At 43.1% G+C, this 63435-nt stretch overlaps 1 protein-coding gene across 1 annotated transcript; it reads right to left on the reverse strand.

The window, feature by feature from the left end:
- Window positions 1–20060: 20060 nt before the first annotated feature.
- On the reverse strand, window positions 20061–55824 carry LOC123769190 (facilitated trehalose transporter Tret1). Its single transcript, XM_045760203.2, has 5 exons — window positions 55197–55824; window positions 29659–29791; window positions 28763–28881; window positions 24716–24856; window positions 20061–23339 (listed from the first exon to the last, which is right to left on the reverse strand). The coding sequence occupies exons 1-5, from the start codon at window positions 55674–55676 to the stop codon at window positions 22392–22394; spliced, it is 1821 nt and encodes a 606-aa protein (XP_045616159.1). The 5' UTR covers window positions 55677–55824; the 3' UTR covers window positions 20061–22391.
- Between the last annotated feature and the right edge of the window lie 7611 nt (window positions 55825–63435).

The following is a 63435-nucleotide window of genomic DNA, read 5'->3' on the forward strand; positions in this document are numbered from 1 at the left end:
GGTTAGGATAAGGGCACCTTTGAACGACAGTTTCTTAGTGTTGGGAAACCTTAGGAGGACGGGCTGAACTAGTAGCTCCCAGCTCTCCTATCAACCCGTCCTCATAAAAATAACGTCACTTTTGGCTCGTATGCGCGATATGGCCAAATTTGGACGTAATTTGAAATGAAATCGACTCACAAAAGTGACGTTCTGTTCCGTTTTCTATTTGAGTCGGCCGGCTTAGGCGCAGAGGTTATAAGAGGACACTTTAAATTAACGTTTTTCATAACGTTTTGAAACTTTATGAGAATTTCCTGCCCACCTAACCTATCAGAGGACCCTTAACTTACTGTTGTTGAAAAAAAAATCCCAAATTTATTTTCATTTTCAAATTACGTCCAAATTCGGCTATACTAGCAAACAGCCAAAAGCGACGTTCTTTTTAAGTGGACAGGTTGCTCCTATCTCTTCATGACCAAGGCTAGACCAGGGCTCCCTACTGCTGGTTTAGCCACCACAAAACTCTGCAGCCTAAGGTCGCCAATCTGGCTATTATGTCACTTTTAGCTAGATAACTTTCTAGCAATTCATTTGGAAAATAGTCTCAGCATAAAGTTCCTTAATCGGACTCAATGTTCATACTCAGCCTCAGGCAAACAATATGAAGAGTGAAGATGTGAATAATTCCAAACACAATATGTAAAATGTATATAAATATTTGCTGAAATAATGGTACACGTGTTTAGGAGTCAAATAATAAATTAACTCAAAATATGGCAACACGTCATAAGAATACGAATGCAATATTGTGGATTTGTTCATTTGATGCATCACGCAATTGTGATTTCTGTGTGTAATATGGCAATACCGCTCAGGTACCTCTCGCCCGCGGATTTGGCTTTAGTAACGAATGCTGAAACTTGGTCATATATCACCAAAAAAAATAAATGACAACTCTTGATATTGAATGGTAAACTATAGTCACACGCACCAAGTTCCCACACCTTACTTCCAGCCATGACTCCACCCACCCTCTCCCACACAACCACCCACACCCCAGCCGCCACTACTGAGTAGCTCCTCCACCGTCATGAAAGGTGGTGGGCGCTGCGTGCAAGAGTACCCCCTCACCCCCCCCCCCCCATGCCAGTAGAATCTAAAATCCGCACGGAATGAACATTATGACGTCATATTGACTTCACGCCTCTTCAACATTAGTTAAGTTTAGTTCATTTATTATGCACCCCGTACCCTTGGGCGGTAGTGGAGAGGGTTACAGAGGCACATAATGGGCTCGGGAACTGAACCCCACAATTTATTTAGCTAAGCGTTACAATCTTGATGAGCTAGTTACAAAATTCAATGCAGACCGTCACATTAACATTGGGCTCGAGACCGACCACAAGTACACTTTCTGAATTAAGTAACTGACATATGTGGAGAGTTAGTGTCACAATTGATAAGTTTGTCCTGCACACCGCCCCCCATCCAGTGGGCAGCGGTGGATAGGTTACAATCACTTAATTATTACCTACGGTTAGCAAACTGGGATATTTGGCCAAGACTTCTGGCAGCAGATCATTTTGAATGAAATATTTACACATCTCTTGAACATTTGTTACAGAATTGTCTCTGAATTCACTTATCTTTCGGCACATCTTAACATACTGACAGAGGGTGTGCGAATAATTTTGTTGACACAGTTTACATTTGGTCAGGTCTACATCAGCAGATAATGAGAATTCCCAGAGAAACTTGTAACCAAGTCTAAGCCGAGCAATAGTAACATCTAGAAGTCTGCCCAATTTATTCGGTGATCGATATATGTGTGGCTCTTCTTGCATGATAGTATAATGATAGATGGAATTACTGGTGTCGATTTTACTTTGCATCAGATCTACAAGATTTTGTTGAAGTTCTTGGTGTACTATTGCTCTCAGATTGTTTATTGACAATCCAAGGTCATACTCAATTTCTCCTTTAAAGGAAGATTCTTTGGCTAGCTTATCAGCTCTATCATGCATTCGGAAACCAACATGAGATGGAGACCACATGAAATAGATTCTGTTACTATCATTAATAATTTTGTTGTATTTGTGTCTAGCTTCAGACACGAACATGTTAAAGTTATGTCTTAAAGAGTTGAGAGCAATTAAGTCACTTACATTGATGTATCAAGTTTGGAGACCTGTACACATTTCAGTGCTATATACATATTATGTTAATTTCCGTTCGGTTAGGGTCAAGTCGGATAGGCTCGGTTAAGATTGGATAGGTTATGTTAAGTTAAATTAGATTAGATTTGCTTAGAGAGTAACGATCAAGTAAGAGGCGTGCATACTTTTCCCAGGTTTTAGACCCTATTCCTCTCAGAAGCGTGTATTTTACCTGGTTCTCCCTAACCATGGACAAGTTCAAGTACGTTTATTGAGACAATAAAATGCATCTCAAAGGAATAGAGTAGCTTAGGCTATTTCTACCCTCCTAACCATAGACGTACAAACCTTGACGAAGCCCACTAACCTACTGAGACTGTTGCACATCACTCGGGACAGGCTCAGAAACTGAAATACTTGAATTCCAAGGAACCTCCTAAATTTCTACGCTATAGTCGATAGCGTTCAAAATTGACATCTAATGCCGATGTGTAGAGTGACCTCCTTGCCCAGGTCGTTCTTTCGATTTCCCTCCGTAAAAAAATGCAGCAAAACCAAACGCATCAAAAACTAGCCAACACGCCTAACCAAGCACGTCCTCATGGACCCACCTTTGTTTTGACCTGTTCTCGCTTCTCAAAGTAACTAAGGCTTGGCTATTGGTATATATAGACGGCCAATAAACAATATACTGGAGACGAATCGAGATAACGACATGAGGAAAACAAAAGAATAAGATAATAAAGCGAAAAATGCAATGAGGATGGATAGAGGAGACGCTACTCTAATCCGTTACAAGCGAAATCTTACTCTAATCCACGTTACAAGCAGAATCCCTCTCTACTCCACATTCCAACCAGAGTCCTACTCTAATCTGCGGGATTCTGTCCAACGTAACAACAGTACTTCATCCTCTTTCACCAGAAATCCTCTAGCCCTCGCTAGTTACCGGTCCACACTCTTCGCCTCACATACCATCACAAATGTTCTACACATAATGTGATCCCATCCCTAGTAATAAATAGATACCTGGGACTTATTTTCCAGGTACCTATTTACTAATCGTACCTGGGACTTGGCAACTGTTGTGGGGTTGCATCCTGTACAAGGTCACTCCTGGCCAAGGAGGATAAGCTTATCCGGCTTCCTGACCCCGACAATAGGATTCAATATTATTATAAGAGAAAATAATTACATTTATCATACATGATAAATATAAATCGTGGTATTGCAAATCAATATGATTAGATCGCTAAATATTCTTGCTAGTTTTGCCGACCTATTTCATCCCTAAGGAATAGATGTTGTCAACAACTTTAGGCGCGGAGACATGCGTACACTGAAAAGTATACCTGGATTACGCGGTATATATAAACTTTACTTAAGTCCTGGGACAATGTTTAGGATCAAAATGTACATGTTAAATGGTCAGTGAGGTATTCCGGTGACCTTACTAACCCTCCCGTGATTCATGGGCCTTAACCAGCACCAAACCAACCACTAACAATCTATGAAATTTTCAATACTTTGAGACAAGTGAGACTGGAAGGTGTATTTAAGTTTCATATATTAGTTGTTTGAATTAATAAGAGAAAACGAGGAAATAAGTGGAAATACATCCATTCCACAAGACTTACATTTTGTTTTTGTTACCCGTTAAATCGTTTTCTTTACATAATACAATATATATATCAGAAAACGTAAACAAATAGATAGAGAACTAATGTATAATAGTTTTCTCCTTTTTAGGGACATAAAACCCTCTGTTATTATGCTAACTGAGATCTTCCTATAGCAAGATTGTCTACTCGGTCACTCAACCTGTTCCAGCCAGAATTAACTCAATGACGCACCCCCCCCATTAAAAAACTTTCACTACTTCGATTAATTTAAAAAGTTTAAGTTTCATCAGAATAAATTAAATACACACAGACAGACAGACAGACACCCACACACACTTACTTTCACAAGGTTGCATCCCTACCCCCTATTGACCTTCCCCTGGATGCAACCCCGCTTCAGTTGCGTAACTTCCGGGAACCTAATTGCTGCAAGGTAAACATGGGGGATTTAGGTGAAGGGAAACGTACCCAAACGTTTCCATCTCGTCCGGATAAGAGTAAAACACCTACAGTCGGGGCGCATCCGATCCCACGATCGTCGTCGCCCCTAAACACAACAACACCTACAGTCCAAGACAGTGGTATACCAGTAAACCGATAGTTATCACATATAATTTATAGTTTCACATATGAATGTACATAAGCACAAAGACATGTTTCATGAGAAATATAGTTATAAAGTTGCCTGCCAACAATCATTCTTCAAGAGTAGCACAAGTGTGGGGACCTGACGGCTGAGTGGATAGTGCTCGGTGTTCGTAGTCCTAAGGGTCCAGGTTCGATCTCCGGCGGGGGCGGAAACATATTGGCAGAGTTTCTTACACTCTGATGCTCGATTCACCTAGCAGTAAATAGGTATCTGGGAGTTAGACGGGCCGCTTCTTGGGGATGTGTGTGTGTGTGTGGAAATTACAGCTCATCCTCCTGTTTTGGTAGTACTTATAGTAACGATGAAGACCATAGTATATATACCGACGTGCAACGAAATTAGAAAGTAGAAATCTGAACTATTGAGTTGGACAAACTAGAAAACTATTTTTTACTTGTGTTGCTTTGACAAACTTAACTAATCTAACCTAACTTTTCCAGGCCTAATACACAATACCTGAGGCCTAATATACTACATGTGTGCTATACTATGCCTAGGTATATTAAAGTTTGTTTTTAAGTTACATTTATTTTAAAAGAATTCCTTACTAGTCAGTATACTATCTAAAGGCGTAGTAAGTACATTTATTGGGCGCAAATCTTTAACTGTAGCCTCTGTTTAACCCAACAGTAAAATGGGTACCTGGTTGTTAAAAGATTTGGCGGGTCGTATTCCGGGGAATATAAGATTAAGGACTTGCCCGAAACGCTATACGTGCTAATGGCTGTACAAGAATGTAAGAATTCTTACATTTATAAATAAATAAATAAATAATTACAAAAAAGCGTCGCTAATCAACGAAGTCCTTAATAGGCAAGTTTCGGTTCAAATCTTTTTTCGTTTTCTGTAAATTATTGGCCATCTTCCCATCAGAGACTAAACTATTTGTTGAGAGCTGGTAGTAACTGGGATGACATTGGCGATTCGTTGGATCATAAGAAAACTAAGAGGGATATCTGGATGCGTCAACTAGAGGGATATCTGGATGCGTCCGGGGTTAATCTCCCAAACTCCTTCTCTCTCCTTCACTATCCTCCCCTCCTCTTCAACTTTCTTCCCATCTTATCCTTTCCTCTCCATCCTTCTCCACCTTCCTCCCTCATCATTCCCTCACTCCTCTTCCATTCTCCCCTCTCTCACCTAACCTTTTCCCCTTTCTCCATCTGTCTCCCACCCTCTCCTTCCCCCTATTCAAGAATCTCTGTCTCTGTCTGCCTCTGTCCCTGTGTATAGTTGTCGGCTGTTATTCTGTTTGTGTTTCTTTAATTTTGCCCTGGTCTATACGGTCTCTTTGCAGGCCTTTATCTGCCTGTCTGTCTCTGTCTGTATGTCTCTCTTTCTCATAAGTGTCTCTGACAATCTTTCTTTGTCTGTCTGTTATTGGGAGGAGTGAGGTTCTGGGGAGATGTGAGCTTATGAGGAGTGAGCTAAAGAGGAGTGAGCTTATGTGGGAGCAGTGAGTTTATGGGGAGAAGTGAGGTTATGGTGACGAGTGAAGTTGTGGAGAGGAGTAAAGTTTAGGGGTGGAGTAAGGTTATAGAGATGAATATAGCTCCATACCCATTTTGATTTTGAATGAGCTTATGTTGAAGAGTGAGCTTATGGTGAACAGGGAGATTATAACAACAAGTGAGGTTATGGGTAAAAGTGAGGTTATGGAGACGAGGGGGCTTATATGGATGAATGCAATGAAAGAGTTAGACATAATAGCACTCACTGAAACGTGCAGAACATCGACTACTGGTGTAGTTCCAGATCATGGGATATAAGCTGTTTCATGTTGACAAAACAGACAAAAGAGGAGGTAGAGTTGCTCTCTATGAAAGTAAATGTGAAGTGCATGGTAAGAGAGGAGATCAAATCAGAGACTTACACAGAGATAATATGGGTAAAAGTGAAGGAGAGAAACGAATAACTCGTAATAGGGGTAATATGTCGGAAGGGAAGGGAACTATCAGGAGAAAGCGCCACGCTATTACGACTATATAGCACCGGGAAGGTATCAGGATAATGATTTTGGGATGGGACGGGGTAAAGGAATGTGTCAGAGAGTACACAAATTTGTGAAGCAGCAATATGAATCAATGGAGAATTGACCTCATGGGAACACATCGTTAGATGTGGAATGTGAGGACGCTGCAGTGTGTGGTGTGCACGAGGTGGAGTGTGAAGGTCTATCTAATAGTATAGAATCAATATTATGAACAAAAATAGCGGTAACACTTCTAAATTTCCCATCACATCTACAGTGTAGCAATAAGACAGAAACCAAAACATAAGTAAATACGAGCACATAATTCATATATACGAAGGGCAATTACCTAAAACCCATTCTGTGACAAAGACAAAAATGCAATTAGTGAATATCCAGCTCACGCAGCACACCCAGCGAGCCAATAATGCCCTCACTCGTACACCAGCGGATAATTGGCAATTTAGAGGGATCCAACGCTGCGACAAGCACCTCTTAGCACGGGGGAAAAACACTGGGAGGAGCAGACTTCATGCACCTTGCCTCTCCAACACTTTTATAGTTAGGGTGGGTGCTTTGTGCCCTGGTAAGTCGCCTCATATTGCAGCAAGACTGGTGGACATGCCTCTCTTGACCACACTCTCTTGACGGCATATTGTTACGCCATGGGGCCAACCATAGTAAATAATAACGAAATGTAATAGAAAATAGAAGCCGCGTGTAAAAAAAAATGAGTGTGTGAGAGAGAGAGAGAGAGAGAGAGAGAGAGAGAGAGAGAGAGAGAGAGAGAGAGAGAGAGAGAGAGAGAGAGAGAGAGAGAGAGAGAGAGAGAGAGAGAGAGAGAGAGAGAGGGGGAAGAGGGAGGGAGAGAGGGAGGGAAGAGGGAGGGAAAGAGGGGGGAAAGAGGGAGGGAGAGAGGGAGGAGAGAGAGGGAGGGAGAGAGAGAGGGAGGGAGAGAGCGAGGGAGGGCGGGAGGTAGGGGGTTAAGGGATAAACCTTAATTTTAATATATTAATAAAATCTTGATAATATTAATATAAACATGAATATAATGAGGAGATATTATAAACAGGGGTGTGCATGAGGGGGTCGTACCTCTGACAGGGAACAGTCGCACCTTTGGGTAATTTCCCCTGCTTTGATCCCCACCTGCACTCAACTCTCACCTGTGACTCCTAGTACCTGTTTGCATGCAACAGCGGCCACAATCCGGTATACCGCTTCGACTGGCAGGCAAAACTAGGTGAGGGTAGCCGAGGGTTTGAGGCCCTCGGTGAGTTAAGGCTTCTCCTGCGCTTGTGAAGACTGCGCCCGGCGGACTGCGTAGAGGAAACCATCAGAATGGTTCAATGGGAAGGAGGACGGAGCCAGCAAAGCCTTGTGGGGCGCAACTAGGGCACAGTGGGGCACGTGGGACATGGAGTGGGTGCCATGAGAGGCTGGTACAGGACTGTGGGCTGCAGTACTGTGCTGCATCATGATGGTAGAGTGCGGGTGTTGTCCAACTACTATTTCCTGGTCTGTGACTCCGTTATTTTGGGTTCTCTCTTACTTTCTTATTAGTTATTCCTCCTTCGTTACTTGTTATTTTTTTCGTTATAGTTATTCTTTCGATATTTACCCTTAGTTATTAGTTACTCCTTCTTTAATTGTTATTTATCCTTAGTTATTAGTTACTCCTTCGTTATTAGTTATTAGGTATTAGTTACTCCTTCGTTAATAGTTATTAGTTACTACTCGTTCGTTATTAATTACTCCTCATTCGTTATTAGTTACTCCTCGCCCGTTATTAGTTATTCCTCCTTCGTTATTTAGTTACTCATTTGTTATTAGTTATTCCTATGTGCTTGGCAAACTGCATGTACACCTCACTTCTTCCTACAAGTACTAAAAATACCCCATCACTCAATCAGCTCATTACGGGCTCACTATAGCCCGTGCTACATGGACACTTCATTCTGAGTGGCTAAATCTGAAACAACAACAACTCAGTCAGCGGAGTCTACACAGCACCGCTCCTGTGCCAGGTAAGTCCACTACGGGCTCACCATAGCCCGTTCTGATTGTCCTGCTCCTGTGCCAGGTAAGTCCACTACGGGCTCACCATAGCCCGTTCTGATTGTCCTGCTCCTGTGCCAGGTAAGTCCACTACGGGCTCACCATAGCCCGTTCTGCTTGTCCTGCTCCTGTGCCAGGTAAGTTACGGGCTCACCATAGCCCGTGCTACTTGGAACTTGTTCTGACTAGCTGAATCTATAACAACAACAACAACAAAACTCAGCCTGCTAGGAGGTAATAAACCCAATAGTTAAAGAATGTCATATCTGAGGAAGAGATGCAGAGGCGCCACTACTGCACTACATACTGCAATGTAAAGCAATTGAAGTCCTGCGCATCCAACTCAAGATTCATCCAACAAGAGCAGCTCCATTAGATTCGAAATCTACAGCTACTACAATGATTAGAAAAGGAGTTGAAGAATGGGTTACACTAGTGCACACTGTGATCCATAACCGCCACTAATATAATGTTATTAAAACAAGACACTAAAACAGAAGCGGAAAAGACACGGGAGAAAAGGAGGACCCCCCCCCCCCATTTAAAACTGACTCAAATATCACAGTAACAAGGTTATCGCGAATAACCGAACCCAATTACGGCCTCACCATAGCCCGTGCTACACGGACATCTCATTCTGAGTAGCTAAATCTAAAACGACAACAACCTCAGTCAGCATCGAGCAGCAGTACATATCCTGTGTCAGGTGAGTACGACGGGCTCACCTTAGTCCGTGCTGCTTGGAACTTTGTGTTTTGAGGAGCTGAATCTAAAACAACAACAACAAAAACCTCAATCAGCCCGTCTCGAGCGTTCTTAACTCTCCCCCCGCACTCACTCTCACTCTCCCCCAACACTCACTCTCACTCTTCCCAGCCCTTTCACTATCACTGCACTCACTCTCCCCTGCACTCACTTTCCCCTGCACTTTCTCCCTCTCCCCCATTCTCACTTTCACCGCACTCTCACCCCTCACTCTCCTTCTCCCTTGCACTCTTACTCTTCCCCGTACTTTCACTCTCCCCCCGCACTTTCTCACTCTCCCCCCACAGTCTCTCACTCTCCCCTGCACTCTCACTGTCCTCCACAGATAAGCCTCATAGTAGTGGGTAGCGGAATAGTCCCTTCCCGTTTCTGATCCCTTTTCCATTGTCGTTCGTCCTTCTGTAACTTTTCTCTGTAACATTCTAGCGCTTTTATCCCCCACCCTGTTTTTCCCTCTTTTTACATTCCTATAACTTTCTTCTGCATCCCTGCACCTTCTCCCGCAGCCCTAAGCACTTCTACTTTCCTTTTCTCTCCCTGGTATTTTTTAACTCCTAGTTATATCTGCTACCCCAGTCTCTATATGTTCCGTTGTTTCTACCTCTCCACCCATTCTCTCTTTTCCCTCTCTATTCTTTCTTTACTAGGACCCCTTTTACCTTTCTGTCACACTTTCTCCCTGGGTACCATTATTCTTTCTCTCTATCCCCCTTTATCCCTCCCTTCCCCATTCTGCCTGCACCTTTATGATGGGTAGTAGAGAAAATCGACAGTGTATTAAAAGTAGAGTACTGAGCTGAGGAAGAGGACGGCTCGCTGCGTGTCCTATGTACATACATATTTAAGTTAATCTCTTGCAAGTGCTTCTTGATGTGAGGGCAAGAGGCGTGTATACTTGTGCCAGGGGTCTCACAGATGATTCAATATGCTATTGGAACATATCAAACAAGAATCATATATATTCAAACAATTTAATATACTATTGCAACAGATCACACAAGAACCATACATATCGAGGAGATACACTGGGCTATCGGAATAGATAACACAAAATTCATACATATTGAGATGATTTAATGAACTATTAAAACTGACCGAATGGCAGAACCGTGTCAAACAGACACTACTAAGTCATTAACAAAAACCATGTGCTCATGTTTGTTCTCATTTTCCCCGCGCATTCCTAGTCAATCACAGTTTAAACACGGATCAAATGACGGTTCGTTAGTTAGAGCGTGATGTGCGCAATTACATGACGTAGGGGGGGGGAAGGGGAGAGAGAGAGAGAGGAAACGAGAACATTTCACCCAAAATTTCTTGCACCAGTTTGTTTGGTATTATTATGTTTCCTCTCTGCCTTTTCACGATATGATAAATGTTCAGTGTATACACTAGTGCAGCATACAAGGGCACCAACCCACCTAATCCGGCGAGGACGATGCATATCTGAAAAGCCTACATTTTGAACGCTTCTGTTTTATCGAAATAGCATTTGTTACCAGAGCAACAAAACACAACATTCAAGCTTTGTCAAATTCTAAACATTAACGTGGCACTGTGAGGCGCCTCCCAACATTACCACTCGTGCGGTCACTGTGAGGCGTCCTCCCAACATTACCACTCGTGCGGTCACTGTGAGGCGTCCTCCCAACATTACCACTCGTGCGGTCACTGTGAGGCGCCTCCCAACATTACCACTCGTGCGGTCACTGTGAGGCGTCTCCCAACATTACCACTCGTGCGGTCACTGTGAGGCGTCTCCCAACATTACCACTCGTGCGGTCACTGTGAGGCGTCTCCCAACATTACCACTCGTGCGGTCACTGTGAGGCGTCACCCAACATTACCACTCGTGCGGTCACTGTGAGGCGTCTCCCAACATTACCACTCGTGTGGTCACTGTGAGGCGCCTCCCAACATTACCACTCGTGCGGTCACTGTGAGGACTCGTGCGGTCACTGTGAGGCGCCTCCCAACATTACCACTCGTGCGGTCACTGTGAGGCGCCTCCCAACATTACCACTCGTGCGGTCACTGTGAGGCGTCTCCCAACATTACCACTCGTGCGGGCACTGTGAGGCGTCTCCCAACATTACCACTCGTGCGGGCACTGTGAGGCGTCTCCCAACATTACCACTCGTGCGGTCACTGTGAGGCGTCTCCCAACATTACCACTCGTGTGGTCCTCGCGAGGAGAAAACCTTCACGCAAACTATGAGCTCCATAAACAAGAAGAAAAAGTACATACTAATTAAATTTTAAATGTGTGCACGTTATTACATTTGGTAACCTGTCCCATGTGATGACGCTGCTAGCAAACACATAATGTAGTTTCTTTCGTCTGACGGAAAACGATTGTCTTTAATCAAGTGCAATACAAAATAATACTTCTGCTAGAGAGGTACAAGAGCAATTGATCTTTTTAACAATTAACTGGAGTTTTAGTATTGATCAAACTGAGTATTTGATTAGCGTCACGTTTTTGTTGTGTACCAGTTTGTTTCCAAGTGTAATGAACTGGTAAGGTCCAGTGTGTGGCGAGGCGGTGCTGGCGTCATCTCCAAGACTCGTGTCGACAAAACACTATTGTGTCCAGGTTATCCCGTGGCATGTCAACCCATTCTCCTACAAAGAATACATATAACAACTATTTGCTCAAATGCACAAATAGGCAACCTGTACTCAGGCTAGGCTCGTCCCAGCGGCGGCCGTCCCCGCCCGAGAAGCATTCGTCAATTATAAAGTGTATTAAAAATAGGTTTGCTCTCATGTATAAATTATTATTAATATATATTAGTTCTAGGTATAGGTTAGGTTAGGGGTTTAGGTTATGTTGGCAATTATTTGTGTTTGTAGTTCATGGGTGAAGCATTTGAAGGGTTGCTATTAGAACAGAAGTCGTCAGCGAATCACTGGTCGAAAAATGTTGGAACGTCCATCAGTTATGAGTCGTGTGGTCTAAAGACAAGATTCCATCCTCCTAAAATGATAGTACTTATAACAATTATTTGGCCAAAAGTACAAAAATGGACTGTCGCAGACAAAAAAAATTCACGTTTTAGTACAATTATGCAAATGGCACGAAAATGTTTAGTATAAAACCGAACTTAAATATTTCTAGGCTAAGTGTAAATCATACGCACTATTAGGCCTAATGACTGCTTGAATAGGTTAGGTTAGGTTTTATAGTAACAGTTCCAATGTTTTAAGTATCCTTTTTGACATTATTCAGTATTATAAACCAATGAACTTTTTAGGGATCCAGCAGTTCATTTTCGTTCGTATGACCAAATAGTTATTATAAGTAGTAACAGTTTCAGGAGGCGTGGCGTCAGCTGGCTTGTGGCAGCATGGTGGATACACTGTTGCTCAGGGCAATACATAGCGCATTTTTATTTATTGGTTTGAAAGGAATCTCGTTCATTTTCTCAGAGATGAAAACTAATATCATAGATTTTATTTAACAATAATTTACAAAGTGATTAAAGAATACTCTAAAATTCTTTTTTAACCCATAGAGAGTTACAAGGTATTTAGTCAAAAACTGTAATACTGAGTAGTACAGGATTTGAAGAGCGAATCAACCCAGTGGGAACGGTATAAGAGTAACCTTAAATCAACGTTGATGACGTTAATTCAACGTCGAATGGACGTCACTCTTGGCTATTGTGCCCACTGGGAAGCTGAAATTTTCCGTCGAGCTGCAGTGATTTGTAAAAGTAGTCGCTTAACACGATGGTATAGAGCTGCCATCTGTTGAGTGGCAGCGATACTAGGGTTTATCCAGCCAATAGCCAACCTTTATTTTTGGTTTGTCGAAGTTAATTGGCCGGGAGCCATGTGAATAGCAGAGATACAATGATGAACTGGTAATCCTCTCCACAGCCCCGTGCATGTTATCAGTGACTGGAAAATCATAGCTTTGTGAGAATAGTGAGGGAAGCCTCGGTTATGTTCCTGTTGTTCCTGTCAGGGCCCATTGTACTATAATACCAATACTGGTGCGACCTCCCACACATACATTTATACATACATACAAACATACATACATACATACATACATACATACATACATACATACATACATACATACATACATACATACATACATACACACACACACACACACACACACACACATATATATATATATATATGTGCGAACAAGCCTGAATGGTCCCCAGGACATATGCAACTGAAAACTCACACCCCAGAAGTGACTCGAACCCATACTCCCAGAAGCAACGCATCTGGTATGTACAAGACGCCTTAATCCACTTGACCATCACGACCGGACATAATGAGGTGATAGCCGAGGCTATTTGAACCACCCCACCGCCGGCACTCGGATAGTTATCTTGGGCATAGCATTTTACCAAATCACCTCATTCTTTGGGGCAACACGTGAGGAACAAAGAATGAGGTGATTTGGTAAAATGCTATGCCCAAGATAACTATCCGAGTGCCGGCGGTGGGGTGGTTCAAATAGCCTCGGCTATCACCTCATTATGTCCGGTCGTGATGGTCAAGTGGATTAAGGCGTCTTGTACATACCAGATGCGTTGCTTCTGGGAGTATGGGTTCGAGTCACTTCTGGGGTGTGAGTTTTCAGTTGCATATGTCCTGGGGACCATTCAGGCTTGTTCGCATTTGTGTTCCTCACGTGTTGCCCCAAAGAATGAGGTGATTTGGTAAAATGCTATGCCCAAGATAACTATCCGAGTGCCGGCGGTGGGGTGGTTCAAATAGCCTCGGCTATCACCTCATTATGTCCGGTCGTGATGGTCAAGTGGATTAAGGCGTCTTGTACATACCAGATGCGTTGCTTCTGGGAGTATGGGTTCGAGTCACTTCTGGGGTGTGAGTTTTCAGTTATATATATATATATATATATATATATATATATATATATATATATATATATATATATATATATATATATATATATATATATATATATATATATATATAAATATATACATACAAACACATACACAGGTATACAGGTGCACATAGACACATATGCACGCAAAGTGCAAAGGTAGATAGATGTCTACCCTGTGCGAGGCCCTGTGGATGTTCCGGCGGGTGTCCCTGTGGTGTTGCCCCTTCACCTGTCACCTCCTGTGGTGCCACCTGCTGTGTTCCCGCCGGCTGTGTTGCCGGCCCCTGTGCTACCGCCTCGTTCCAGGGGGGCGGTTGCCCGTTCGAAGGGTACCGTACCTGGTGTAGAGCTTCTGCCTGTTGAGGATCTGACTGATCATTTTACTAATCTCCTGCCACTCGTCATGTGGGAGCGAGTGGCGCCGCCTTCCCCTTGACTCTGGTACGATTTGGGTCACCCTTGCGCATGGCTTCGTGTCAGAGGTTTCGGATATTAAGGAATCCCCTATTGTGTAATTTCGTCGTGATGAGTGGCCTGCTGAGTGGCTGCGCTGAGTGGCGTACGCTATCCGGTTTCCGCACAAATACGGAGTCTAATGTCCTGTTTTATGTAATGTATTGCGTGTTTGTGCTTTATGGTGTGCCCTTCCGGCGTGTGCTTTTGTACTTTGCAGTTTTTTCCTTGTGTTTCCGTTATTGTACTGCTTAGCATGCCCTGCATGTAAAAATAAATACACAAAACAAAAAACACACGCACATGCACACATACACACAATGTTTGCTGATGATGCCAAAATTATGAGAAGGATTCAGACAGAGGAGGACAGCATGAGGCTTCAAGAAGACCTGGACAAACTAAATGAATGGTCCAACAAATGGTTGTTAGAGTTTAATCCGAGTCAATGTAATGTAATGAAGATAAGTGTAGGGAGCAGGAGGCCAGATACAAGGTATCATTTGGGAAAATGAAGTTCTTATAGAATTAAAGAGAGAGAAAGACCTGGGGGTTGATATAACGCCAGACCTGTCCCCCGAAGCCCACATCAAGAGAATAACCTCAGTGGTATATGCCAGGTTGGCCAACATAAGAAACTTGAGTAAGGAATCATTCAGAACCTTGTATACCACGTATGTCAGACCAATCTTGGAGTATGCAGCTCCAGCATGGAGTCCATATCTCGTCAAGCATAAAACTAAATTGAGGTAGGCTCAGAGGTTTGCCACCAGACTAGTGCCTGAACTGCAACCCGTTCTCGCAAATTTAATAAGTCAATATTGACTTATTAAATATGTGCATAGGTGACATACTTAACATAATTGATACCCTTAAAAAGATTCATAGAAAACACCAACCTTACCTAACCTACTTAGTATGTTAAGATAAGCATCTTATTGCTTCGTAATTACAATTATTACCTAACCTATAATAGGTATAGGTTAAGTAATAATTGTAATTACGAAGCAATAAGATGCTTATCTTAAAATACTAACAAGGTTAGGTAAGGTCGGTGTTTTCTATGAATCTTTTTAAGGGTATCTATTATGTTTAGTATATCACCTATGCACGTAGTTAATAAGTCAATATTGACTTTACGAATTTGCGAGAACGGGTTGTGAACTGAGAGTATGAGCTATGAGGAGAGACTACGGGAATTAAACCTCATGTCACTGGAAGACAGGAGAGTTAGGGGGGACATGATCACCACATACAATATTCTCAAAGGAATTGATAGGGTAGACAAAGACAGTTTATTTAACACAAGGGGCACACGCACTACGGGTCACAGGTGGAAGTTGAGTGGCCAAATGAACCATAAAGACGTTAGAAATTATTTTTTTAGCGTTAAGAGTAGTTAATAAATGGAATGCATTTGGAAGTGATGTGGTGGAGGCAGACTCCATACACAGTATAGATATGATTGAGCTCAATAGACTCAGGAACCTGTACATCAGTTGATTGACAGTTGAGTGGTTGACAGTAATAATGATGCCCAACGATCTAACGTTTAGGGAGCTTAACCAAGCAAATATTGCGTCAGCCAGAAAAATGATAGGATGGATTACGAGAACTTTCAAATCCAGGGATCCCATCACAATGGTTGTACTCTTCAAGTCACTTGTGTTGTCCCGTCTCGAGTACTGCTCAGTACTCACTTCCCCCTTCAGAGCAGGAGAGATTGATGAAATAGAGGGGAATACAGAGAACATATACGGCACGCATAGACGAGATAAAACACCTAAATTATTGGGATCGTCTCAAAGCTCTCCAAATGTACTCTCTAGAAAGGAGACGAGAGAGATACAAATAATATACACATGGAAAATACTGGAGGGCCAGGTCCCAAATCTACACAGAAAAATAACAACGTACTGGAGTGAACGATATGGAAGAAAATGCAAGATTGAACCAGTGAAGAGCAGAGGTGCCATAGGCACAATCAGAGAACACTGTATAAACATCAGAGGTCCGCGGTTGTTCAACGTCCTCCCAGCGACTATAAGAAATATTTCCGGAACAACCGTGGAAATCTTCAAGAGAAAACTGGACTGTTTTCTAAGAGAAGTTCCGGATCAGCCGGGCTGTGGTGGGTATGTGGGCCTGCGGGCCGCTTCAAGCAACAGCCTGGTGGACCAAACTCTCACAAGTCGAGCCTGGCCTCGGCCGGGCGTGGGGAGTAGAAGAACTCCCAGAACCCCATCAAGCAGATACCCACCAGAAATACAAGTCATGGTGTTTACCCAAAATGGGGCAAGTATCAAATGCTAGAGTATTAGTGGCCCATTGGAGCTAGCAACCACTGCATTATTTTGCCAGGACATAATGGAGATAATGGAGTTGGTTACATCAAGAAACACATTGAAGAAGAAGACTTCTTCTTCAATGTGTTTGAAGAAGAAGTCTTCTTCTTCAATGTGTTTGAAGAAGAAGTCTTCTTCTTCTTCAAAGCCGTGGGGATTACAAGAAGGTGAGGGACTATCTGGGTGAAGTCCAATAGGGAGCGAACTGGAAGGGAAATGACAAATGAAATAATGGAATTCGTTGCTCTGAAATGTACAGATACAATGAAGCTGTTTAGCCCACTCAAGAGAGAAAGGGGGGGGGGGACGAGGAAAACAAAATAAACCCCGTCAATGGGCAATGCAGGGAAGCAAAGAAGAGAACCGGAAAAGTATGGAAAAAGTGCAGAGAACTAGGAATGGTGGACAACAGAGAAACGCTAAAGAAAGCCAAAAAAGTATCTACCAGAGTCAAGAGGAAAGCTGGGAACCAATTTGAAGACATAATTGCGAGAGCTAAGGACCAATCACAGCTGGTCTATAGCGATATAATGATCAGGCTGAAGAGTCTAGGTGGATTCCTCACGGAAAATGACAAGGAAGTATGTGAAGAACTTAATAAACGATTTCGGGAGGTCTTTACAAAGGAACATTCATGGAGACCAGAGTTGAGAGATGCAATGCCAGAGGTAACACTGAATGACATAGTAGTCGCTGTGGATGTTAAGACAAAATTAGTTTGACTAGACTTAATATCACCATGCTTGTTGAAGGAGGCTGCAGTGTGTCCCAGGATACGAGTTCGATTCCATCACACTGTTCCAAAGATTCTCTCATTCTACTTATTTTTTTCAAGACACTATTGCATATCCTAAGCCAGGAGTACTTTGGTCTCTCAAGTGTCAGGGCTCATTGGGCATTTAAACATCCACCTGCAGAACCTGTACATCATTCCTTAATCATAGCAACTTTTTTTAAATTTATTAAACAGTTGATAAGCTTCGATACTTCACAACCCAGTGTTATTGTTGTTATAAACACTCTCGTAGTGCTTAGGAGCTCATAAACGGTCTAATCAACCCGTCCTCATTAACAATGACCAATTGCTCGTTAATCCACCCGTTAAACCCTCTGTTTATTTGTATTAGCGGTGTCGTCAATTGTCTTCCCTTCGAGCCGGGCGACGGGAAGACAACTGACACCACGAAAGGAGAGCGCGAGGAACTGAAGACCGAGGTGAAAACTGTATGACAATGTAATTATTTTCCCTGCAAGTCCGTATGGCCGCCTGTAGCACGAGTGATCAACGCCACTGACACACCTCACAACACCCAGGTGTTGTGTTACACAGTATCAGATTACACCTAGCACACCTGACAACATCAGCGTGCACGTGAGAACATCAGAGTACACATGAGAGCATCAGAGTACACATGAGAGCATCAGAGTACACATGAGACCATCGGAGAACACATGAGAGTATCAGAGTACACATGAGAGTATCAGAGTACACATGAGACCATCAGAGTACACATGAGACCATCAGAGTACACATGAGCACACCTGAGAACATCGGAGTACACGACTCACGAACGGGAATCTTGGACGAAACAGAAATGATTGGGACCGTTTCATTTCACCTAATGTCTCTGTTCACCTAGCAGTAAATAGGTGCCCGGGAGTTAGTCACTGCTGTGGAGTGCAGCAAAGGCTCAATAGTTTTTTTAGGGGGGATGAGGCTAGATATAAGCCTAACGTATACACATACACAGGCTGCCTGTCTCCCGACAAAACTAATTAAGGTGGCGACGAAAATATTTCACAACATACGGTTCACAGTTGACGGTGACGTCCTGACCTCCGTAAGCATTCCACTGACGTCATCCTCATATAGGAATTCCATTGACGTCATCCCCCGTAAGCATTCGGCTGACATCATCATCCTTGTGTATCGAGGATTTGTATATTATCTTCAAGTGAACCTTAGAGCATTGTACAGCACCGGAAGGTCCGATTAAGAGTTTTAATATATGATGTTTTGAAATATGTTTCGTTGTGAAACTAAGATATTATTGTTTTATAGGTTGGTACACAATAAGGGTGTGTGAAGGGAATATTAGAGCCGCCAGCAACGTTAAGATGTGTTGACTCAAACTGCCCTAATATATATGGTAATTTCATTCCATCCAGCTGAGTTGATCCGGTTTATGAATGAAGTCCTTCGACCACTAGAACACATCTTCCACCAGTTGATTGACAGTCGAGAGGCGGGACCGAAGAGCCACAGCTCAACCCCCACAAGCACAACTAGGGGACTTCATGTGGGTCCGTCAGTGCTGTCATCAGCCCGCCCGCCATCTGCCGCATACTTTTCATACTGTCTACACCCTCCGTTTTCTTTCTCACACCTACCGTTATTATGGAGGTGAACCTTTCTGACAAGTTTCCTCGTAAAACCACACACTTTAAATGACCACATAACTCGGCCGCAGTATATACAGCGCCAACTTGCAGTCTAACGAAGTGTTCTAACAAGTGTTCGTTGGAGTACAGTTAGGTCTGTTCTAGACACACACACACATCTCGCTGGCACAGTTACGAGGTCCTGTGTGTTTATGTACCGCTGTTTCTCTTTAATAACTGCAGTGGGAATTATTTAGTGTTGAGCGCTCCTCGAGTGCCTCTGAGTTGACTTGCCGTGTAAGACAAGTATCACTGCTCCGTCGCATACATAGTCAGGAGGTAAACTACAGCGCGAGTCAGTAACGGCTAATCTCTCCTCCTCCAACCACCCTGCACCTCGCTGTCGCTGGAGGGTCGCTGGCGGAGGTGAAGCTCTTATATATTTCATTTTGCTTGATAAGCTTCAATTTCACCGCATTTCTTACACAATTAAAAATTATTAATTCTTTTTCCGGAAGGAGATACGATGACAGATATGATATAGACATAAATAAAGTCAAAGGGGTAGGGATCTATCAGGATAAAGCGCCAAGCCATTACAACTATATAGCACTTGGAAGGGATCAGGACAAGGCTTTGGGATAGGACAGAAATAAAATCAATGTACCTACTTCACGCACAAGATGAATTTTAGCGGCACTTTACGTGAGTTTCACCGTATGATGTCTGAGTTTACAAGAAAGATTTTCTTGACATTTTCCTGACATTAGGGTAATACAATATGTCTAATAAAATGCCATTAAGTTTCCTTTTAATATTGCTCTCTAGTAGATTACAGAACATAATCTTGCGAGTTCAATAAATTATAATTCACAAAGATATTAACAAATATCACCAATGACAACACAACATTATGTATACAAAAATTTAACACAAATTAACAAGGAGAATATCAAGGTATATTAACAAGCACAACGAGCCACCTTGGCCTCTCACTCTGGGACCTTCAACACTCACGTAGATAATACTGATAAGTGTACTTTAAGCCCAAGTGTGCAAGTACATAACTCAATCCACACATGACACGTTAAGTGTCTAGGATGGATCGAAACGTTGTTACTTTCGCTTCATATGTGTGTGTGTGTGTGTGTGTGTGTGTGTGTGTGTGTGTGTGTGTGTGTGTGTGTGTGTGTGTGTGTGTGTGTGTGTGTGTGTGTGTGTGTATGTGTTTGTGTGTGTGTGTGTGTATGTGTGTGTGTGTGTGTGTATGTGTGTGTGTGTGTGTGTGTGTGTGAGTGAATATGTGCGTGTGTGTGTGAATATGTGTGTGTGAATATGTTAATATGTGCGTGTGTGTGTGAATATGTTAATATGTGCGTGTGTCTGTCTGTGTGTTTTGGGTTATTTCTTTCAGTCACGTTGTTGTCTCTGTTTTAGTGTGGCAGGCTACCACCAACATGTACTAACTTCTCCCTGAAGCACATACAAGAATATTCATATATCTCATTTATGGCCAAAGCGTATGTACATTTTCAGCACTTTGCATGAAATAATACAGTTATGCTTTAGGCAGGTGGAAAACGGGCGCACTTTAGGCAGGTAACTTTTGTTTCTCATGGACCAAGCCTTGCAGCCACTGGACACCACCACCTTTGGCAGATTAGTTGAGTTCGGCGGGAAATACTACACTGTGGAACCTGACCAGTGAGAATGGTAAAACCCAAATAATGAGGGAAGCAATGTAGCAGGATTATCTGCCTACCAAAAAATAAGCCAGAAAGGGAGATCTTTTGTCTCAGTATCGAGGCTGAAACTAAGATACACCATCCCCAGTAACAAAGACATAACACCCCGAAAATAAGGACATAGCTCTCCTAGAAACAAAGACGCAGCACCCCAAAAACAAAGTCACATCACCTCCAGAAAGAAAGACACAGCATACATCAGAAAGAAAGACACACCACTCCCAAAACAAAAGCACAACACCCCCAGAAACAAAGACACACCTTCCCCCCCCCCCCACAAACTAAGATACAGCACCACGTGAAAACGAAGACATAGACACCCTAGAAACAGACACAGCTCCCGCTAGACACAAACACACAGTAATGCTACAAACAATGACGCAGCATTCTGTCACAAAAGCATGCCGAGAAACACCACATTACAGAAGCTTGCCAAAGTGTGCTGGAAAACATTAAATCAAGGGAAACTGTCCATTTAACAGTGATGAGCACTCCTTTAGCCAACCATTCCAGTTTTACCACTGGAAAACGTAATATCGTTTTGTATATACAAATGATTCAGGAAATTTATTATATTTCATTAAGTACCTTTGGTTAATTGTGTTGATTGTGTTTAGGGATGACCTCGCGAGATAAGAGACGAAGAAACCTGTTGTTAATGCGTGTCTTATAATAGATAATGAACAGATATGACTCCATTCATATCAAACTAATTCCTTTACGCATTTCAAACTAATTCCTCCACGTATGTCAGCCTAACTCCTCCACGCACGTCAACCTAACTCCTCCACGCACGTCAACCTAACTCCTCCACGCATGCCAATCCAACTCCTCCACGTATGTCAACCTAACTCCTCCAAGCATATCAACCTAACTCCTCCAGGCATATCAACCTAACTCCTCCAGGCATGTCAACCTAACTCCTCCAGGCATATCAACCTAACTCCTCCAGGCATGTCAACCTAACTCCTCCAAGCATGTCAACCTAACTCCTCCAAGCATGTCAACCTAACTCCTCCAAGCATGTCAACCTAACTCCTCCAAGCATGTCAACCTAACTCCTCCAAGCATGTCAACCTAACTCCTCCAAGCATGTCAACCTAACTCCTCCAAGCATGTCAACCAATCTCGATAAATACTATTTACATTATTTACAAATTCAGAGTTACGACATGCAGAGTAATACGAGTGAGTGAAGACCAAAGCGACACCTAATTACGATTATATAAGGCAGTTTTGATTTGTGATTCTTTGTAGATTGTAATATGTACAAGAAACATAACAATATTCATCCCACTGTTGAAGTAATCAACATGACGTAATCATGGTGGAAAGGATTGCACGACCGCAACATTCAGCCATAAATGGAAAAATCGTTCACACTCTTGCAATGAAAGTTTCAATTAAACTGTCGTGCTTCTTGACAAAGGACTTTGTAATATCGTCGATGCGCTGCTCCTTCAGTTCCCGGAAGAAGACGAGGATGAAGATGTAACCGGCGACGCAGACGACGCAGTGGAACCAGAAGATCCCACCAGTGGCCACCGCGATGCGGATCTTGTGAAATAGGACGTCCACCGCCAACATGGAAGACCACAATACCATGGAGGCCACAGATACTCCCAGCCACTTGTACCGTGGGCTGAATATCTCACCGAGGGTGACCCAAGCGATGGGTCCCACACCACTGCCGTGGGCGAAGGTAAACAGCACTACACAGAACACCTCAGCAACCCACTGATACATGAAGTAGCTGTCGACTTTGTGCAGGTCCTTAAGGAAAAGGAAGAGTCCGAGAACAAAGGCTGAAGCTGCCATAATAGTGAGGGAGAGCAACAAAAGGAGTTTTCGTCCGATATGATCCACTAGGAGAGCCGACAGAGTGATGGCAACAATTAACACGACTGTAACAATGAAGTACGCGACGTTGATGTAGGCGCTGGATATTTCAGCGAAGAGTTCCATGCCGTAGAGAGTGACACTGGCCACGCCCGTCATGTTATAGAGGAACATGAGCCCGCACGAGATCAACAGCGGCCTCCAGAACGTCGGCCGCATCAGATCGTCACACATTATGCTCCAGCGGTCCATGTCGCAGCTGTCGGAGATGTCGTGGTACTCTTCCATCACGTCGTTCTCGATGCCCCGCAGCCACTGAAGGGTCGCCAATGCGTCGTTCGGGTGGACGTGTATGAGGAACCTCGGGGACTCTGGCATGCACAGGACGAGAGCGACGAATACCGGCGCGGTCACGCAGACTCCAACGATGGCCAGGTTCTTCCACACCAGAATCTCCCCCAGCATAAAACACAATAGGGAACCCGTCTGCAAAGATGATGAAATGTAACTTGAGTTATTTCATATTAAATGGTTACAAAATCACATGTTGTTAATACAATGATGGTAATTTAAAACAGGTTAGGCAAAACACAATTATATACAAAGTTGACACCTAACCCACACATCCGTAAATGAAGAACTGGGGACGTTTCGGCCCGTCTTGAAGCATTATTAAGTCGTTGAAGAGAAACAATTTAGGGTAAGAGTGTTAGATGAAAGGCGAGATAAAGGAAAGAGAGCGACGAAAGTAAGAATAAAGGTAAGAATTAAGAGAATCAGGTAAAGTATAGGAAAGGTTAGAAGGGAAGAAAAAAGGAAAATAATAGGATTAGGGTATAAGACAAAGTTAGAAAAATAGAAAGGTGATAATAAATATAATACAGGAGGCCAAATGGCGAAGATGAAAAAAATCTAGTAACATAAGAGACAAAAGAAAGAGAGCCTAGAGGGGCTAACGCTAAGTCATGTCACGTTTGTTAAGAAGGTTAGAGCATTGAAATAGTAGGTTGTGTATCAGAGCCCATTCGACAAGACGGCGTCTGTGAAGAGTAGAGGCAGGAAAGATTATCTTAGATGAAGACTAATCTATAAAATGATTAGAGTGCCTAACATGACAGAAGAGAGCACTCTATGTGTCCGCAGACTTAACACTTCTTTTGTGTTTTCTTGGTCTGTCATTAAGTGTACGGCCAGTGTCACCAAAGTATTGGAGAGGATAACACGAACAGGAAATAGAGTAGACACCAGCAGTATTGGAAGCAGGAGGAGCAGTGTGAACCAGATTATTACGAACTGTGTTAGTTTGTCGAAAGGCGAGTTTAATATCAAGAGGACGAAGAGTATTAATGAGATTTTTAAGTTCATATATGAAGGGAAGGCACAACAACACAGTGTTACAATTGTTGGAAACAGGTTTGGGATGATAGAAATTTATTTTAGCTGGAGAATAGGCACAGCTGATAAAATGTAAGGGGTAACCAAGGCCAGAGAAAGACTTGTAATTAAGAGAACTTTCAGAATCAAGAAGTTGAGAGTCAGTGATGCGTAGGGCCCGGAGGAAGAGGGAGACAAGAACACTTTTCTCAACAGAAGGAGGATGGTAGGAAAAGAAGTGAATGTACACACCACTGTGCATAGGCTTGTAGTGTCAACTCTTCAGCCACAATATTGTGACTCGTCTGCATATATGCAAAGTTATCCAGACCCTATTGAAATGGCCTTCGAAACCCTAAATAAGAACTAAATAAGAACATCAGTTCGCGTAAAATTCAATACACATTCATAATGAAATGTGTATGATTTGACAAACCCCTGAAGATGGTTAAGACACGGCCCGGTGGACAGAGCAAAGGTTCACTCACCTGGAAGGCAAGAAGAGGTGCAGTAGACATGGCGCCACGTATCCTTGGCACGGAGATCTCTGCCACGTACACCTGCGCCACCACCACCACCACCCCCGTACACACCCCGGACGTCGCGTGGAACACGAACACCATCCACACCTGTACCACCAACACCGGGTGAATGGGATGGAATTATCAGGAGAAAGCGCCAAGTCATTGAGACAATATAGCACTTGGAAGGGATCAGGATAAGGATTTGAGATGGGACCGGGGGGGGGGAGGAATGGTGCCCAACCATTTGGACACGGTCGGGGATTGAACGCCGACCTGCATGAAGCGAGACTCGCTCTACCGTCCCCCTTAAGATGCTGAGCACAACACCGGATGAGTGCCACTACGAACGTTGAAGGTGGCAACTTTTAAAGGTGTGAACGGAGCCACATACATTGATGTAAGCGAATAAGATCAATTAATAGGTTTAAAACCTCGTGTGTAGTTTTTCAGGTAAGAAAATGAATATTTAAAAAATTAACATAAAAACCATTACCATAATGAATGTTAAGAGGCAGCAGCAACCTTCCTCCAACAAACAAAAGAAAACTATTCAGAATGTTAATCACATTTTAAAAACATGTTATAATTTTTTCTCGTTCACATTAAATGTAATGGATATTCATATTTCCTAACAATTCCTGACAATGTTTCAGTATAGTGAAAACTGCAGATTTTGAGAAGAGATATATTTTGTATACAACCTTCCAGTCGACCAGATATATACACGCCTGGGAGATGTTTTCTTGGAGGAGGCAAAATGACAATTATATTGTTTCTCTGAAAAGCAAAATATTTTGCTTTCATGCGAGGTAGTTTAATAGGTACGACATCAAAATAATTTCAGTATTTCTTTTGCCCGCGTTTTGGTGTTATATTACTTAAATAATTTATATTAAATAGAGTTAAATACGAGTTAATTATGTGCTAGGACAGGGTGTGTGTGTGTGTATGTGTGTGTATGTGTGTGTGTGTGTGTGTGTGTGTGTTCCTCTTTGTTACTCTGGAATTCCTCTTTGTTACTTTGGTCTATTCCTGTTCGTATTTTGTAAGTGGTGGTCATATCAACTCTCTTCTATCTTCTAGTTTCGGCATGTTTAGCGCCTCTAGTCTCGTAATTTTTGTTTTTCACTCCTGGAAGGCATTTTATAGCTTGCAGTTGCACTTTTCCCAGTTTATTTATGTGCTTCTTGAGATATGGGCACCATACAACTGCTGTATATTCCAGTTTTGGTCTCACAGAAGTCATGAACAGTTACTTTAGTATTTCACCATCCATATAATTAAAAGCAAGTCAAGTTGGAAAGCGACGCATACGCTCCTCTCACAATGTTCCTTAAGTGTTCCTCTAACGACAGCTTACTATCCAAAACCACCCCTAGGTCTCCTACATTTATTAAAGTTCTGTAATTCCTTTCCACAAAATTTGTAAATTGTGTGTGGTCTTTTTTATCTTTCTATTTTCACTCTTTCCCAAGGGAGGAACGTACAGGCTGTCAAATATCTCTTCATTTCTGGTAAATATTAGATCCAATACTGACGAAACATCCCCTTCCCTCATTCTTGTGGCCTGCTTGACGTGTTGATACATGAATGTCTCCAAGATGAGGTTTACAAATCTGGCTGTCCAAATGTCCTCCGTTCTTGCCTCGTAGGCCTCCCAGTCTATTGCCTTAAAGTTAAAGTCCCTCTGTACCAACAATCGTGACTTATCTCTATCTGCCATTACTACAATCTCTCTTATGGCCATTATGAAGCCCTCTCGTTTGTCATCCAGTTCCTCCTTTGTGTATGCGCGCGGGCGGGCGGGATAATGGTGTGTCGCCTCACAGCGCCGATGTTTACACTCAAGTAAACAAAATCGAATAACAATGAATATTTAAAGGTCTTCGTTTCACAGCAGCAGAAATATCTTTTGTAACTACATATTTTATCAGTTCTCAGATATGACAATTCATGACACGTTTTATTTCTAAACATTTTATAATAGCTGAAAGTGACCTTTATCAAAGTTACCCTGAAACTTAATACAACTATCCGAAACATTTATAGTTTGAATAGACCCAATCTGGCAAAAAAGGAAGTTATTTTGATTTAGAAGTTTTATTAGTCAGTGATTTATATAAATTATTACAGTTGTGGCTGAGCCAACATATAGTTACTCATGGGGCCGGCGTGAGGGGAGATGGTAAAGTAATTATCAGGGGAAAGTATTAAGCCAGTACGACTATATATCACTTGGGATGGACGTAAGGACAAGAAGCTTGGACAGAATGAAGGAAAGGGATGGTGCCTAACCATTGGGGCTTGAACGCCAACCAGCAGGAAGTAAGGCTGTCACTCTACCGACCTGTTCAAGTTTACAAGAAACTGCTGTAGACACGACACTACGAAACTACATGCTGCTAAGGATTACAATGTAATAAATTTATATTTATATTTTTGTCAGTGGTAATACTATTTTCTAATTGCTTATGGCTCTAAAGTATGACAAATAGCTATTCCATCCTCAAACTTTGCTTTGATCTTTGCCAAAGACAGCTTAGATGTCTTGAAGGATGCCACACACGTGTACTCACCTAGTTGTGCTTGCGGGGGTTGAGCTCTGGCTCTTTGGTCCCGCCTTTCAACCGTCAATCAACAGGTGTGTGTGTGTGTGTGTGTGTGTGTGTGTGTGTGTGTGTGTGTGTGTGTGTGTGCGCCTGCTCATCTTTTTGTGTCTGTTGGACCGAGCACTAGCTCTCGGACCCCGTCTTCCTAGCCCCCCCCCCCTCCCCGCCCGCCTCCCGGTACGATACAATAACCCCAACGACCCGGGACGGGAGCACAGGTTACAGGAGGTAACTGCCGGACCAGCTCATCCTAATGAGGTTAAGTTTACTTGTTACACCAATCCAACTTTTAAATTCAATTACCATTCCTCGATATCCATTACTGTAAATGGGTTTAGAACTTGTTATCGGCTTTTAGAGTTTATTTCAAACGTTAGATTTGTCCTTATTTTTACGAAGTAGCAATTACTTGGATAACTTTTCTAAACAATTTTCAGCTTTCTGTTATACATTTTATAAATGTAATTTCACGCTTCTCACCAAATTACTTATTAAAATTTCGAAAGGGTAAGGTAATTATGAGGGGAGAGCGCTAAGTCAGTGTGGCTATATACATCACTTTGAAGGACAATGAGGACAAGGAGCTGGATATAGGAGATATGATGACGGAGAGAAGCGAACCCCGACTGCTAAGACGCGAGGCCCTCGCCTTACCGACCAGCCCAACAAGATGGGTTCAAGTTTCGAAAATATATTCTGTTATTTTCAAAACGAGTCATAGATTCATATATACTATAAAGACTTTAATTTAACTGAAGTATTGTATTAGACTGTCTTACTTTTAAATAGGTTCGTTTTCCTATATTTATGTCGGCATCTTTACCTTATCTACATTCTTTTAAACATTAGTTAGTGAAAGGTGAGTGAGAGAGCACGTGATCTTGGAGTTTATGGGACCGCTTGCACTCATACGTGAACGGTACTACGTACTTCATGAGTGAAAGGGGCTACGTTCGTTGGGGAGTGAACGGTACAACATGTATTGGTTTTCAGGGGAATGAATGGATCCTAAAAGCATAGGTGTAGTGGGCTGACGTTCGTCAAGTTGGAGTGAACGACACCACGCTTGTTCACTTGAGTAAGACCAACGCCTGACGGTCTTCGAGGTGATGTGAGCGACATACATTCAGGGGAGTGAACGACACCATATATGGTGAAGGCATGATCATGACCACATATGGTCTCTCACTCTCTCTTGGGCTGGTCGGCACAGCGATGACTTCGTTTCATGCAGGTCGGAGATCGAGCCCTAACGGTCCAAGGGGTTAGGCCCCATTCCTTGCCTCCATCCTCATATCCCCTGCCAAGGGCTTTAGTTACATTGGCTTAAGCGCTCTCTCCTGATACTTTTCTCTGCGTCGAAAAGCAACAACTTGTGGGAGTGAGGCCAGGTATTGCGCACCTTTGTGGCGAAGATGACGAAGAGCCAGGACAAGGCCATGGGCACCATCGTCACCAGCAGCACCACCTTCCGCCCGTAGTTGGCCACGAACCCGGACAAGAACCCGCCGCTCAAGCACCCTGCCGGGGAAGGAGACGATTATTAGCACTAAGATTGCCGGGGAAGGGAAGGATTATTTATTAATACATATTGCAAAAGAAGGGAAGGAATATTAACACAAGTGTTGCCGGGGAAGGGAAGGATTACTAACACAAGTATATCACCCGAAGAAGCACTACGCTACGTAAGGTAACTAGCGGGAGAAAGCAGTTTTGCAAGTGGCACTAATGGTCATAAAGTGGAGTGCCACCAAGGAACAGTGCCACCGCTCTCCTCTCTAAAGAAGTACTACACTTCTGCTACTGTGCACTCCAACATATCACATCCACTCCAAGCCATTTACATTTACAAATAAGTTACCGGTTAATTATGTTTAGAGAGAGGGAGAGAGAGAGAGAGAGAGAGAGAGAGAGAGAGAGAGAGAGAGAGAGAGAGAGAGAGAGAGAGAGAGAGAGAGAGAGACAGAGAGAGACAGAGAGAGACAGAGAGAGAGAGAGAGAGAGACAGAGGGAGAGACAGAGAGAGAGGGAGAGACAGAGAGAGAGGGAGAGACAGAGAGAGAGGGAGAGACAGAGAGAGAGAGAGAGAGAGAGAGAGAGAGAGAGAGAGAGAGAGAGAGAGAGAGAGAGAGAGAGAGAGAGAGAGAGAGAGAGAGAGAGAGAGAAAAAGAGAGAGAGAGAGAGAGAGAGAGAGAGAGAGAGAGAGAGAGAGAGAGAGAGAGAGAGAGAGAGAGAGAGAGAGAGAGAGAGAGAGAGAGAGAGAGAAGGAAGGTCAACATACAGCACCAACTAACTCACCTAAGAGGTGGACGTAGGTCCTCCAAGCTCCCAGCTCTGGTCTCATCAACTCGGCGGGGTTCTTGGTGAGGTTGAAGGCCAGGGCGAACCCACAGGCCAGGGGACCCAGGCAGCAGGCGAACGTCACTATCACCTACACAACACCAGGTGGGTGAGGTGTGGGGTTTTAGGTGGAGGTGGTGAGGTTAGGTAATGGCTATGAGAATGGTTGGGGCTGGTGAGTGAAGTTGGGGTTGGGCAGCGTGGGAGGGAGACAGTGGCTAGGCTGTATGGACGGAGGACAGGGTGGGTGGGAGACACTGACCAAAGTTCAGAGGAGAGTAGTATGAAGAGCTTACTGTTAAGTCAGAACTTCCGTCCCATGAACAGTACCACTCACTGTGCTCTCCACAACACTGTGTCAGCCTTGCTAGTCATGTTGTCTAGAGAAGTTCCCAAGAACAACACAAACATATCAAAATAATATGGATAATAAAATAATAAATATAATATAATTTGGCTTATCTCAAAATTCCTTGTGAGAATAATTATCATAAAAGTTTGTTTATTCACAAAACACTCTTAGCTTTGAACTTGACACTACAGAGCTCAATGTTTGGGTAATAATTCCACACATGCATGGCAGTTCTTAAATAATCAATCTTAAGCATGAAATTTTATATGAGTAAAGAGCATCAAAAAATGCGCACATCACATACAAGAACATGTTATACACAATATAGATGAAACAGAAACAATATGGAAGTTAGGATGATCTTCCCTTTCAAATACTCATCTTTTAGCTTCAAGTGCTCTACTTTAACGCAATTGTCTCCGAATGAGTTAAGGTAATAAAGAATAGCTTGAGCATCTAAGAGGCGTCAACAATCAAGCCGCCACACCACACTCACCTTACACTCTGTAATTACTATATGAATACTGGAACACTTGATGATATATTGGCTTTGTGGCCAAGATTGACCATGTAATGTATCAACTATACAATGTATGTGATGTAACTATATAACCTGAGCTTGTAAAAGCACCTTAATCACCTTCAGTGATTAAGTGCTTAATAACACGTTAGTTTCTCTATCAGCTATCTTACCCTCTTAGAGTAGGAGAGCTATAAATGTATGTGTATGTATATGTGTATGTATGTGTGTATAAAGTATATGTGGAAGCTGATCAGAATTACATTTCACCTTTGTAAATGCACATTAATGATACTATGTAAAGAACACATCGACCACTTTATGTAGGGCAGACGTAACTCTGTGTATCTATTTATTTATGTCTGTAGGTTAGATTAGCATTTTAAAAGCACTACAATCACCTTCTGTGGTTGATTGTTCAATAAATCCCTGAACTAAATGTTTAACAGATCTCTCAACCTGTCCATGGAGGACAGAAGAAAATGTATATATGCTATTTAGCATTGTAAATGTGTGGCCACGTCTGTGGTAGAAAAAAATAATAAAAAAACTTACAGTAAAATTACGTTCAAATTCATTTATTCCTTCATAAAGACCAACTCTACAGCTTTATATTTGGCAAGTGATGAAAGAGTAATCCAAACTCCATTTAGAGTCAGTCAGTAACCGTTCTACACGTCCTAATTACAACTGTAAGTAAGAGGTTCCTATTCGTGGGGCGGGGGATTATTAGTCCAGCAGTTTTGTCACTAACAATTGTTATCATAACCGGCTAAATTAAATTAACCTTAATTAAGCGTTCCAGGAAAGAGATTCCAAAACCTCTAATGATATAGAGAATTTAACCAATTAAATATAAGAATCACAATACAATTGATATATCAGAATTTACAGACGAAATTGAAAATATAATGCCCCACTGTTTACCCTCAAAATTACATTTAATAAGGTAACAACGGAAAATGGAAGAATGTTATATTCTAATCTCAATAACGTTTACACCCCACAAACGTTTACTGGTTATATTTTCATGGCCAATCAAGCTAATTTTAAGGTTCTAGCACAACATGGAATAACTAATATGTGCTACACTAGTTTAGTCTTTTATATAATTATGCACTCCATACCCATCCCGTGGGGGGTGGTAGACCCATACCCATCCCGTGGGGGGTGGTAGACCCATACCCATCCCGTGGGGGGTGGTAGACCCATACCCATCCCGTGGGCGGTGGTAGACCCATACCCATCCCGTGGGGGGTGGTAGACCCATACCCATCCCGTGGGGGGTGGTAGACCCATACCCATCCCGTGGGCGGTGGTAGACCCATACCCATCCCGTGGGCGGTGGTAGACCCATACCCATCCCGTGGGCGGTGGTAGACCCATACCCATCCCGTGCGCGGTGGTAGACCTATACCCATCCCGTGGGCGGTGGTAGACCCATACCCATCCCGTGGGCGGTGGTAGACCCATACCCATCCCGTGGGCGGTGGTAGACCTATACCCATCCCGTGGGGAGTGGTAGACCCATACCCATCCCGTGAGCGGTGGTAAACTCATGCCCATCCCGTGGGCGGTGGTAGACCCATACCCATCCCGTGGGGGGTGGTAGACCTATACCCATCCCGTGAGCGGTGGTAGACCCATACTTATCCCGTGGGCGGTGGTAGACCCATACCCATCCCGTGAGCGGTGGTAAACTCATGCCCATCCCGTGGGCGGTGGTAGATCCGTACCCATCCCGTGAGCGGTGGTAGACCTATACCCATCCCGTGAGCGGTGGTAGACCCATACCTATCCCGGGGGGGGGGGGGCCTGGAACTTATATATATATATGCCTCTACAGTAGTTCCATGACCAACCAACACCCGGCAACTCTCGTTATGCGTTTTAGGTACAGTTTTTCATAAATTCCTAGTGCATGGTATATATATATATATATATATATATATATATATATATATATATATATATATATATATATATATATATATATATATATATATATATATATATATATATATGGTAAATATATTTTTCACGCCAATGCTTAGAGCACAGGGCGTGAAAATATAATAAAATATATGAATATATACATAAAGACCAGCAAAATAATAATAAATAAGAACTCTAAGCAAACACTGAATATTTGGACAAGTAATATTTATAAAATATTGAACAACATAACGTTCCAGGCGAGCGCTCCTGGACCCAGGCTGCACATTCCTTCTTTTTATTCCTCGTTTAAAAATAAATCCTCTAAAAATCCAAAGTCTCTCACTGTGGGGTTTAAAATACAACAGATGTATGAACTATGAATGTTAGCAGGAGATAAATCCGTTAAGTTATTACATATACCGGACTCAAGGTAAGCGTGGAAGTACTTGTCGTCGAGATACTCTTGACCACATCATGGTACAGTGGGTAGTGCGTGTGTGTCCGTGGCGATCAGGGACACACACACGCACTCACAATCTCCAGTTGAGAGGCGGGACCAAAGAGCCAAAGCTCAACCCCCGCAAGCACATCCAGATGAGTACAGAGAGAGAGAGAAAGAGAGAGAGAGAGAGAGAGAGAGAGAGAGAGAGAGAGAGAGAGAGAGAGAGAGAGAGAGAGAGAGAGAGAGAGAGAGAGAGAGAGAGAGAGAGAGAGAGAGAGAGTGAGTGTCCGACAAAGAGAATTACAAAACAAAGATCGCCTAATACTTCATAAGACTTATAAAACGATAATCGGGTTCTCTGCAACTCACGTTTAACGCGCATATCAACTTTCTCCACGGGGATAACGATAGCTTCATTATGTTCCATATAACAAAATTCAAGTATGCAATGACGTCCCAACAGGCACGCCTCTATTCATATTTGTATTTCTTGCCAACTCTCAGCCTCAAATTGGAGGAGTTTTGGGATTCAGGTGTAGAAATTGGGCGTGGAGTGGAGTGGACACTGGAGGGAGGAACTGTCTCTGGAGGAACTGAACTGGAGGAAATGTCCACTACGAGGAACGTATTGAACATTTTTCTCAATACCTTTCTCATCTACTGGGTGTGTCAGCTGGGTTGTAGATATGATCTGCTACATGTTCCAGCCATTCTTCTCTTTCTCATTCCCGTTTGTGTGTCTGACTTACACGCTAACTCACTCACTCTCCCTCCCTGCTGGAAGCCTCCTGCGAAGCCGTTTCTCATCATCACTTCACAGGAGAGTATCCCCATCCGGGGCTTCCTCATCCTTTCAAGAGCCTCGAGATGATCTGGACAGAGGAGAAAGAATGTAAAACGGGAAGGAGGGAAGATGAGGGGAAAGAGAGATAAGAGGGAGCCTAGATAGTGTTCTAAGAGACGCCGAGAAAAAGTTAAATAGAAGATGGAAGGAATAATAGGAAGGAAAGAGGAAGTGAGAGCAGATGTGTGTGAGAGAGAGAGAGAGAGAGAGAGAGAGAGAGAGAGAGAGAGAGAGAGAGAGAGAGAGAGAGAGAGAGAGAGAGAGAGAGAGAGAGAGAGAGAGAGGGGCATAGAATGTACGAATGCGGGTGTTGGAGAGATTAAGGGAGAGGAAGGGGGTGAGAGGCCGGAGGGGGGGGGGGGGGGTTCCCATAATGGGTGCTAACTTCTGCACGAGCAGCCGTAATGGAGGGAGCACACATGGGCCAGCACCCTAGCTACGACTATAGCTGATTTTGAATCTTTTTGCTTTTCACTTTTTGCTAATTATTGAATTCAATTTTGAGTAATTTAACTAATATTATATTTAGCTGTCATTTGGATTACAAAATTGTGGGTGATTAAAATTATTTGCACTAATTTTTTATGTAAATTCTACATGTTTTACGTTTGCGGTAATTTTCACCTAGTCATATTTTAGTTATTTACCCAATCAATATTTAGCGGTATTCTGAAAATAAAAACTGGTGATGTCGTGATGCTTTATGTGTACAGTACTCATGAAGCACCTCTCACTCACCACATCACTCTCATCAGTACACGTACACACAAGGGGACCTGTGGCTGAGTGCTGAGCGCTCGGGATTCGTAGTCCTAGGGAACGGGAATCGATCCCCGACGATGGAGGAAACAAATGGGCAGAGTTTCTTTCACCCTGATGCACCTGTTCACCTAGGGTAAGTGGTAGGGTGTTCCAATATTAAAGATAAAGATAAATTGTTTAACACTGGTGGTACGCGAACAAGGGGACACAGGTGGAAACTGAGTACCCACATGAGCCACAGGGACGTTAGAGAGAACTTTTTCAGTGTCAGAGTAGTTAACAGATGGACTGTATTAGGCAGTGATGTGGTGGAGGCTGACTCCATACACAGTTTCAAATGTAGATATGATAGAGCCCAGTAGACTCAGGAACCTGTACACCAGTTGATTGACAGTTGAGAGGCGGGACCAAAGAGCCGAAGTTCAAGGCCGGCAAGCACAAGTAGGTGAGTACATACAAATTCACACACACACACACACACGCACACACATGCTATTAGTAGGCTCAGGAATCTGTACATCAGTTGATTGACGGTTGAGAGACGGGACCAAAGAGCCAGAGCTCAACCCCCGCAAACACAACTAGGTGAGTACAACTAGGTGAGTGTACACACACACACACACACACACACACACACACACACACACACACACACACACACATATATATATATATATATATATATATATATATATATATATATATATATATATATATATATATATATATATATATATCAGAGAATAAAATACACAGAAAAATGAGGAAAGCGATATTATGACGTGCAATCAAGAAGACAAGAAACCCCAGCTGTGAAGATCACAAGACCGTCAGCAGCATCTAGATTGGGTCGGCAGGCTACCGTGGAGGGATACTAGGCAGTCCGGGGCAAAAAATATAGGTTAGGAAATACTCGTACCTTGCACGAGGGGTCAAGAAGTGGGATGGACTATGAGAGTAAGTTGTGGAAGCCACCTCCATCCACACCTTTAAGGCCAGATTCGACAAAGAATTCGCACATCAGAAAAGTTAAATCATAACGCAACAGGTACAACGAGGCTGTAGGCAGAGGCATAAGGAGCTAGATCTCACTTTTCCAGAGTCACTGTTAGGTAGTTGCTATTAAGTAAAGACCGAGCTCCAGTACGTGTCTGAGAGATGTGTTGCTTATAACTTTGCGAAGTGCTCGAATAACATCATATATCATAGTCGCTAACATCACAATAACCTCTAACCCAATATACATGACTTTAACAGCGCTGTACTAGCTGTCCAATATACAGTTGTCTCCAACATCACTGAAGCATGTGTCTACCATCACTGTAGAATGTCCAATACACAGTTGTCTCTGTCCAAGACGCAGTAGTTTCTAACTTCACCGTAGCCTGTCCAAGACGCAGTGATTTCTAATTTCACCGTAGCCTCGTCTCAATAAGCTCGAAGCTCCTCCCTTCTTGGGGAAAATGAATTTTATTTCAGAACCCAACGTGTTTCCTTTAAATATTTAGAATACCTTTACAAATGAATGGATTAAAATATATGACCTATTAAACGAATATAATATCATTTGTTTAATCTGAGCCTAAACAAACTTAACGCACTGAACTAACCTAATGGCTCTTATTCTTATCTCTGCCTAAAAATAAGTAGTTATTTGTTTTCATTACTGTAAACACTGTAACACAACTTTTTTTTAATAACAGAAAATTTAAATAAACGCTCTAAGACAAAAAGGCTCCGACCACTAGACAAAAAGGCTCAGACTATTAGACAAAAAAAGGCTTTGGCTATTAAACAAACAGGCTTTTGCCATATGCAAATGAAGAGTCACAATAACGTGGCTGAAGAAATGTTGACCAAACTACACACTAGAAACTGAAGAGACGACGACGCTTCGGCCCGTCCAACTAATTATTTTATTTTTCAACAACGAATCATGGAATAATAGTGTAGAACTGAGAGCACGTTATTCACAACGGCTGAACTCGGCTGTACAAGCTTGTTAGAGGACCCATTAGAGCGCGTGTCGTTACCAAGTCATTAATTGATGCAGTATCAGCGGGAGTACACCAACACTAATAACAGTAAACCGACAGTAAACCTCAAGAGGTTCCTGAACCCACCAGCAAGAATACTTGAGGTAAACAGTCAACATACCCCGTGTAGTAATAATTCAAGGGTAATCTTCCTCCGTATATATCATTCGAGTACTGACTTGTTACTTGAGGCTCCGAGTAGCATCCCTCAAGGCGCTGTAGCTGGCTGGATAGCGGCGCCACATAACGGGCTGGTAGATATCTCACGATAACCACCAAGCCGCGGCGAGGAATATCATGGGGATGATAACGGGTTTCTCACCGCCCTCCCCCTCTCTCTCTACACCGCCTATTAGGTCCCGGGGGTGAGGGGGATAACCAGGGGTCTTTAAGAGGGTCTTTCCCAAGCTATTGAAGGACGGACGAACGAGTGGGTTCTTCATCACCCGCCCCCAGGAGCTCGCGGTCACACCTCCGGCACCCGCACTCACACCCAGACACCCTCTACGCCCCCGCCCACACACCCCCCACCAACACCCACACACCAACCCCAGACACCCACCACGCCGCAACAGGAAGCCATAACCGTGTAGAGTGGTCCGAGCCCCACGCTCATGGCCTACACGGGATAGATACTGTGATGTGACTGCTATTGTCACCACTGTGGCGATGGGGAGGGCTGATGGGTTGATGACTGAAATGTCTCTCAGACCTGGTTGATGATACGGAGATGTCTCTCACACCTGGTTGATGATACGAAGATGTCTTTCACACCTGGTTGATGATAGGAAGATGTCTCTCACACCTGGTTGATGATACGGAGATGTCTCTCACACCTGGTTGATGATAAGGAGATGTCTCTCACACCTGGTTGATGATACGGAGATGTCTCTCACACCTGGTTGATGATAGGAAGATGTCTCTCACACCTGGTTGATGATGCGAAGATGTCTCTCACACCTGGTTGATGATAGGAAGATGTCTCTCACACCTTGTTGATGATACGGAGATGTCTCTCACACCTGGCTGATGATGAAACATCTGGCTAATGATCTGAACGATTGTTAACACACCTGTTTACTTATGAGATGTGTCACACCTGGCTAATGATAGGGAAGATGTGTCACACCTGGCTAATGATAGGGAAGATGTGTCACACCTGGCTAATAATAGGAAAGATGTCACTCCTGGCTAATGATAGGAAAGATGTCACACCTGGCTAATGATAAGGAACATGTGTCACACCTGGCTAAAGAATGGGAAGGTGTGTCACACCTGGCTGATGATAGGGAAGACGTGTCATACCTGGCTGATGCGAAAAATATCACACACCTGACTGATGAGAAAAATATATCACACACCTGCCTAATGATAAAAAAGATGCCACACACCTGGCTGCTGATCGGTACAGACATCACCGGATGATGATCAGAAATAGCGTGAAAATTTGTCAAACCTCAACATATATTCATAACTGTAGATATACATATATGTAGATATGTGATATATCGAACATTGATGTATTCGGATAAAGCGTTTGCGTAGGAACTGTACGCCGTCCGTAACAAACTTCGCCCTTTTCTGGAAGATAGTTTTGAAGGGAGACGAGATTGTGTACAACTCTTGAAGCTCAAACTAGAGACAAATGAAAAAAAAAGCCTTGTTTCCGGGCGACAGTTACGAATGGGCAATTTAGCTCAACGGTATCAACAAGGTCTTATCAGAGTTAGGATTCCTCAAGCATTTAGGCAATCACTTACGGAACCTGTAGATTTGTTTTTTCAATCATGGCGGTTTTTAATAATTTATTATCAAGTTTATGAGCTTCGAAGCGCTACGAGGTTGTTTATAAGAATAATAACCTTGGGTTGTGAAGTTTCGAAGCTGGCAAACTGATTAATTCAAACTAAGCGGACATAATTCAGATAAGATGTAAAGGTTTCGTCAGTTGAGAAAGAGGAGAAAGAAACAGAGATGGAGGAGTGAGACAGAGGAGAGGAAGGAGGAGTAATATGACGCAATAAAGATGGAAGAAGTGTACTTGGAGCTTAAAATCAGGTCAAGTGGTACTGTGATTATTCTCCAGGTCTTGTGAGGCCAGTTGGTAATTAATTTGCCTAACGAGGTGTTTAGAATTGACCTGATGCGGGGGGGTCTATGGAGTAAAGTGCAATTTAATTAATTTTATGGGTAATTAACCCGAGAGGTGATTAATTTGATGTGTGGGGGAAGGGGGGAATACGAATATCGAAGACAGTGGTGCCAAGGTGGAGATGTGCAGGTAGTGATGGTAGTGATGCTGGTGGTGATGGTGGTAGCGCAGGTTGATGTGTAGGAGTGATGGAGAATGTGATGTGGTTGTGGCAGAGTCGTAGCAATAAATAAAACAACCCATCCTCCTGTTTAGATAGTGCCTACTGTGACGGTCGTTAATTGTCACCAATTCGTACTTATTCAGCTTTTAGATACCTATAGTATACTGACTAGTAAGGCTGACTATACAGACTGACTTTCAAACTAAATGAAGCTAAAATAACAAACTGAAATATTCCTAGGCCTAGTATAGCACACATATGTACTATATTAGGCCTCTGAGATCGTGTATTAGGCCTAGGAAGGTTAAGTAAGGTTAGTTTAGTTTTTCAAAGCAACACAAGTAAAAAATGTGAAGCGGAGAGGGGGAGAGAGAGAGAGAGAGAGAGAGAGAGAGAGAGAGAGAGAGAGAGAGAGAGAGAGAGAGAGAGAGAGAGAGAGAGAGAGAGAGAGAGAAGTGGTGAGACAAAGAAGGTGTGAGAGGAAGAAATAAAAGGGGTAAGAGGGAGAAATAAAAGGGGTGAGAGGTAAATAGGAAGAGGGAATGAGAACGGGGGGGAATAGTGGGAGAGAAGGGAAAGAGGGAGAGAGAAGGAGGAAGAGGCAGAGAGAGAAAAAGCCAAACATGTAACAACTTGTTTGTGTTAAACATAAAACAAACCCAACTAGGCCACGTGACACATGCACCACAAAAGCAAATATTCAGCCCTAAATAATGTTTACCACCTTGACCAGAGTCAACACCGGCGTCCAAGAAACGGACAGGGCGACACGCCTCCGTCTGGGAGACTTGCAGCACCAAACAGGTGAAGCAGGGCACTGTATATAGCACACAGCTCACACCTAATGGTTGACAGACCTAATGGCTGACAGATCTATTAGCTGACAGACCTAATGGCTGACAGACCTAATAGCTGACAGACTTAATGAATGAGAATACATTTTTAAGCTGTCTTTACCAACACTCTGAATGCACACTTTACATCAGTGTTCACACTAAGAGAGAGACCAGACATCATTGGTCTGACAGGGTATATTACGACAGCTTATTTAGCACGGGTGGTACGCGCACAAGGGGACACAGGTGGAAACTGAGTACCCAAATGAGCCGCAGAGACATTAAAAAGATCTTTTTCAGTATCAGATTAGTTAATAAATTGAATGCATTAGGAAGAGATGTGGTGCAGGAAGACTCCATACACAGTTTCAAATGTAGATAGGATAGAGATCAATAAACTGAGGAACAAGTGTACACCAGTATATTGACAGTTGAGAGGCGGGACCAAAGAGCCGAAGCTCAAGCCCCGAAAGCACAACTAGTGAGTACACACACACACATAAACTTACACACAACTGATGGTTAGAAAGATGGTCCAAGAGCTAACAGCTCGTTCCTGCAATCACAAATAAACACACACACACACACACACACACACACACACACACACACACACACACACACACGTTGAAGGTTTTCGTCCCACACACTCCCTCTCGCTTTCCCCCCTCGTTAGCACAGCACAGCTCCCCCCCCTCCCCCCATGAAACTGCGCGCGTAAGACCGGGCTAAACGTCCCCCCCCCCTCAACATGTGCCAATTACCACCATTTCCGGGTAATTGGTTGAAGGGCGGGAAAACGTGATCAATACCATTGTCAGGGTCACCACACCTCAGATCCCCATCCCACAGAGCAGGAATAAAAAGTCAGACTTGTGACTTGTGAGAGGTCACCAGCGCTTACCTTAACTAGTGTTAAATAATCGCACCCAAGAGATAAGGTTTATGGAGATCAACACTGTATAATGTATTGTGCCTAGGCAATATGTAATACATCTATTATACAATGCTTGTACCTATAACCCGAACTTGCAAAAGCATCTTAATCACCTTCAGTGGATAAGTGTTTAATATCAAACTAGTTTCTCTAGAAGCTTTCAACGCTGTCAAAGTAGGAGAGACATAGGTGTATGTATATATAAGTGGATATATGTAGGTATATGTATATATATATTTGTGTGTGTATTTGTATACAGGGTATGTGGAAGCTGGTCAGAATTGCATTTCTCCTTTGTAAATGCACATTAATGATGCTATGTAAAAGACACCTCGAACACTGTTTATGAAGGACAGACGTCAATCTGTGTATTTATGTTTATAGGTTAGATTAGCATTTTTAAATCACTACGATCACCTTCTGTGATTGATTGTTCAATAAATCACTGAATTATGTTTAATACATATCTAACCATGTCCCATGGAGGACAGAAGAAAATGTATATTTGCCCAAAAAGCTATGCGTATTAGTGGCTTTAAGTATTGTATGTACTAGCTCTATCTATAAATCCAACATTATGTTTGTAACTCATCATCTATGTATGTACTTTTACCTGAATACAAATTTTAATTTTTGAATTTGAATTTGAATATATGCCGATTACCATTGTAAATGTGTGGCCAAGTTTGTGGTAGAAAATAATAATAAAAAAACTGTATAATATACACTAACATTGCACATTATTATTTATTTAACTATTATTATTATAATCGCTACATTATTAATATTAATCATATTTATAACTGTTATTAATGGTATAAAAGTTAGTGTATCAGAATTTCAAAACATTTAAAATATATAAATTTAACCCTCCAATACGTCGTATTTCAACGGAATTGAAATACGATTTCAATCTAAAATCTATTTCAATCTAAACCGTTCAAAATGAGACGTACTAATATACACTGAAACAGCGTAAAATATACGCTTTTCTTGAATCGAAGTGAGTTCGTTCGTACATTTTAGGTTAGACAAAACAGTTACAGAGTGTCAAATTGAAGGATCGGGCTGTGAAACTATGCAAGAGTTTCACGAGTCAGGCTTTTAATTGAGCCTCGTCTGGAGAGTGTTTGTTGAAGAGCGGGTGAAGCTCTTCAGAGATGACCGCCACCAAGCTTGGTCGTGTGGACCACTCTTGGCTCGTAGCGGTACTCGTTACTCCCGGCCCCAACCCTCCCCTCGGGCCAGATTCACGAAGCAGTTACTTAAGTACTTACGAACCTGTACATCTTTTTTCAATATTTGGCGGCTTTGTTTAGAATTATTAAACAGTTAATGAGCTCCGAAGCACCAGGAGGCTGTTTATAACAATAACAACAGTTGATTGGCAAGTTTTCATGCTTGTAAATTGTTTAATAAATGTAACCAAAGCCGTCAAAGGTTGAGGAAAGATGTACACGTCCGTAAGTACTTGCGTAAATGCTTCGTGAATCTGGCCCCTCGTTACTCCTGGCCGCAACCCTCCTCTCGTTACAAGCGGGTGTGCTTATCTATTTGCTCAGTCGATTAAGGCAGCGTCTGGGATGATCTCGGACGTAGGTTCGAATCCTCGTCACGGCCCTTGTGGATTTATTCATAGAGCTTCGGCCTCACATGCGTGGTGTCCACGGTTCGAGACCCACACAGCCCAGGTGAATGGAGTGCATTTTATTAGGGGGGCCTGACAGCTGAGTTGGGCCTGACATTCCTCATTAGTCTTGCATCGTCTGCAAACTTTGACATGTAGGAGGTCACTCCCTCGGGTAGATCATTAACATAAATTAGTAACAGTAATGGTCCCAGGACCGAGCCTTGAGGGGACCCCACTTGTTACACTGCTCCGGTTGGAGACTTGGCCTCTGTAATTATTTGCCTTCTCTGCTTCAGGTGCTCTTTTACTCAGTTAAATTTCTTCCAAACTATCACGGGTTACTAAATCTCTATCTTGTACACCAGTATTTCATGAGGAACAGTGTCAAATGTTTTTTTGACAATCTTATTTTAGTAACCTTGTCATAGAACTTGACCACGTTTAACAGGTAAAACTTTCCCCTTTCTAAATCCAGGCTGTCGTTTTCGTGCAAAAAAAAAAAAAGTTGTTCTTGCAAAGTTTATCCTCTCCAGGTGCTCTCCTACTCTCAACCTGATTACTCCAGCACTTTACACAGAATACTGATCAATGACACCAATCTGTAATTTTTTGCCTCCTGTCTGTTCCCCTACCTTGAGGTGCTTCCGGGGCTTAGTGTCCCCGCGGCCCGGTCGTCGACCAGGCCTCCGACCAGGCCCTTCTTGAATATTGGGACTACATTTACCTTTTCCAGAATTCCGAGAGATTTCCTGTTTCAGGTGTTTTATTTAAGACAGCAGTTAGCGGGAGACAAAGCACCTCTACAGCCTCCTTCAGTAGCCATGGTGATATTAAGTCTGGCCCAATAAATTTTGTTGCATCTAGTTCCGTCGGATGCTTTAACCTATTCCAAAGAGATTACTATGTTACCCAATGTTTTCTCTGGCCTTTCAACATTCAACTCTGTTGTCCATGCTGGTTCTTATGTTAAGAGCTCCTGAAATCTTTTTCAGGAGTTTCTCACACATCTGTCATTTTCCGTGAGACTTTCCCTTGTCTCTACAACTTGACCCCCATACATGAGGAATGTATGGGGGTCATACATACCCCCATACATTGTTTGCATCTATGTTTATTAGTGTTTTCCCTTGCAAGGCCATAAAACAGATTTTTTTGATCCTTAGTTTTTACTGCAATGTCGCTTTCAAATTGCCTCTCAGCTTCCCTCCTGACTACAGTATTCATGTCTGGATTCCTTGCTCGTTAGTGCATCCCTATTTCCCCCTGTTCATATCCTTGTGTTTAGTGGGAGATTGTAAGTCAGCGCTACAGTAATCTTCATGTCCCCATCTGTTCTTATTCCCAGTAAGTACTTCTTTTGATCGGATTCCTTTGACATTTTCACTTCCTCAAAGCTTCAGTGTAGATGTAACAATAAGACTACACCACCTCCACCCCTGTTCACCCCATCTTTCCTTATCACCTGATATCCTTGTGGGAAGATGACATTTCCTAAACAATTAACAGTTTCGTTTCCGTTACTGCAAATGTAACTTCTATGTTCTACTTGTTGTACTTCTTTCACACTTTCCTTTAACGCTGCCCCGTTATTTGTAATTCCATCTGCATTTGTGCACATAACTCTAATATGCACATAATCTCTACTATGCACCATTGGTTTCTCCTAAGGTGTATCGGATCGGGTTGTTGCATGGGTAGTTCTGATGGGGTAAAGGGCATTTACTGGTCTAGTCACACTCGCTCGAGTGCCTCTGGATGGTTACCTCTACAAGCTGGTTGGATCCATTATTTTGTTGTACTGAGCTCTATACTGCCTGACATTCCTGAATTTGTGCATAGCTTGCACTGAGCGCTTTATCATCTTGGTGGAAGAAAAGATGATAGGATTGACGTCATTTGGTGTTGGACCAATGTCCTATCAACCGAGGTTTATTAAGGCCTATCAACCGAGGGAGAGTTATTAAGGCCTATCAACCGAGGTAGGGTTATTAAAGCAACAATAGTCGCATAGTGATCAACCAACAGCTAAATTCTTCCACATAGCTCAGAATTGAATTAAATTAATTCTCAATGGACATCTTACTTAGCCATATCGGCAAAGCGACTGCCTTGCTCCTTGCAAGGACGGCTTTCTATCTCCGGTAATCCAAATGGCTGGATAGCACACCTTCCCTCCGTACTCATAACCCAGTTCCTTGTCCTCATAAACCTTCCAAGTGATATATAGTCAACCTAGCTAATTAGCGCTTTTTCCTCATTATTTCCATACATTCTCCGTGTATGTGCACCTGTATCTGGGCGTACCTCCCATGATGTGGGAAGAGCAGCAGGAGATAAATGAGGGGCTAAGGATGTGGAAGGCGAGAAAAGAAAGGGGATGAGGGAGTAAATAAAGGAAAAAAGGAGGACGATGATGATGATGATGAGGAGGAGGAGGAGGAGGAGGAGGAGGAGGAGGAGGAGGAGGAGGAGCAGCAGCAGCAGCAGCACTAACCGTGGTAGTGAAGACCAACTAGCCTCACGGTCTGACAACTTAACGGGCCGCCCCGTGCACACACCAGTAGCCACTCTTACACACACACACTGCCTCCACGGCCGAGGCAGAAACAAATGGGCAGTGTTTCTTTCACCCTGATGCACCTGTTCACCTAGCAGTTAATAGGTACCTGGGAGTTAGACAGCTGCTTCCTGAGGAGAGTGTGTGCATGTGTAACATAAATAACATAAATAGTAACATAGTGTGTAGTCGACTTAACACAGGAAAAATAATAAATTGGTTAGAAAGGCGGGGTGCAAGAGCTAATAGGGCGATTCAGGAGATACAAATAACAAATAGTAAATACAAATAGTAAATACACACAGCTGTTGCTTGCCCCAGCAGCAAATATTGTCTCATCACACACACACACGTACGAACGTCCTTCTTGCGGCCAAGACCTTTGTTTACACATTCACTAGGGAAGCGCGCGCCGAGCTTACCACTGATCATTCCCGCTAACACAAACATCACCCACTAACACAGTTTCTGCTCGCACCCATCTACACTACCACCCACTAACACTGCTCACATACACACACAACTCTTCATACTATCACTGCTATAACCAAAGTGCCAAAGCTCAACCCCCCGCAAGCACAACTAGGTGAGTATAGCTCAATCTCACCACCATCTCCCGCGAACACAACTCACACTCATTATCACCACCCACTAACATTATACACACCCACCACCCACTAACATTATACACACCCACCACCACCACCCTAACACCATACACACCCACCACCACCACCCACTAACATTATACACACCCACCACCACCACCCACTAACATTATACACACCCACCACCACCACCCACTAACATTATACACACCCACCACCACCACCCACTAACATTATACACACCCACCACCACCACCCACTAACATTATACACACCCACCACCACCACCCACTAACATTATACACACCCACCACCACCTCCCACTAACATTATACACACCCACCACCACCACCCTAACACCATACACACCCACCACCACCACCACCCACCAACACTATATACACCCACCACCACCACCCTAACACCATACACACCCACCACCACCACCACTGCCCAGTCTTTGCTTGCAATTTTGAGTGCAGTAATAAATTCTTTTTTGCAAGTGCTTGCGCTTGCATTGTGCTTGCATTTGTGAAATAAATAGAGAGTTTTCGCTCGCTCGCGTTAAACAAGAACATCTACCAAGTGTTAAACTGGCTCTCGAACATAGTTCTGTTTTGTTCGTATACATATTGCTTAAATCACTTGCTTTAAGAGGCTGCGTGCACGCAAGAGTCCCTTACCTATGTCGCGTGCACAAACATGTACACAAATACATACCCCTCCCCATCCCAACAAACATACACACCTTCACTACTCACACAAAGTATACACATATATCTTCCCCTTCCCCAGCATACACAAAGGCAAACACACACGTATCACATAACTCCCCCCGCCCCTCCCACCACCATTCCACGGTAGATAGTGGGGGTGGCTTGATCACTGTTAGTTAGTTAGTTAGACTAGCAGAGTCTAACTATTGGGAGACAGAAATCAATATAATTATTGTATATAAAAGCTAATTATAACAAATATGGGAAAATGTAAACATAATATTAACATAATAAAATGGCAAAAACATGAGGTGAACTTAAATTAGAAGTTCATTTAAATTTTAAATTTCATTTAAATCATATTAGCTTCATTTAAATATTTTAAATGAAGCTAATATCTTCATATATTTTTTAAGCTCTCTTTCTCTGTCAGTCTGTCTATCTGCCTCTCTCTCTCTCTCTCTCTCTCTCTCTCTCTCTCTCTCTCTCTCTCTCTCCTTGTATCTGTACACGGAAGGATTAAGCTTAATCCCTCTTAAAGCTTAGGCTCTAACGCTAAAACATCGTATACTGAAGTCAAAATCTAAAAAATATATCTTTTCCTAAATTATTCCTTAACTGGCCTACTTACAGGTTCCCCCCAAAAATATCGGTCTGCCTCTTTCAAATGCATTTTCAATGCATTTTCAATGCATTTTCTTTAATGTAATTTATGCATAGCTAGAAAAAAACGAAGTATACCTTCAAGTGCTTGATTTATTCTATAGTAATAAGGCTGAAAATGCATTAAGTTGGACAAAATAAATTACCGAGGCGTTCGTTATAACACAAACATAAAAGAGCAGACAGACAAACAATTCCTACCAGAAGTAGACCCTCATCACCATTTCCCTTGGCGTTCCAAGAGCGCCAACGCTGGCATCAGGTGTGCCAGATCAGGAGGGCCAAAGATTGGCCCTGTCTGCCTCCACAAATGAGACTGTCACCAGGGTCGACCTCCTTACATTGCTGCTCCAGTTTTCTCTTCCTTAATCTTAATTAGATTTTAGGATATCAGTGCACCGAGTCGCTCCTCGAATGCCATCGCTTTAACTGGCAATAGCAAGACCCCGTGAGACATTTGTCGTGTACATGGGGATAATTATCAGTGTGCAGGGTGTCTCGCTGGAGTGACGTCCGCCCGTGTCTGGGTTACGCAGTCTTGAGGATAGGATATGGGAAGACGGGGTTTACAAAATGCCAGTAAAGTAGACTAAAAGGATGGCTGGTTTTTGTTTGCATGCTTGCCTTCTTTTGGCGGGGGAGGGGGGGGGGGGTGAGAGTAGGGGGTAAAGCTTTGGCTCTTTGGTCCCGACTCTCAACTGTAAATCAAGTAGTGTACAGTTCATGAGCCTACTGGGCACTATCATTTCTACACATGAAACTGTATGAATCTTTCTAATGTCTCTTTGACTCATTTGGGTACTCAGTTTCCACCTCTATTCCCTTGGGAAAGTGTCACCCGTGCTAAGTAGCCTGCCTTTATCTCTCTTATCAATTGTGATGATAATTTTGTAAACAGAGACAGCAGACTTAATCAAACGTTCTCGGACATCTCATCCATAATGGGAATCGAACACGGGTGCAATATATTAATTTCAATGAAATTATTCTCCTCAAACAACAACTTGTCTGGAAAAAAAATACCCTCGATCAATAAAATATAAAATAAGTTTCCTTACTTCCCACTTCTCTGGCCATCTCAACAAAAGATGTTGGGAATCACAAGTCTGAGCATAACTCTCCACTTAAAATGCACTTTGGTCTCTCCCATCACACATAAGCTTAAGTTGCTCACAAGAAGCACTGGAACACTTCCTTCTTTCCCCACGATGTCTAGAGATTCTCAACACTACTTTTATTAATATTTCAGTAAAGCATAATTCAAAGATTTTAAGACTAAGATTAAGATTTTAATACTAAGATTATTAAGTCTAGGATTATTTTTTTTTCAGGGATATTCCTGCGCGGGCCCTAAGCCTCTGGCTGGCCCGCTAAGTGTTGTTTGTTTCTGTTTTGCTTGGGCGGAGTATGAGTATTTATGACTCGTATGGTCGCTTCAGTAAGATTTTGGTCTGGGATTAGAACAAGGGGCTTATAGTAGGAGAGAGGGAATTATCAGGAGACAGCGCCAAGCAATCACGACTATATAGCACTGGGAAGAGGTCAGGATAAGGATTTGGGATGGGACGGGAGGCGAGGGGGAGGGCGGCAGAAATAGTGCCCAATCACTTGGACGGTCGGGGATTGAAGGCCAACCTGCATGAAGCAAGATCGTCGCTCTACCGTCCAGCCCAAGTGGTTGGAGACGGTGTGTCTACTACCCAGGTTCGGGTGCTCACAATAAGGAAGGGTTTCTTGAGTTCCTAATTAGTACTCAACTGGTAATGGAAACCTTTCCTGGAGCATCACTGTGGGATATGGTAGTATGTACGCCACCTCTTTATCCCTGTCCTAAATTGCCGTCCACAGTATGGTGGGTAATATAAAATGTCGCTCGAATACTTGCAGATTCGAAATCAAGACCTGGTTGCTAGAGCGACGGTATCGTATTCTTTAGGCCCTATATACACAAAAAGCACTGCCACATGCAGGAGACCATTGTATTTTTAAGTTAGAATGTGTGTGTGTGTGTGCGTGTGCGTGTGCGTGTGTGTGTGTGTGCGTGTGTGTGTGTGTGTGTGTGTGTGTGTGTATTCACCTAGTTGTGCTTGCGGCGGTTGAGCTCTGGCTCTTTCGGCCCGCCTCTCAACTGTCAATCGATTTTTTTTTTCACACATACACACACAGGAGCAGCCCATAGCAGCTGTCTAAGTCCCAGGTACCTATTTACTGCTAGGTGAATAGGTGCATCAGGGTGAAAGAAACTTTGCCCATTTGTTTCCGCCATCGCCGGGGATCGATCTCCAGTCCCTGAACTACGAATTCCGAGCACTGTCCACTCAGCCTCCAGGCCCCCCTCCCCAGGCCAGGTGTGCGCGCGCGTGCGCGTGCTCATGTGTGGTGGGGCAGAGAGAGCGAGTCAGATAGAAAATTGTGAGAAGAAAGGCGGCTGTTGAACTTCTCCAATATTTTCCCTTCAGCCTCCCAAAACCACTACCTTAAACCCCCCACTCTCCTTCCACCACAACAAATGCGAGTACGCGCGCACGCACGCGCGCACACACACACACACACACACACGCACACACACACACACACACACACACACACACACACACACACACACACACATAAGGGGCACAGATAGAAATTGAGTGCCCAAATGAGCCACAGAGATATTAGAAAGAACTTTTTTAGTGTCGGAGTGGTTGGCAAATGGAATGCATTAGGAAGTGATGTGGTGGAGGCTGACTCCATACACAGTTTCAAGTGTAGATATGATAGAGCCCAATAGGCTCAGGAACCTGTACACCTGTTGATTGACAGTTGAGAGGCGGGACCAAAGAGCCAGAGCTCAACCCCCGCAAGCACAACTAGGTGAGTACAACTAGGTGAGTACACACACACAAAGAGACCAGGCACATACCAGTAGTCACAATAGAGATTAATAACAGTAGAATTCCACGAGATCACTTGACCATACAATTTCTCATTTATGTTAGGCTCTGTTCTATCCACTTTGACTGGGCGGTACAGATTCGTTGCTTGTTCGATCCCGAATAGTCCAAGTGGTTGGGCACCGTTCCTTCCTGCAGTCCTCACATCTCAGCTCTCGGATACCCCCTTCTATATGCTGTAGTCAAGATGGTTTAACGCTTTCTGCTGATAATTTACCCCACCTTACCTTTTAATATATGAAATAACGTGTGGAAATAGATTCTTTCACGCCGATGTTTGCAGATGTTGTTAAACTGACAAGACAATATGCAACGAATGACTACAAAGGTTCCAGACAGTCTGGGACAAATTCTTGGCATGGTCCAATAACAGGTTACAGTCTCAACTATAACATATGGAAGGTGTAGGAAAGAAAACAAAAACACAGAACATGAAAGGCAGACACCAAAGACTTGATAAGAGTACCTCACGAGGGTAACACCGGGAGCCTTCGTGCACAGCGAAACACTGATTACTTACGTTAATTTGGCCACTATAATAACCTTCACAAACCCAGATAAGGAATCATTCACAGAAGTGTAAGTTATCGATGATGAAGACTGACGTGTGTGAGGCGAGGAGCGCGCCGTGATAACACTGGGATACCAGCAATAACACAGCCCAATGAACTGGCAAGACGTTGGTGCAAGAAACGAGAAGGGCCATGAAGAGACAGGTGTTAAGGATCAGAAAAAGAGACGTCCGAGCAACGCACAAGACAAGGACGTAGATAATAAGGAGAGACTCTTCAATAAGGGTGGGGAGAGAACACGAGAACTATACCTGGATCTACCTAGAGTGGGTTCTGAGAGTTCTTCGACTACCAAAGACAGGCCCGGGGCCAGACTTGACTCGTGATAATTTGGTCCAATAGGCTGTTGTTTGTACAGCTCGCAGGCCCACATATCCACTACAATAGTCCGGCACTTCTTGCAAGAACGAATGTAATTTTTTCTTGAAAAAAAAATAAACTTTTTCTTGGCAAAATTTCATATACTTGCTGGGAAGGCATTTTTTAAACGATGACCGTCCGAAGTTTATACAGTGTTCTCTCATTGTGCCTATGACACCTCTACTCTTCGCTAGATCTATTGTGCATTTTCTACCTAATCGGTCGCTCCAGTATTTTGTTATTTTAATAGGATTTTAGCATTACTTTAGCATTTTACTAGCATTATTTTTATTTTACTAGCATCTAGCCCAAGTGGTTGGACGTTCACAAATTCAAAGAAGTGAAAGATATTTGCTCCTCCCGCCCACTAACAATAGGAGAAAGAGAAACAAAACACATTAACTCATAGTTTGACAAACGATATTTTGAAAGCTTCAAGAAACAGGGCTGGAGAAATGGTCCTAGCTTCATGCAGGGTCGGTGTTCGATTCCCGATGGTCCAAGTAGTTGGGATATCGTTCTTCCGTCCTCATATCCCGGCTCTTTAAATACAGCTATATAGCCATACTGGCTTGTCGCTTTCTCCCCATAATTACCTCAGCAATACCAGAAGGAAGACGCCGTACTGATAAGATAATGGGGCTTCGGAAGAGAGATGGTCGTCCAGCGGTAGATAACTAGCAGACACTACATAATGGAGGTACTAAACGCAACATATTAAGAAATTAGGAGACATGACGTATTAAAGTTAATAACCAAAAGGCTCCAAGAAATTTTCAGCATTTAGACAGATTGGAAACCAAATGATGGGCTCGGAAAGCATCTTAGCGAAAGGATGAGTGACGTCGCAGTGATAGGAGGGGACATAGAATTGACATGAGTGACATAGAAGTGACAGGAGTGACATCAAAGTGACAGCAGGGAGAGTACTGAAATATCAACTGGATGTGGCCCATGGCCCAAACAACAGCAACAGACACACAGAAATCACAATAGCGTGATGCCTCAAATGAACAAAATGCTCTGAGATGCTCTCGGACGCAGGTTCGAATCCTCGTCACGGCCCTTGTGGATTTGTTCATTTAATAGCAACAGAATGCGACAAACCCTTGCCATGGAAACTTGAAAATGCCTCCGAGACCCTTTGTAAATCACAATAAAAATGTACAATGCTTCAATTGAGAAATGTCTCACAGTGACAGCTTGGATACAGCAAACTAAGAACCCACACTACAAAACGAGATAGGTCAGTATGCAGTGGGTGAAGTACCTGTGTCTCTACCATACATAGTCCCTTAAAGATATTGGAGAAGCTAGTTAAGAGACATGGAACTATCGTATCTACCAACTATAAAGGGTGGACATCTTACATATAAATCTACTTGAATTCTCTAAGATGATATAGCTTGAAACGATCCAGCGAATTGGAGACGCCAGGTTGGTGGAGAGGAAAAAACGTAAGATGTGAATAAAATAATATGAACAGGAGGGTTGAGAGGAGAGAAGACGAAAATAGTCAAGAAATTAAAGAGGAGAGTGGCGAGGTTATCTGCTGGACCGCTAAACTATGACGCTAAAGACATCCTCTTTAAACTGAGAAAGCAAAGCAAGAGGACAGATGTGCAAGCTGGACACGCAAGCGAATGGAAATAATATAAAAAAATACTTATAACCAGTACGGGTGGTCAAGTGTGTGTGTGTGTGTGTGTGTGTGTGTGTGTGTGTGTGTGTGTGTGTGTGTGTGTGTGTGTGTGTGTGTGTGTGTGTGTGTGTGGTGTGCGCGCGCGAGTGTAGTGGTGCCAGGCGTCAGACCAGCTGTTGTAGCGATCCTGTTAGAGTGATATTTTGCCCTCCTTCCCTCCCCGTACCCCCACCCCCACACCGTCTCCCACTTCTCGCCCCCCACACAAACACACACAAACACACACGCACACACACACACACACACACACACACACACACATATGGATAAATGTGTGTATGTGTATTAGTAATCTATATAAATAAAAATGGAAACGTTCGTTTGTTCAAAATTGATAATCTCGGAAAGTTCTCCACTAATTGCTTTGAAATATTGACACAACGTTCTATTCGCATCCGGGCGGGTTTTTATATAATAGTTCGATCCTGCAGACACAAATAGTAAATACATACACACACACACGCATCTCTAAGAAACTGGTAACCGTTAGATAGCCCAAATTTCTTGAGGACTGGCGATTACGTCATATGCTCATCGAGCCGTCAAAATAGTGATGATAAACGCAAGATAAACACAGGACCTGCACAAGATTCTGTACTGCCCAGCCTCAAATTACAGTACTGATAGTACCTATGGGATCGAAAGTACAATAATGTCGTGATAGACACCAGAAAGTAAACTTTTGTAATAATGAATTTGGACAAACCGGGAAAGTTTTTTTATTTATATTGCTAATAAAACCTAAGTCCAACAATCCTTGGCCTAATACACCTATCTGAGGCCTAATGTAGTACATGTATGTGCTATATTAGGCCTAAGACTATTTAAGTGGGGTTTTTAGTTTGAGTTTTTCCGAACTAAAAAAAGTGGGTTTCTAGGCTCCATTATTGGTACCAGCGAACACATGGTTACAACACATACTATCAAAACAGGAGGATGGGTCGTCCCGTGATACGCGTGACGTCACTGGTGACATGTGGACCATGTCAGCTGACGCGGAAATATTCAAGAACAATAACAACGAAAGCGCTTTAGTTTCTCGGATAGTTGTTTTAATATCACAAGAGAAGTAACGAAGTAGCAAGTAGTTTACTAAGTATAGTTTAGTATATTAAAAAGACGCAATTTTGTTATTGCTTAATGCCTTTGAGGTATGTCAGCTGTGAGACAGTTAAAAAGAAAACAGGCTTTTTAATACGCTTTTAAGGGCCACAAAACGCTTAAAATATCGTTAACACAAGCAACAGCTGGCGCTTGTGCTATGGGGGGGGGGGGGGGGGGGGAAAGGGGGTGGAGAAAGAGGGGTGTGGGAGGGGGGTGTTGCATGCACTTAACCTCTGTATTTGAAAAACCTAAAAAGTAACAATAATTCAGAGTCCAGTTCATATAGCACTGCAAGACTCGTTGGAAGTGTCACTATAATAATAATAAGTATAACAATGTAATAAGTAATAACAATATAAGTGTCACTATCAAGTGACACGGTGCCAGTGTCACTTGACACTGGCACCGTGTCAAGTGACACTCGCTTTATTAATGCCAACACTAAGGCTTTGGTCTCCTACCTCAGATATTCTAATTTATAAAAATAAATCAATATATAATAACTATACTTCGAAATAATGTGAAACTAACAGCATTTAAATATGTGTCTGGGTGTGACTCAGTTCCCTCTTCCTACCACTGTGTCGCCTCTACTGTGTAAAGTGTCTCTTCCTACCACTGTGTCGCCTCTACTGTGTAAAGTGTTACTAGCTAGCCACAAGGGTTGTCGGAGTCATCCTAACTCCAAAGTTTATCCATTTAGTTCATAATACCCCATTAAGGTCATAACTTCCCCCCCATTAAGGTCATAACTTCCCCATTAAGGTCATAATACCCCCATTAAGGTCATAACTTCCCCCATTAAGGTCATAATATACCCATTAAGGTCATAACTTCCCCCATTAAGGTCATAACTTTCCCCATTAAGGTCATAACTTCCCCCATTAAGGTCATAATATACCCATTAAGGTCATAACTTCCCCCATTAAGGTCATAATAATCCCATTAAGGTCATAATACCCCATTAAGGTCATAACTTTCCCCATTAAGGTCATAATATACCCATTACGGTCATAATATACCCATTAAGGTCATAATATACCCATTAAGGTCATAACTTCCCCCATTAAGGTCATAATAATCCCATTAAGGTCATAATACCCCATTAAGGTCATAACTTTCCCCATTAAGGTCATAATATACCCATTAAGGTCATAATATACCCATTAAGGCTATAATGGTCTCATGGGGATGAATTTATATAGGCCACAGAAGAAAATAAATATCCCAATGCTACTCATTAATTGTGAATAAAAAATAAACGGTCATAGATAATTAAAATATCACTCGTCTACATGTATACCATACGACACAGTACACAGCATCGCCGGTAAACCACTACAACACCAGTCTACACACATACCCTTCTTCTCTCAATTAGCCAAAATTCAACTACAATTTGAAATTATTCAACTACAGTACAATGCGAAATCAGAAACGCACAAATGCAAGCACTCAACCTAACCTACCGAAGCGGATGCACTGAAAACGTCAATTTGATGGTATTTTTTACTAATACTTCGAATTTTGAATGGATTGATCAATATCATAAAAAATGCGATGTGTTAGGTAAGTGGGCAGGTTGCTCAGACAAGCATAGCGCTGGAACAGACCACGGGTCCAAATGGAACAAGTGTGTGCTGGGTGACCTCCCTGACAGTACTACCTGTTGTCTGAGTCCTCGACGCTTCTTGGAGGAGGGCAGGAGGTCAATGGTGCTGCGGAAGGAGTAGGCCGGAGAGCTGGTGGGAGAGAAGGTGTTCCCGCTCAGCTCTCTGCCAAGGGTCCGGCGCTTTCTCCTGTTGTCCGTGACGACTTTGATGGAGCCCCTGGAGGTGTTACTCTCACTTCTGTTGTGTCGCCACTCCGAGGTGTTGCCTAGTGTATCCTGGCCATCCAGGGAGCTATTAATACCGTAAGACCGTCGGGGAGACTTGGACGCCTCCCCGTCAGAGTCATCCATATACAAGGCGTTTTTGGAGCTGCTCCTTGAAGTTCCTGGGAGCTTCTGAAGGGTGAACTCAACTTCGTTAAGCGAGTCGTGACTCATCTCATCCTCGGAAGTTGGCGGCGGCCTCGTAAAGTCGACAACGATCTCAGACTCCGATCTGGGCAGCGTGGCAGGCAAGCCTCGACTGGTAGACATCTCCAGTTCTGCCAGCAGGGACCGTATCCCTTCCGTGGACGAAGCCACCGTTAATGTCGATGGCGATTTGATTACAGATATGAACCGCACCGGAGGCAGTCACCATAATACAAGCAGCAAAGGGATGCCGGGAATACGACCGGCCGGATGCGAGGTGCACAACGAACTGGCAGCTCGGCTCAGTACTTACTACCGCGTCGCGCTCGCCAGCTGGCCGCACCACGCATGTGAACGCACGCACGCACGCACCAGCGGCCTCCTGACAATACATACGTAGCGGGAGAACCCCACGTGAACACAGAATGTGTTCCTCACACACACACATCAGCTCCCGCATGCACAACCCGATGTTCTGTCACTCGGTCAGTCGGTTAAACACCGTTGGATCTGGCTAGTAATTCGTAGGGAGACCGCGCAAACTGCCTCGCTCTTGGCTTAGGGGACCTCAGCATACATATGTTCCCTATTGTCTTATAGTGGTATACTATGTAGAAATATATATCATATCAATTCCAAGACCATAGTGGTGCATACGGTGATGGGATGGAAACCATTGAAGTCACGAGGCAAAATAATATGGAAGATAACCCAGTCTATCATCGGAGGTTCATTTTTAACAGACTACCAAGGGTTTTCAGAACATTGTACACTACATAAGTTAAATGAGTACTATAATGTATAGCGTCAGTGAGGAATTCCCACCTAAAAAGCAAAACTTAGAATGTCTACCAAATTTGTTGAACATTCTAGGTTTGCTAGATCACAAGTCGATGAACGTTAAGCTACGAGAGGAAAAAAGGTGATATGACCACTACATATAAGATTTTTTGAAATATAGACAAAGTGAATGGTAACAAAAGTTTTAGCGTAAACATGGGTAGAACTTACAAATTCCGACGAGCCACAGAGATGTAATAAATCCTTTCTCAGTTTAAGATCAGGGAACAAATGGAATGAAACAAGTGAGGTAGTTGAGACTAACTCCATACGTAATTAGAAGAACAGGAATGAGAAAAAGAAATTGGGATAACATCTAATGAATCTGAATGGACTGGCGACTGAAAAAAAAAGACTCAAGAGCTGACGCTCGTCCTGCCAAAACACACACACACACACACACACACACACACACACACACACACACACACACACACACACACACACACACACACACATACACGCACACACACAAATTGTGTGTGGAAATTTTGAAATTTTGAAATTTCCAATTCGAGTGAAAATCTAATTGAGATGGATATTGAGTGGCCAAATAAGCCATACAGACATTAGAAAGAATATGTTTAGTGTCGAGTAGTTAATAAATGGAATGCATTAGGTAGTGATGTGGTGGAGGCTGACTCCATACACAGTTTCAAGTGTAGATATGATGGAGCCCAGTAGGCTCAGGAACCTGTACACCAGTTGATTGATGGTTGTGACGCAGGACCAAAGAGCCAAAGCTCAACCCCCGCTATCACAACTTGGTGAGTACACACGAAGTGTCAGTGAAGTGTTCACAATTGAGCCTGAACAGCTCACAGTACTGGAAGAGGAGGTAACACCTGACGAGAGACTATTAAATATTGAGATATCAACAAAGTAAGGAAACAGCTAGCATCACTAGCAAACTAAAGCTATTGGGCTTGTTAAAGTATCACTATGAATATTAGAAGAAGAGGCAAAGACCCTCAGTATACTTCTAGCACTCATCTTTAATGAATCACTTACAAAGGGAGAATTGCCTAGTTGCTAGAAGGAAGCAAATGTGGTGTCAATCTAGTAGAAAGGAGATAGAGAAGTGGCACTTAACTACAGACCAGTGTCACTCACAAGCATCCCTTGCAAAATACTTGAAAGAATAATGATGTTCAGACTCACACACCTCGAGAGAATTAGGTAGCAAACATCAACATACCTTTTCGGAAGTGAAATAATATCTGTCGAACTTACTGGAGCGTAAGAGTTGAGGGAATATGGAATGATTTAAAGGGGTAGGTTGTATAGCCAAACTCCATTCACAACTTTAAAAGTAGATATGATACAGAAATAGGTCAGGAGTCATTGCATTAAATACAAGCAAGAAAACCGGGGTTCTGCAGGCATAAATAGGAGAGTACTAATAGGTGAGTGAATACGCACACACACACACACACTGTTGACCACGGAAGTATATCTCTCTAAACATCAATTCTGGAAGATAGAGTCAATGGAACTTGTATAAACAAATGTTTATACAGCCCACAAGTTTTCTAGTCCATTGCTGTAACTTAATCATCAATATTTATTAAGACATCAATAGTTTATTCCATGAAGTATAGAATATATTGTTGAAAATATATACTAAGTCGATAAATATGTAGAAATAAACATAATTTTAATCAATAAAACTTTACAAGACCAAGTGGGTACTTGCGATGAGGGGGAGGGGGGGGGGACACATTTACGTGCATGCGTTCGAAAGATTTTGCGTGCGTGCGTTTAGGTTTTGCATGCGTGCGTGCGTTTAGACGGTCTTGCATGCGTGCGTTTGGACGGTCTTGTATGCGTGTGTTTGGATGGTCTTGTATGCGTGCGTTTGGACGGTCTTATATGCGTGTGTTTGGATAGTCTTGTATGCGTGCGTTTGGACGGTCTTGTTTGCGTGCGTTTGGACGCTTGTGCATGCGTGCGTTTGGACGGTCTTGCATGCGTGCGTTTGGACGCTTGTGCATGCGTGCGTTTGGACGGTCTTGCATGCGTGCGATTGGACGCACGTGCATGCGTATATTTTCGCGCACCACAAGGAAATGGGAACAATTACCAAGCAATAACCTTCCGTTATCAGGGGCTCACAGGTGTGTTTTAGATGAACTTTAGATGCGTGAATTCTTGCAAAAGGTCAACACCAAAACAACTTCATTGTTTGAACAGAATTGCACCGATGCTGAGTGTGGCTCTGGCCAGCGCAGCAGCAGAGGACAATTCTCTGAAGAATCCAATTGCTCTCCGAATTGAATTCCATCCTATGTGGCTGGCAGCCAATGTGCATTTGATGAACAAGTGTCACTCTCGCGCACTTGAGAGCGTTCGCGCACACACTCGAGAGCGTGCACACGCACTCGCACTCTTCGGGGAGTGCACGCATTCACACGTACATATACCCATGCACGCTCTAACACACTACCTGGCACACTACCCTTACACACTATCATACTAACGCATACGCATATACCCTTAAACGCACTCACACTAGCGCATATGTATACACCCTCAAACGCATATATGCTAGTTCATACCTATTCGCCATGACACACACTCGCGCATCCATGTACACCCCTTATATGCACACACACACACACACACACACACACACACACACACACACACACACACACACACACACACACACACACACACACACACACACACACACACACACATACACACACACACACTCTAGCGCATATGCATACGCATACACACTCATACTAGCGCATACCTATATACCCTTATACACTCCTGGGCGCGAGCACATATTCGTTAAGTGTCAGTATGGAAGGCGGGAAGCGTATTACGCTTATCCAGGTGTTGAAGATGATGTCTTCGTATTTATCGATGGACGAGGAACACTTGAATTATTAAACAGTCGAAATCTACTCTTCATGCCCATAGCTGGAGTGTAATAAATGGAGACATGAGATAAAGCTAAAAGTTCACAAAGTGAAATTCATGTGGCGGATGAACTGGCCAAACGCGCCACATCCAGACAACAAGTTAACATTGAATGTGTTTTAACCATGAGACAAATAAGAAGCAAAATAAGAAATATTCAGGGACAGGCAGAAGAGGCGAGGAGGGGTATACTGTATGAGAGAAGACAACCCATGCATATATGGGTTGTCATATATGCATGGGTTACATATATGTGACCCATTTCACTTATGGTAAAAGGAGAAATGCTTGGAGTAACTTTGTACACATGCGGCTCAGGTTTGGGTACAAATATTGCTGGGAACATGCAATAGGTGTTAATGATAATAACACCAAGTGTAAGCTATGTGGTATGTTAAGGTCTCACACCCTCACTCATTATGTTCTTGATTGTCCGTTGATTAATGTATATAGAAACACTGAGATAAGGACTGTTCCTGAACAATTAGCCTGGATGTGTCACAACGGAAAAATTTATGATATTCTGGAGAGATAAAAGAATTTTGCACCAAGATTGTAACCTCTTGCTGATATGTGTGAATGCCTATTGCAACTTCTGTCTGCGTACCTAGTCATAAAAGTATTTGTGTGTACGTCTGGTATCATACTGCATGTGTAAAGGAAGAAATGTATATGTTTATTAACCAGAATATTCGATAATATGTTGCTTGTTTGTGATGTGTGTATATATGAACACGTTCTTCTGAACGGGGTGAGAACAGCTTGAGCTACCTCGTCCCTCATCCCGTCCTTCTAATAGAACGTCGCATTTTGACGCATACGTTACATAAGGCCAAAAATCGTCGTACTACAAAATGGTAGCGACTCACGAAAGTGACATACTCTCCCGATTTCTGTTTTGGGTCCTCTGATAGGTTACGATAAGGGCACTTTAGTACGACAGTTTCTTGACGTTGGGGAACCTTAGGACGGGCTAGCAAGGCAGGACCAAAGAGATGGAGCCCAACCCCGCGAAACCATAAGTAGGTGAGCACAGCTAGGCGTGTTCTCACACAACAGCAGTAACGGGTGCGCGCACAAAGCAGTCACTGTTGCTGCCTTATAACGAGGCTTACGCTCACACCGCTGCCAGCGTGAAGGGAGTAAATATAAAAGGGAAGTTCCTTCCATTTTATATTTACATTAAAACAACAGATCAGATCCTCTTTGCAGGCGACCAGATGCTGGGCTACGAAGCTCACCTCCGCCTTGGTTCATTAAACAGTGGATACTGTTAATTTGTTGCTGCCACCTCAATTCAAACTGCTGGCGGGAGTTGGTTTATAAAGGAATGCACTGAGTGGTCTTTATGCGTGTCCACATTGAGGCGCTCGTGGTGATAGTGGTGAAATGGTGGTTAGTGTTGAGGTGGTTGTGGTAGTGGTGAGGTGGTGGTGGTGGTAGTGGTGAAATGGTGGTTAGTGGTGAGGTGGTGGTGGTGGTGGTGGTAGTAGTGAGGTGGTGGTGGTGGTAGTAGTGAGGTGGTGGTGGTGGTGGTGGTAGTGGTGAGGTGGTGGTGGTGGTAGTGGTGAGGTGGTGGTGGTGGTAGTGGTGAGGTGGTGGTGAGGTGGTGGTGGTAGTGGTGAGGTGGTGGTGGTAGTCGTGAGGTGGTGGTGGCGGTGAGGTGGTGGTGGTAGTGGTGAGGTGGTGGTGGTAGTCGTGAGGTGGTGGTGGTGGTAGTGGTGAGGTGGTGGTGGTAGTCGTGAGGTGGTGGTGGTGGTGATGGTGGTGGTAGTGGTGAGGTGGTGGTGGTAGTCGTAAGGTGGTGGTGGTGGTGAGGTGGTGGTATTGGTGAAGTGGTGGTGGTGGTAGAGCAACCCGTCCTCTTAAAAAGAACGTCACTTTTGGCTAGTATGCGCGATATGGCTAAATTTGGACGTAATTTGAAATGAAATCGACTCACAAAAGTGACGTTCTGTTCCGTTTTCTATTTGAGTCGGCCGGCTTAGGCGCAGAGGTTATAAGAGGACACTTTAAATTAACGTTTTTCATAACGTTTTGAAACTTTATGAGAATTTCCTGCCCACCTAACCTATCAGAGGACCCTTAACTTACTGTTGTTGAAAAAAGAAATCCCAAATTTATTTTAATTTTTTTTTCATTTTCCAATTACGTCCAAATTCGGCCATACGGGCAAACGGCCAAAAGCGACGTTCTTTTTAAGAGGACAGGTTGTTGCAGTGGTGGTTGTGAAGCGCTCATGGTGGTGGGGGTGGGACGGGTTGCGTGTTTTCCATATCTGCGAACGTTTTGTTTTGATGAGAGGTTCTTGCCCTTAATGCCTAACAAAGCGAAACATGTTCAGAGTCCGTAAGCCAGGGGCAGAAACGCCAAGGGTCCGTACATCAGGAGAAGCGGGACGTCAGGAGACGCTGAACATCAGGAGACGTGGGACGTCATGGTCACTACGCCACACAAGGCACTTTGTATGCATCAGTCCTTCCCTCACTATTGTGTTACTTTATTGGACAAACAAGAGTCACATAAGATGGCAACGAGTCTGTATTTACTGTCTAATAATACTTCAGCGAACATCACCTGCAAGCATCCAAGCTGTTTAATTACTCCAAATACATTGTTTCTTTCTTTTGCTTCCAAACATTATAGTAAGATAATTATGATGAGACAGTCCCCAAGCCAGTATGATTATACAGCACTTGGCAGGGACATGAAGACAAGGAGCTTGGATATGAGGTCGCTGTGAAGACATGAAGACAAGGAGCTGAGATATGAGAACAGAGTGAAGAAACAGTGCCCACAAATATGCAATATCGACGATCACAGGCCGAACTTACACGAAGCATTAGGAACACTGTAAGTATCTTAATACATCAAAGCAAAGTACCTATTAAACTCTTCTTTTAAAGCATACACACAGTTAAGTTACTAAACAATAATACAAAGGAGAGATGTATATGGTTCCTTTAAAAGATATATGGGCATACTTAAAGTAAACTATATAGTATCTAAGAGAGGAAGAACACTTACAACATGTAATGCGATTATATACATCACTAGTTAGAATAATATACTATTTACATATACAATACTCATTTAACGATTCCGGAATATCTCAAAATGTTTAAATTCACAATGACAGCATCTACACACTCCACCTTTCATATTGTCAACATAATATCCAAGAGCAACGCTCATCTGCTATCAACGTGTGACCCGCTATCAACGGGTCACACGTACTCGAGTACACTTTAATGGATCAATGTTATCTATGTTGTTATATTTGTTGGTATGTCAACGTCGTATGCATAGCTTGAAGACTTTCCATATCCCGACGCCGACGTCTTCACCTGACTATGTCCTGACGCCGACGTCTTCACCTGACTATGTCCTGACGCCGACGTCTTCACCTGACTATGTCCTGACGCCGACGTCTTCACCTGACTATGTCCTGACGCCGACGTCTTCACCTGACTATGGCCTGACGCCGACGTCTTCACCTGACTATGTCCCGACGCCGACGTCTTCACCTGACTATGTCTCGACGCCGACGTCTTCACCTGACGTCTTGACGACAGCACATTAAGAACCTCTCTTCAAGCGAGGCCGTTTATCAACTCTCCTGAATGATTATCAGCTAGAATTAAGAAGGTATAAAGACACGCAGCAAACAAGGGAATTGCCAGAGTGATATATTACATAAGAGCATATTGGTCAATCAGCATTAAGCCCACTAATTAACACTATTAACAACGAAATAAGTCAACGGGACAAATGGACAGTAACTAGGTAGTTATCTAATTATTCAATAATGTAATTACGTCACAAGCAAATGAGCGAAATTAATGAAATATTTACTAAAAACAATAAATTAACAGAACTGCTGAAAAAAGTACGAAAATAATATCACTATAAGAAAATGTTTGTCCAAGGATGAGGGTCAGAAGCTTGGGCCAGCCTTATCCAAAATTCACATATGAAACATGTGGGGTGTGGGAGTGTCATAAGTTAATCGGGGTCGGATCTAGCGCTACACTTTAAGAAATATCGGCATCTAACGCAAGTCTGAGAGAGAGAGAGAGAGAGAGAGAGAGAGAGAGAGAGAGAGAGA

The sequence above is a fragment of the Procambarus clarkii genome, chromosome 66, assembly GCF_040958095.1.
Source record: "Procambarus clarkii isolate CNS0578487 chromosome 66, FALCON_Pclarkii_2.0, whole genome shotgun sequence".
Lineage (NCBI taxonomy): Eukaryota > Metazoa > Arthropoda > Malacostraca > Decapoda > Cambaridae > Procambarus > Procambarus clarkii.

Coding starts and splice junctions, on each gene's coding strand:
- LOC123769190 (XM_045760203.2), bottom strand. CDS start 55,676: ATGTCTACCAGTCGAGGCTTGCCTGCCACGCTGCCCAGATCGGAGTCT. Junction 29,792..55,196: donor GTCGAGGACTCAGACAACAG/GTAGTACTGTCA, acceptor GGTGTTGTGTAG/GTGATAGTGACGTTCGCCTG. Junction 28,882..29,658: donor GACCTACGTCCACCTCTTAG/GTGAGTTAGTTG, acceptor CTTCCCCGGCAG/GGTGCTTGAGCGGCGGGTTC.